The sequence below is a fragment of the Paramisgurnus dabryanus genome, chromosome 6, assembly GCF_030506205.2.
Source record: "Paramisgurnus dabryanus chromosome 6, PD_genome_1.1, whole genome shotgun sequence".
NCBI classification, from domain to species: Eukaryota; Metazoa; Chordata; class Actinopteri; order Cypriniformes; family Cobitidae; genus Paramisgurnus; species Paramisgurnus dabryanus.
Window position 1 is genome coordinate 42,104,163 of NC_133342.1, and position 72,089 is coordinate 42,176,251.

The window sequence follows — 72,089 nt, forward strand, 5'->3', positions numbered from 1 at the left end:
GAGTTTAGACGGTTGTTACGAACTAATCTATGTCCGTTAATGAACGCAATTGGATTTAACTTTTTTTTAGGTGTCTTTAGCTCTGCCAGAATAACGGAAGGAAGACAAAAATGTGTTGCAAAGACATTCAAAAGGTAATTATAATGTACTGCATTGCTGTGCAAACTATATGGAAACAACAAATGTAGCACACAGAAAGTATTTGTTGAAATGATTATAAAACGATTTCATTTGTTATTTTATTTGTTAACATTATTTTACTATAGTAAACTTTATTAGAAAAGACTGCTTACATACTATATTTCTGTGCAACTATATGGAAACACCGAATGTAGCACATGAAGTATTCATTGAAATGAATGTTATTTCTACATTATTTTACTATAGTAAACTTTATTACGAAAGAATGTTTACTTATAAGTGCTATGTTATTACTTATTAGGTTTTTAGGAGAATGCAACAGGTTCCAGGGCCTCTTACCTGCCTGATTCATCATCCAGGTTTTGCACAAATTGTCTAAATCCCTACACACAGAACATTTATTGTACCGAATTTGGGCCTTTGAGGCACAGGACACTAGAGTAAGTGTTTAATTACATTTTTAAAGTAATAACACTAAAGTAGCATTATAGTAACAAAGTACCCAAAGTAACAAAAGATGTAACTTTAAAGAAAATATAGTAGTCAGTCAAAAGTTTATTTATTTATTACAAATATATATTTAAATGTTAAACAATATACAAATAAACATACTTTAGTAACCATATTGTGCTCTTCTTTCAAAATTTTTTTAATTCACTTCTTTCAGCCATCTATACAGATAAATGGCATATCAAAGCTTTGTCAGCTGGTGCTATCTAAGGCGACACTTTAAGGTTATCATCCTGTCGTGTGTTGTTCTCCAGATACGCTTGGAGCTTCCTGATCATGTTGGCTTCCGACGACCCCTACACTGAAGATGGCATGCAATCACGTCCTCCTTTGGAGGTCTCTCAAACTGTGATGCCAGGTCCATTGGAATCGGGGTTTCTTTCAGCTTATCTTCAAATACCTCATCAAACACAAGCCTGATCACATAATCCACATAACTGTAGAAATATTGCAGTCAATAAATCTTTTGTTTTGATCATTTATTTCCCTGCTTCATACATTAAGTTTTTATTTATGAATATATTTGAAATAAAACATTACTGCTTACAGTTTGTCGCTTGTGTTTTTTGGGAACATAACCTTGTACTTTCCCTCTCCTGCTTTTGTTATGGGTTGATGACTTTGTAATGGATGGCTGCAAGGTACAACCTGTAAAAATAAGCAACACATTTATTGTAAAAGTAAATACTACTTTATTTAACACAGTTACTAAAATACTTAAATACCTGCACAACATTCCAATAAATGGGAAAATCAAATTTTTTGCTGCAAATCTGAAATATAAGGCTACGGACGGCAAAGACATCCACTGATGATGGTGATGGAAACATTGTGAAACGATGCTACTGCCTGGGTTCCTATTATTATGCAGAGAAAAAAACCTTTGTCATCATCAGTTAAAGGTGCAGTGTGTAAATTTTTGCGGCATCTAGTGGTGAGGTTGTGAATTGCTACCAACGGCTCAGTCCACTGCTCACCTCTTGCTTTTGAAACATATAGAGAAACTACGGTAGCCGCCACCGGACAAACATGTCATCGTTGGAGACAACTTAGTAAAAAAGTTTGTCTGTTAAGGGCTTCTGTAGAAACATGGCTGCACAAAATGGCGGCTTTCATGTAAGGGGACCCTCTGTGTATGTAGATAAAACGTCTCATTCTAAGGCAATAAACACATAACGGTTCATTATAAAAAGGTCTTTATAGACCCCTGATAACATAGTTTTTTTTATATTATTTTGCATTTCTGTTTAGAGATCCTTCTAAAAATTACACACTGCACCTTTAAACATTTAAGACTGGTAGTGGTATCACTAGCTAAATACATCATATGTGTTACATACCTTTGCTTCTCATATGCCATTCTGACTCCTTGTACTGTGTGTAATGATGTTGCATGTTTGGCATTATACATCACGTCTACTGCTGCCCACAGTGTAAAAGGATGTGTCCTGCTGCGAATCTAGGATATAGACAAATAAAACAAACATGTAATCAGTCAAAAATAAATTATTATTATAATTATAACAATAGGGCACAACAACTATAAATCGTTAGACTATTCATTAAAACGTTCATGTATTACATATTACATGCCCCAACATACGCAACACACATTACATGTTTACTTCGTCTCAAAATCTATGAAAGCTTCAAGTAAATACAACAGTAAAATACATAAACAAATCATCTGTAATGTTACTTAGAGTCTCTTGAGTTTGATTATGAGAACAAACTTTACCAGTAAAAGTTTAGCTGGTAACTTAGCAAGTTTGTAAACACGTCTAAATCAACTTCAATAAAAAAAACGATAGTCTGCATAATTCAACATACACGTGGGTAAATATGGTACGTTGTTTATAAAATACAGTATTACAACACAAAACAATTAGCTTGCAAGCTTGCTCTACACGCACACGTTAAGCTTCGGTAACCGGTAACGTAAAAGATAAATAATAAACATGGATACTTACAGCCTGTGATCCAGAAGTGCATGGTAATCCAACTTTAAGGATGAGACAACGCGCAAATCCAGCTTCGGTTCATGAAGCAGTCATTGTGAAAACTCCGTGAACTTACAAACAACTTCTGACTGGATTTTGCCAGAACCGTGTTAAACATGATGCCTCTATGGAAGTCCATAAAGTGCTATTTTGCCCTCGCATATAAAGAGACACCGTCTACTCGAGAGATTTAATCGCTTAAAGGATGAAACGAGTTTACAAGCACACTCGAAACAGATGGACTCCCAACCTCCGCCATTTCAGCTCTCTTCTGACTCGGCGCTTTCCACCCCCATCTTTGAGGGTGTACCCAAGCAAAGCAGAGAGGGCTGAACTATGATAATGTTGGTCTTGTCTACGTCACCAATCCCAGGAAGTAAACTGTTGCCTAAAATCCGAGGGTTTTTTGTAGTCCTCGAACGTTAGAGACGATAACTCGCGCCATCGTTTTCTTTGAGGTATGTACTTTTTGATTATAGTTAGCATGTATTAATACACACATACACAGAAAAGGATGTTTAAAAACGTGTATCTCATAATAGGTGCTCTTTAAAAAATTATGTTGTAGGCATAAGAGTTATATATAGGAGATTAGCTATCTTTTTTGACAAACGGCTTAAAACAATAGACATTTTATTTACACAAACCATACTCAAACTGCTGCGGTAGCCCACATTTTATCCTGTATTACATAGTGAAAGTTGGCAACCCTATATATGCCACAGGACACTTCAATATGACATTAATGGGGGAAAAAATTATATTCTTCTCGCCTATTTATATAAAGTGTCAGTTAAAGGAATATGACTTAAGCACTATTCGGACAGGATTAGTTTTCCAAACGAAGTTTGAGTTTCAACATGTCCCCCGCGACATCTGTGATTTTATGTACCAATTCAGACAAGATTAAAATTCTCAGGCTATTCCATAATTGGGAGTGTCTGTTTTATGCATTTGGGCGTTGCAGAAGATCAAAGTGCTCTGGATACGCTTGTTTGTAAGGTTTGATATTTTGCTTTAAATGTAAAATTATTACAGAACATGTAATTTATTGATTTAATTTTAAAAAATGAAAATCCTACTAAAGTAGCCTATGTGTTTTATATAACTGGCTGCTTATAATAAACCCAAAGAGATGAAGAAATAATGATTAATAACAATTTATTATCTTTATTAATTAGCAATACCATTCCGAAGTTTAACAAAATAAGGTTGAGTTTACCTTATACTGATATTACAGTGTTTAGTCTTAACAGTGTTTGATATTCAGCTCTTGAGTCTTGATTTAATTATTTTATTTCGCCGAATGTAAAAAAAACCATCCATATCTGAATGAATGGGACTGAGAAAGTACAATATATGCGCCTTATGTACTATTCGCACGGGATAAGTATTATCTGGGGACCTAATGTGATTTAGAAATTACCTACCTACGTCTGAGATTCGTGTGGCCGGTTCGCACGGGATAAGCAAAGCCTGTGATTTCACTTCAATTTACTGACTTATCTCCCAAATATAATGTTGAGGCTTTGCATAACACTATCACGCAACACCGCGACACGCTGTTAGAGGTACCTTTATCAAATCGTTTCGTTAAATCATTGAATGTGTGAAAAAAGTGAAACTGAAATGACAGAATAGCGTCTTCTGCCAAAAAATATAACTGCTTGCTTACCAGAATTAAATAAATTAATAAAAACAACCAGCTTTTAATAAAAACAAGGTTTTTTCTTTGTGTATCAACAATGTCCGCTCCGTGGACGAGGTAACAGCAGCATGTAACGCCGATGGCTTTATTATTAACTGACTGAACACTTGACTCTCGCCTGGGCATTAAGATATGCAAGTTTTTCATCAACAATATCTGCGTGAAACATAAACATGATGATCATCAACCGACTCGACTGTTTCAGCACTTCATCTACGGAGGGTCTGCTTTATTAACTGCTTTCCGTTTGCTCCGCGTGAGCTACATTTTTTTGTTCTGTACTTTTTACTCGCATATATTTCTACATATTTTCGACCAAGGAACACACAGAATATAATATAAGTTATTATGAATAGCAGTTAAGCTTGTTCTGAAATGATGAAAAAAGCCAAATGACTAAAAAGGATCTCTCCAACTTAATTTCATAGATACAAATTAAAAATGTCCTATATTAATATGTATTGCCTTCTGTATTGCATTCGTTCTGTACACGTGCACAAATACTGCATAATTGTAATTTCTTCAAGACATTGCTATGTTCTGTATTAACAGATTCTTTGTAAATTTGCACTTAACAAGCCTAACCAACCTCAGTGCATCTCGTTGTTCTGGATTTAAATAATTATTTTATTTTAATAAACAAAGGGTTGTGTATACAACGCTATGAGCCACCCGAAATCACCACAAATGAAATTCCTTTACCACGACAGCCCCACCTAAACTTAGAGATCGCAAATATTGACAGTTCTGCATATTTTTAATATTAATCACCAAGATGGACGAAAGAGACTGATTAGAAGTTTAAAATCAGAAACATACTAATAAAGCCCTCAAGTGAAAAGTGAAAGCCAAAAAAATCGGAGGGATGTGTCTCTGTATGTGCGCTTCACAGCTGCCGTGCGTGAGGCACAGAAACTGAGAACAACTGCGCACTGGTAACAAATGCTGGCCAAATTACAGAGATGCCAATTCGCACGGGACTAATATTATCAGAGGACCTCGGCGTTCTGCGAAATATGGTAGGTCATTTGCGGAGGAATTTTCACTTTACAAATTACAGACATGGCCGATTCGCACGGGATTAAGATCACAGACAACCTCCGTAATTATTACAAATCACTAGAGGTCACCAGGTAAAACTAATCCGGTGCGAATAGGGCTTTAGTAAGACTTTACAGCACATCAGGTTAGCCAAAACAAGACAAGAACCGCCTTTTGAAAAGATATTGTGGGCAAACACAGACATTTGCATCTGGATGGGATTAAATTTCTCAGAGGACCTCTGAGTTCAGCGAAAAACAGTAGGTAATTGCTCTGGAATTTTTACGGAGGTTGTCAGAGAAAAACACAGACATGGCCGATTCGGACTGGATTAAAAACACAGAGGACCTCTGAGAAGCACAATTTTCTCAAAGGTCCCCCTGTAAAACTATTCCCGTCCGAATAGGGCTTTAGCCTGAAAAGATTTTAGTCAGAAGAATATTTTCACTTCACTGCTACTTCGCTCAGAAAGGAATATCGGTAGTTCTCCTGTATTCATTCAGTTCAAAGGCTACCTGTTTTAGCTTTAGTCAGCAAAATCTCCAAGAAATCTAAATCTTTTTGTTTGGCTGCATTTCACAAAAAAAGGTTCGGCAACATTCCGCATACGACGGGCTTAGATTTGGAAATATATTACATCTACATTTCAGTGGTAACAGATACGGTGATGATGATCATCTTCTTTCTTTATTTTAGGAGCACTACCTCAAACTAAAGCGGAGTCTCTTCGCAGCTGTTATTTTCTTAAATGAGCTGCAGCAATGTTTCAAATTAGCTTCTAACGCTAGACAAACTTCTTTTTTTCCCAACACGATCACCTTGTACCCAATTTCGAAACTAAGGAGCCATTTGTCCTTTGATTCTGCGTTTGCCTTCCTACTATACAGCCTATTATTATTAGGATTGTTTTTAGGCTATTTTTGTGTGTGTTTGTGTGTGTGTTTGTTTTTAAACCCCTAGATCGGCTGGACAAAAGTCAACCCATAGCTTCAAATTAAAGAAGAAAATACAGCCTGTATAAACGAGAGCTTTAAAGAGTTTTCATTATTTGGCAGTTTTAACAGTTATATTCTTTGTAGCGTGCGGGTGTGGTCAGGTGCGTAATTGTGACTGTCACTATAGACCTAGTACAGAGCTCCTCACTTTGCCAAAAAAAGTCACTTTCAAAGAATTGTATTTTTATTATAGTTTTATGTATTATACTCAGAGGTGGGTAGAGTACCCAAAATCTGTACTCAAGTAAAAGTACAAGTACTTATACAAAAAATGTACTCAAGTAAAAGTAAAAGTATCAAATCTAATTATTTACTTGAGTAAGAGTAAAAAAGTATGAGATGAAAAATCTACTCAAGTACTCAGTTACTTGTTACTTCCGATCTGATGGAAAAGAAGCGTAAAAACACTGAATTTCAGACTACTTGGAGGGTTTTTACAAACCTCTCCTTGAAAGTCTCATTGTTCTGCTTATATACTGCTTATAAACCTAGGTTAAAGTAAAGCAGCCTACAGTATCTCAGTCCTGCAACATCACATAACGTGTCATTAAGAAAATTTGACAGTTAACTGTGTCTTTATTTTCACGTTCACAACACATTCTTGGCAGCATCTGCCTTTAAACAAGCTAACAGTAAACAAAAAAGAATGTGTGTGTCTGTTTATTATCATGTTTTTATATGAATAGGTTATTTTCATTGCCATTAAAGTGCAATTACTCAACATAAGCAGCTTGACAAAATGCTTATTTTAGAACTTCAAATGCAACTATTGTTTTTGCAAATCAACTCTACATTTATTATAATATATAATACATGTTTCTTTAAAGGGGAAGTCCAATCTAGACATTTTAGCCTGTTATCATGGGTAATTTATGTCCATTTTGCATTTTCCATGAGAAAAAAAAAAGAAATTTGCACGATTTCGATTATTAGATTGATAGTGTTTTGAAGCTGAATTTTCGTAACGGTCTTTAATGTACTCAATTAACAAGAATGCACTGCGCGAAACTGAGTCATTAGCCCCACCCACTAACCGCTGTTCGATTCAGTCTTCAGGTTTGTTTGACTACATGTGCGCCGCATGAACCGACAGCCGGATGACGTCAAGGTTCCTTTGACGTCATCCGGCTGTCGATTCTTGCAACGCCACATAAAGTTGAACAAGCCTAACTTCTTTTACCGCTCAACTTGCTCTAAAATCAACTCAAGTCAACTTGAAGTTAGCCGGCAGACGAACCCATCCAAAGAGTAACTCCGCTTTAACAGTCTCTGAAGGGAAAATCACCAAAGCCCTCGATAAAAGATGACAAGAACCTGTGCAGTATGTGGATGTAAGGACAACAAATTCAGGCCACCGGGAGTTTTTATTGTTGACATCAACGCGACCCTCAGCTGACCCACCACTACGCGAAAATTTGAATATGCAGCCAGCACTTTCGTCAGGAAGATTTTGAGTACTGTTTTCAGCCCAGTTTTTCCGCGGACTCAGGTAATGTAAAATTCTAAAAATATCTAAAACATCATTTGGCTATTGGCTTTGTTGTTGCTTGTTTTGTGTAACTACTGTAAACATACTACGTAGGAAGTTATTATCATGTTGTTGTTGTTATGAACACGAGCAAAGCAAGCTAACGTTAGCTCCTGTGCAGCTGTCAATCAAAAACGTTATCATCTACTGTCAATCATCTCGCCTCAAGACCCGCCCCCATTTAGAACGTTCAGAATTATGTAGTCGTGCATTTTTCTTCCGGTGATTTGACGACACGTCAAATCACCGTTACTGTAGTAGTTAAAAGCTTTCATTTTTTATATGGAGTTAGTACATTTGATGGCAGCACAATCAACTACATATATGTGATGAAATATAGTGTTGAGGCATAATGTTGTTTTAGGGTGGACTTCCGCTTTAAAAACATACTTTATTCTTTTATTTTCATAAGTATATAGATTCTTTACGAAGGAATTAAATAAAATCCAGCTTTGATTCGTATGCATTTTCTACACTTAAGTAAGGTGTCTGGTTATGTGTAGGGGAGAACAGGGGCGAAGGTACAATTTTTCAGAAAAACTTAATTTTAAAAGATAATGTTTCAGACAGAGATATATTTTGCTGTGGTCAGTAACTCACAAGTATGGTCTATCAATACCAGGTGGAATTTTGAACAAATGTAAAATGACTAGTATAATTTCACTTTGAACATAAGTGTGGTGAACTGTTACTTTTTAAACACAACTAAACAAGATAGATTTTCGTGTTACACTTGTTTTTATTAATTATACATGACTATGACCTCTTTAATATGTAACTGCAAACATATTTTGTAATTTATCTTTGTAAAAAATAATTAAATGACATTTTCATTTTAAATGTCAGTTTTATCAAATGTTTCAAAAGCATCCAACAGTACAAACTTAAATTCAACAGTTTAAACACTATGAAAATTAAATTAAATAAAATTAGAATAATATACTGTAAATGGGACAAAAGTAAGTGTTACTTTCGTCCCGACAGGATCTCCTCACATTTAAACCCGATTTACTTTTATTTTGAAAAACTCTTGAAGTCAAACTTCAGGATGTGTTAGAGCACTAAATAACCTGTAGATTGATGAAACGAGAAACACAACGCGTTATAAGAAAACAATGACCGCTTTTGGAATTTACTTATGGTTGAAAACACCTCCTGGATCTACACGCGGAAAACTGTGAGTAAATAACGCAAATTTGTCAGCTCTGTCAAGGGTTGTAAAGATGCTGTTTGGGATGCAAATGTTATCAGTCCTCTGAGAAAATCGCTTTGTTACTTTCGTCCCGTGTTACTTTTGCCGCGGTTCTTCCATATTATTAATGCAAGACGTAACATTATGCTGTTCAATTTGTTTAGCTTTGTGGGGAAATGATATGGAAATGTGCAGATGTGAGTGTTGTTTGTAAGGTAAGACTAATTTTCATTGCTTGTACAAGAGCGCATATGACAAAAATACTCGGACAGTGTGTGACTTAGTATTATAATAACGTAAAAGTGCCCATGGTTACCAAATGGCCAACAGTGACACTTACCCGTGTTGTTTCAGGTTGGAGATTGAATTCCTTTACGTTGAGATGTCAGTTCGTTTTGGTGCACAAAGCATGCATCGCAATATGAAACTATTCTTTTTGACCTTTTGGAGTGTAAACATAGACCGAACTTGAGGCATAATTAATTATGCGACAGTAGCGCAGTAACGCCACCGAATGTAGCGAAGAAAAAGTACAGTTTTTTCACTAGAAATATACTTGAGTAAGAGTAAAAAGTCCCCATTTTTAAATTTACTCTAAAAGTACTAGTTTCCCAAAAAAATTACTCAAGTAAATGTAACAGAGTAAATGTAATTCATTACTACCCACCACTGATTATACTTGATGTTTTTTCGTTGTTGTTTTATAAATTCTCCATGACAATTGTTTAATAAATGTTCAATCAAAATGCAAATCATTGGGTCTTTTTTTTTGTTCACTAATCGATGCGCAGGACAGGACTTTGGTCGAATAAGCATTTCTTTGGTTGACTACAGCCCTACTTAGTACATATAAGAGAACTGTTTTTTTGACTAATGACAGACTCTTTAATCTTGAACCTAGCTAAATGCAAATTTGGAAAAACCACAGTTACCTATTTGGGTAAAGTAATAGGTAATGGACAAGTTTGCCCCATTGAGGCTAAGATTGAGGCTATTTGTGTTTTCCCCATACCTGCTAATCACTGGCAATTGCGTTGATTTCTTATAAAGCTTGGCTACAATCATGGTTTTTTCCCACATTTTATTGTGGTTGCACCTTTGATAGATCTGGTTAGTTCCAAGATACCTTTTGAGTGGACTACTGCTTCTCAAGAGGGATTTGAAAGAGCCAAAGCCCTATTGCTCCTATGCTCATTGCTGTGGATTTGTCTCTGCCATTTTGTTTGCTTGTAGATGCCATTGAAACTAAAGCTGGTGCAATTATTTTATAGTAGCTCTGGGATACAATACCCAAGTTGTTATTTTTCAAGAAATTCAATTCCCATCAGCTAGTGTACTCTGTTGTGGTGAAAGAAGCGATTGCCCTCATCTTGACTGTCTAGCAAGAGAGGTGTTACAACTGCCTACTCCCTCCTTTTGGCCCTGCTGTCTAGTGCTAAGGGCTGGCGGGGTATCAGGTCAAACTAATTCCTAATCAACCTTGCTGCGTGGCGAAAAGGTGAAAAAGGAGAAGGGTGTTTCTCAATACCAAGAACGGCAAGTTCGGACATACGTCATTCATAATTCAGATTTGCAAGTTCAGACTCTGGAGTTCGAACTCCCAAGGACGGAAGAACACACTCACATTATATTAAAAATGAATAGTAGATTACTTAAGGTCGTCATTTAGTTTAACCAATACGTGCAGCCCTGCTTGTTTCATTTTGAAAATATCACTCCAAATCACTTCTGACGCACTTGCTCTTGTGATCAGCAAAAAAGCCCAACACGTCATTTATTCAATAACAGTCATTTTGTTTTATGAGATTAACATTGTTTTAGCGTTATTTTTTTCTCTTTCTTCATTTAGTAACTTAAATATGTGAGAAGGAATATATGTTTGAGTAATTTTCCGATCGATTTGACACGTCTATACTGTATGAGGAGAATATGAGCTTTTGATTGTTGTAATAACAAATAGGCGACTAAAATGCTGTGGTAAGATCTGTTAACCTTACAATAATGGTACATGAATAATCATGTACTAATACATAAATTAATAATCACTTTACTATGAACTAATGATGAGTTAAGCTATGTACTAATCAATAACTTACCATAACTATGTCATGAGTCATATAAATTCATGCATGAATAACCGCCTCCTTAACTACACATTAATACATGTTTGTTAGTTAATGCATTAATTAACACTTTGGGTAACCAAAATCAAACATGCTTTAGAACAATGGTTCTCAACCTGGGGTCCGCAGGATCTGATGCTTTGAGGTCAAATAAAGATGCATAAAATGTTAAACTAATAATTTTATATGCACAATATATTTTTAAAATGCATATGCTCACAATACCAAGATAGAAGGTTGTTAAAGTATTTTATTATGTAATTGTTCCTTACGTGCTTGTCAACGTTGTTGCAAAATCAAAAGAAAGGTGAATGTAAACTTTAGAGCAGCGGTCTCCAACAACGTCTGTGAGGTGCCCGCCAAAGCACATTCTATTAATTGTCTCAATTGTAATATTTATTCATTACAGATTGTATTTGTATACAGATTTGTATTAGTTTGGCCTGGTTTATTTTTAAACAATACTAAAACATCAACAAGTAAAATGAAATAAAATAAACAAGTAAAACAAAAAGGTTTTGAGTAGACAATATCAAAAAGTAGCCCTCCAGATTGTTTTATCCATTGTGGTAGCACTTGCTCACAAAAGGTTGGAGACCCCTGCTTTAGAGCCTAACAGGCTGCTCGCTCGTTGGGGCTCCGTAGTCTGCTGCTTTTTGCGTTGTCAAAATATTCCAGTTAAAATCACTCTGACCAGTCCTCAGAAATGACAAACGCGTTAACCAAAGTCACAACGCCAAATGTATAGTGCTCATATAGAGACCATCAAACCGCCAAATCCTACCAGTTTGTTTGTGAAACCCAATAAAATGAAAACCTCTGCGATATTATCTTGATGTTATTTTAAACAATATTTATTAATTTTTTCTCATTGCATCAGGATCACTGTTCAGCCAGTGGCCGATCTACGGGTTGATTGACAGCTTGCACAACCAATCATATCCATGGAAAGCGCTTTGATTCGACCTTAACTCTCCAACCATTGGGGATATAAAAAAATTGAATTGCTCCTATAATGCTTTTTTGGCATTATATGGTTTATTACGGTAATGTCTTGCTTTCCATCCACCAATCGCTGCTGTTATCTAGAGCGGAAGGGGCGGGTTTGAACAAAGCGCGGAAATTAGGGTGCACTCACTGAGTAGCAGATTCGTGTGGAGCAAGAACGCGTGGATCACTGTGGTAAAGAAAAGCCTCGTAATTAAAAACGGTGTGCACCAGTAACACTGATGTTATCTCGCTGTTTGTAGATTGGGACTCGACGGCCCGACTGGACTGTTTAAGTTGATTTTCAATAAAGCATTGTTGAATTTTTTGCTTCTGGGTCCTCTATGTTTCAGAACCAGTAGGTAAGCCACGGGCGTTTAGCTAATTAAATAAATGCTTAATGCTTAAATAGTTAATCGTAAGTTGTTGTAATATGCTTATGCCTTGCGAATGTAATGCTCATTTAACTGAAATAAACCAGGCTTAATGACGTATGCAGCCTGTATATCCGACCTCCGGAGGATGTAGCCTTCTGTTTCACTTTCAGCCATTGTAATACGGTTAGATTGAATAACGTCATTTGAACTTGAATTGACACAACTGACATAACATAGTCATTTTATTCTCCCAATTAAGTTAAAAAAACGATTAGAATTTTTCTGGCATGCAGATTTTTAGAGACCCACCCATCAAACACTTTCTCCCTCCGCCACTGGGTAACTTATAGCTGCAGCAAACTGAGAAACAGACTACTTATAAACTTCATGTCATAAAATTCATGATTTGTTAAGTATGATAAGGTCATGACTTTACTTAAGGGGCACATCATTAATAACTCATCATTAACTTATAATAAACTAACATAAATTAATGATTTGTTAAGTATGATTAGGTCATGACTTTACTTTAAGGGGCACATCATTAACAACTCATCATTAACTTATAATAAACTAACATAAATTAATGATTTGTTAAGTATGATTAGGTCATGACTTTACTATAAGGGGCACATCATTAATAACTCATCAGTAACTTATAATAAACAAACATAAATTAATGATTTGTTAAGTATGATTAGGTCATGACTTTACTATAAGGGGCACATCATTAATAACTCATCAGTAACTTATAATAAACTAACATAAATTAATGATTTGTTACTGTTATTATTGTGTAGGTAATGACATTTCTTGGAGGGGTACATTGTTAAAAAGTTATCAAGTACACATTCTATACATATTCAGCTCATCTAAATCCTAATTTTTGGTGGTTTGTAAAGGAGAGGAGCAGAGGTGAAAATTGTGCAGGCATTTGGTAAGGGGCAATAATGGCTTAAAAAAAGGACAAGAACACAAGACAGATACTGTATGTGCATTTTGATAATAAGACAAGCCAGTTCACACAATAATAACCACAACAATAACCATTATCTGTAGGCTAACACTGATTTAAATTGATAAAGAATAGCTTCCGTCACTCTTAATGGCAGCAGTGGAATAACTCATTTTAATTATGAATGCATAATTGTACATTTAATGATCAAGGTTAGCTGTAAATATTGCAAGAAATCCAGTGCCACTGAATTATGTTTGTAGCTCAGCTGCAGGAGCAAATGTAAACAGTTTTGCATTACAAACCTAAACATTTTGCACAAACAAGTTATTTACGTTCATGTAGAGAGCATGTTTGATTTGGGTTACGCAAAGTGTTAATTAATGCATTAACTAACAAACATGTATTAATGTGTAGTTAAGGTGGCTGTAATTCATGCATGAATTCATATGACTCATGACATAGTTATGGTTAGTTATTGATTAGTACATAGCTTAACTCATCATTAGTTCATAGTAAAGTGATTATTGATTTATGTATTAGTACATGATTATTCATGTACCATTATTGTAAAGTGTTACCGGTGAGGGTAATGTTTATTTATTTGCCATTTCGTTTTACCTCAGAGTCTAACATTATTCTAGCAATTTCTTTTTTTTCTTCATTTAGTAGGCTAAGTTAACTTAAATATGTGAAAGAAAATATATTTTAGTGATTTCTATAAGGAGATGATGTCAGAAGCTTTCCCAGCGGGCATATGACCGACCTTCAACGTTAAAATTTGGTTGAAATTAGGTCAGTTGTTTGTTCAACGTTGAAACAACGGTGAATGGTAAACGGTTGAAAAGGTTAATAAAATGCTTAAAAATCAACGTTGAAATTTGGTTGAAATAACGTCAGTTGTTTGTTCAACGTTGATTCAACGTTGAAACAACGTTGAAACAACAGTGAAGTAAATGGTTGCAGAGAGACAATAAAATAATGTTTTATAATATGTGAATCATTCAGAAAAAAAATGTAAAAACTCATTTTATAAAATTGATGAAATTATAAAAAAATGTAACAAATAATTGAATATACAGGTAGCGAGGTAATCTCGCGAGATTACACGAGACTGGACTGTTTTAACGGCTGTCTGCGAGATCTTGCGTATCACACGAGAAAATGCTTCAGAGAAAGAAGAGGTAAGGAAATATAAGTCAATGTAAACGTATAACGTTATTTTATTCACATATACAAAGTGGTATGACAAAAAAGCACGATGCCAAATCGGGTTTTTTTCTGTTAGTTGCGAATGTATTCGTTATAGTAGTTAATTTACTAGTCCACGGGATGTTCCCGCCGAAATTGGACTTCGTTATTATTAATAAATTAATATGAGGTGTTTTTTATCAACTTAACCACTTGGTTGTTTTTGCTTCAGAAAAGCAACTAGTTATAAATGTAAGGGCTTTTTTGGACAACTTCGGTCAAAAAGTGTTGATTTCGTAGTTCAGTCAGCGTAATTTATATCCGAGAGGTCTTACAGGCGCCACAGACACCTATCAGCCTTTTGTAAGGAGGAGCAGCTCGAGTGCGGTGCGGTCCGGTCAGTGTTAAGCTGCTTAGTTTCTCAAATTCATATTACTGATAAAGTGTTAAAACTTAGATGAGATGTTGGTGTTTTATGGCTCACAAATTCGCAATAACGGATACGTATAGCAGTTCGTGTTAATGACATTAATCCAAACTTATTGATGACGTGATAACATGGGCGTCGAATCCAATATTAATCATGCTGAGGTTTTCTCGACGGGGTAATGTGTATAAATGCAGTTATAAAATTAAAAGGGACAAGATAGTCGACGTGACCCTCATGTTTCCATGGCAATCACTCAATTACGCTTATGACGCTCACCTGCGGTCATTCGCGCAGTATCCATGATTTTAAGCGGCATGAAACACTTAAGTTAACTCCTTTGTACAAAAATATCATGTCGTGTAAGTTTGCATGTTCTATTCGAATTGAAATACATTGTAACGGTGTAATTTTGCTTACTTGTTAAATAGTTAGCAAGTTGTAATGGAAATAGAAAATAATGGTTATCTAGACAAATGTGCTCTTGTTTTTAGTATATTTTTATAACTCTTTTGTAATGTCTTCGTTATCAGAGCCCTTCAAATTAGAATAGTGATGATGATCTTGTCAATGCTGAGATTTTCATGCATCAACAGCCACTACATCTGGATCAGGTAATTGTGTTAACCCTGCTATTCTACAATATTTACTTAAATGCAGTATGCAAGTGTATGTATTCATGTTCTGATAAAAGTCATTATAGAATTCTCTTCCAATATTGCAATAATTTTTCTTTTTTATATTTTGTCAAGATTGAACAAGAAACAGACAGCAAGGGTTGTCAGATCAGAAACAGAATGACACACAAGAAACTTCGCAGATGAGAATTGAGAGTGGCTTTTTAAAAACACCTTCTACTTGTTTCTCAAGACTTAAGGTTTGTCATTGTCAGTAGGAAAATATTAGAGTTGTTCCGATTCCGATACCAGTATCGGAAATGCGGCCGATACCACAAAAAAATCTGGCATCGGAATCGGCGAGTACTTGAACCCATGTACCGATCCGATACCATTTTCTTACTAAACCTAATTATGCCCGTTATAGCTAACGCTGCAAAGCGAAACTCATTTCTTCTTCGCTACTCTGAATGCAAACACCAGGAAGTTACCTCATGCGTGACGCAACCACTGTTTACTTAGAGCGGCAAAGAAATGAAAGGATGCAGCCGTATGTCCGCTGTTTGTTAGTATCAGACTAATAAAACATCAACATGTCTCAACGGAATCCGCGCCCGCAGATTTTTGCGGAGAACTCGATGGATTTAATGCCCGTGATTGACAAGCACACAATACCCTGCGCTTGAGCGCGTTTGTGATTGACCAGTACTGTCATTGACAACAAGTACACATACATAGCCTCGCACGTTTGTGAGCAGCATTGATAAGTACATAAACCCTGCGTGTGGTGTTTGCTCAGATTGTTTTTAATGATAAGAGCATGAACCGTTTGATATTTGAGATGAAATAAAACTTACCACTGAGTTTTACCGCAGATCTTACTTGTCTCTGTCGTCTATGTGACGCGACAGTCAGCACAGCACATCCATCATTTCAAATCCGACGAATGCTCTTGTTATGTTTATTATAAAGTTTACATTGCATTGTAAAAATGATGAAATTATCTTCATACGTGCTTAATTCATAATAAGAACGTTTACATAAGCTTTTTTATTCTGCTATAATATATATAAACAATAATATATGTCAATTTATATAGGCTACAAACTAGAATTCTATCTTGACATGCACATTCTCTGGTTCATGTTGGTCCAGTTTAATTCAGAGGACTCATTGGTTTGGTGTATTCATTTTAATTGTGAATACAATTCATAAAAAAGCCTTTAAAAAGTAATTATTTTAGATGCAATTTTGTAATATTTAATAGCTTAAATTCTTTAATTTCTTCTAAAAACATTTAAAATCATCCCAATGAATTCCGTAGATTTTTCAAATTATTCTAAAACTAAAATACCCTTTCAGTGTACAGTGTTAGATTTGTGGCTCGTTTTCTCTTAGGAAAAATAAATATTACTGTCAAATGTCTTTCAAATAATAAAAATACCCTAGTTCACTGTATGTATTTGTTCATGTTTTATACAGGAATAAGTCTGAAGCACACCATAAAACAGTTATATCCATTCTAGTAGTATGTATAGCTGTATATTTTACAGATACACACCCAGGTATCGGATAGGTACTCGGTATCGGCCGATACCCTGAGCCCAGTTATCGGAATCGGTATCGGGAAGAGAAAAATGGTATCGGAACATCTCTAGAAAATATAAGAAACTAATTTAGGATACAATGGTTACTTTTCAGCACAGCAATTAATTTCTTTTGTATGCCACTATTCCTTCTACAGTATGTAGGCCTACATATTTCAAACCCTTTGTTTTCAGTAGACAGAGACAAAAGTTAATCCAGTGTTCAGAGTGGATGTTGATGCAAGTTTATAGAGGCTTCATATAGACAGAAAAAAATGGGTCTTTGTGGTGGTGTACATGACAGCATTTATTTGTTCTTACTTTATGTATTATGGCTTTAATCATAATTTTTTTAATTGTCAATGAGCTACCACCTACCCTGGTAATGCACCACCAAGATACCATGTTGTAATAGAAATCCGTAATTTACCATTTCTTTTTTTGTGAAGCGTCTCCCCTAAAACCTTACAATGCATATAATAAAGCAATAAACCCCGAGAAGCAGTGGGTTACCAGTGCATTTTATAACAGCTAAGGGGCGTTGTTAGGCACGACGTGAAGCGGAGTGCCTAAAACCCCCTTAGCTGTTATAAAATGCACTGGTAACCCAACGCTTCAAGGGGTTTATTGCGTTTATAAAACGGTTACTTCATATGCATAACGTTAGCGGGATTTTATAAAATAAAACACAAATAAGTTGTAATTAGTATAATATATTAGTACAAATATTACTCTTCCGCCAAACAAAGTAGTTCCTCAGAATCAAGTGTGACTGAAACAGAGCGCAGTTCCAACCAACAGAGATGCAGCAAAGACACAATGAAAATATGTTTTAAGACTGTGGTGTTTATTTTATAAATCACCATTAACATTTATATTGTGCTGTTGAAGTGATGATCAAATATGCTTGGAAGCATGCTGAACTCTTTCCCCGTCAGCGGTTTTTTTTTAAGTTGCCACCCAGTTTCAGTTTAATGCCTTGCAGAAAAATTATCTTCTTAAATAAACATAAAATATCAAATGAAAGAACAGACCATCCGCTTTCAATCAAAAACAAACAAAAAAACTTTCATTCATCCTACCTTCATTGTTCTCTTATCACCTCTCAAATTTTTTAGCTAAAAGCGAAGATAATTCCATATTTGTGAAGAACTTTAGTAAGAGATCAGATTCAGAGCCATCAGAACTTACACACGCTGTGTTTTCAGTGTTGAGTGAATGCGTCAGTGTTTAAGTTGGGTAAGATCGCCACCCAGTGGATAATAGCGGACGTATGAACTTGACTTATAAACTCCTCAGACAACGTTTTCTCTTTATCGACGAGATGACTCAACAATATTTATTGACATTTATCTGGATATCGCCATTAATTAAACTAATCCTAATAATTAAGATTTAATTTATGTTTTCTTTTTAAAAGGGGCTATGACTTGTTTTTATTTTATTATGTGGTTTAAATTGTAGGCTGATCAACATGCAATTTGAAGACGTGAGATAGAATACAGAGAGGTGAAGTAGTGTGTCTTTCCAGATCCCCAAATCATTCCTTCTTAAAAGGTAATGAATAGTGTTATGACAAAATGTAAACATTCTTAATTTCTTTAAAAGTTGTACTTGGGCCACAGTTTTCTGTATTTCTAACCAAAAGATAACATTTATATTTCTATACTAATGAAATTTGTTTTTCTTTTTCCAAACTTTATCAAATGCAATGATCGCTAAGATGAGCCTGAAGAGGAGATTTGGGAAGATGCTGTTTCGTAAGTCGCTTTGCCAGATAACCTGTGGTAAGTTTGTAAAACGTATATTAAAAATAGGATTAGAACATCTCCTAATCAAAAGTTTTTGATCAGGTCAGGATGTCTGCTAACAAGATGCCTTGCTGGTCTGGGCGAGTTTAAAGGCTTACACAGACAGTCCAGAGGTTCTGAAGTCCATCTTCGATTTCATTGGTAAGGGACTACACAAAAGGCTGTTTGACCCAAACGTAAAGCAACCTGTCAGTGTTTGCTTTGTTAAGCATCTCATTTAGGGGTGTTGAAAATATAACGTTAATATCACTTAAGCATTCAGTATTGGATTCATTTGTAACCACATCGATCAGAAGCACCATTCACTACCATGGTATTCTTTTATCCTACTATGCAAGTCAATGGTGCTTCTGGTCAGTTTGGTTGCAGACATTCCTTAAAAAATCTTTGTGTTCATCAGGACGATTTAAGGTGTAGAAACATCTCAGCAACCTCAAGAGAAATTGGAGGCAACTGAGCTAAATTGCAGATGTTGTTTCAAAGGGTCTGAATATGTATAATGTAAATATGATGTGTTTTCTTTTTTCATACATTTGCAAAAGTTTCTAAAATTCTGTTTTTACTTTGTAAAAATATCTAAACAATTACAGTATCATGCAACAACATAAAATTGAAAGTGAAAGGTGTATGATTTCTGAATGCACTGTAGATGATATTAATTGAACCTCATTGTCATCTTTGTAAACACAACAGCTTTGTTGTTTCATCAGATGGTTATGCAATGTTTCAAGTCAGACTATCAAAGAAAACACATCTTGCCCTGATGTGCAATAACAAGATTTTTTGTACATGGGCTAAAATGCAGCATTTTTTGAAAATTAAATATCTTGTGTTTTTTCCCTCCTTAGATGCTGTCATCGTATTAAGTACAGCATGAGCCAGAATAGATGTGTGGTGGTGGCCATAAGACGACTGTCAACTAAACCAACAACAAAATTCATATTTGCAGTTTTTCTTGAATAAAGTTTTTCTATTCAGATTAATAAAATTACTTTTAAACATGATTTTGTTTCATATTTTATGATTTTATTCTATATTTAGAAAATTCCACTTCTGCACTACTAACTGGAAAACAAACTGTTTGAAAGAATGTGTTTTATCCATAAAAAAATATTTTTAACAGCTGCTTTCATGTTTATTTCGAAAGGGTAGGCACCTGCCATCTTATTTGTCCACATTTAAACTTTACCTTCCTTAAGTGTTTAGTTTTATGAATGGGGTTGTACTGTAAGTTATGCGTAGCAAGTTGCATTCATATGATAATTGCACTAAAAATGACACGTTTACAGTAAATAATTTAGTGAGTATTGCAGTGTAAGGTAAAAATCTATATTGAGTGTTAAAAACAACAAGGAAATAGAAGGTTGAAATTGCGTCATGATATCAACCATAATTCACCTATGTTGAAAGTGTGACGTTGAAACAACGTCGTGATTTCAACGTTGAAATTTTTTGCAAAACCGAAAGGTAATCCAACGTTGATTCAACGTTGGTACCTGACGTTGATTCAACGTTGAATCAACGTTGAAATGCCGACTGGGTTTGTTTGTAAACAGAGAGCTACATGGCTAACACTAAACTGATTTGTTAATCTAAAGTAGCCTAAATGAAATGATCATTTATTTTACATTTCGTTTTTTACCTCAGTATAACATCTAGGGATTTCTTATTTCTCTTTCTTCATTTAGTAACTTAAATTGTGTTAAAAGCTTTTAATTGTTGTAAATTTTAATAACGGAGAGGCAGCTACACTGCTGTGGTAGGTAAGATCTGTTTTAAGTCTTCTATATTGTGTTGAAGTCACTGGTTGTTTATATATTTGATAAAATACAGTGTTACTAAATACAATCTATGATGTATTGAGGTATTTTTTTATTAAAAATAACCTGTTATAATATATTCATATAATATTTCATTAATAGAATAATTGAATTATAACGTTCTATTTTCTTAAAGAAAACTTTACTGGCTAACCAAAACAAGCCTTGGAAAATAACGTTCTGAAAAACCAAAAAATAACGTTAGTGGAACTTTTTGGGAACCCAAAATTGTTATGGGCAGGAACGTTTGGCTTGCATGGAAATCCAGGATTTATCAATATTCTACATTAAACATAATGCATTTTATATTCGGGCTCCTTTATATTCATTTTGGGCTACCAAAAAACCCGAAGGTCTACCAGGAATTTTGAAATTTTGCGAGCCCTGTGCATCCTCGATAAAATGGAAGGATCAAGAACACATCCGGGGATGTTATCTGCATGTTCCCTAGATGTTTATTTGTGTTTGTTTGATTTCCTGTTAAACATATTTTGATAATAAATTGGCTCATTGTTAACACTCTCGAACTCTTTATTTTTCAATCACTCCGCAAAGAGACTTAGATTACTCTGCTGATTTTGGACATACAGATATGATTTATACATCTTTTAAATTGTTAAAGTGTCTAGTTTTTTTTATGTCCACTCCAAATAAAAACAGAATGTTGTGCTTTTAGCAAAATTAAGAAAATAAACATGACGCGCGTCTTGTTCTCTCTCCCTCTGTGAAGTCCTTTCAGAAATGCATCAGAAAAATAAACTGTAACTTAAAGGAACACGCCCACATTTTGGGAATTTAGCTTATTCACCGTATCCCCCAGAGTTAGATAAGTCCATACATACCTCTCTCATCTCCGTGCGTGCTGTAACTCTGTCTGACGCAGCCCCCGCTAGCTTAGCTTAGCACAAAGACTGGAAATGCATGGCTCCAGCTAGTATACTGCTCCCAATAAGTGACAAAATAACGCGATCATTTTCCTATTTATGTGTTGTGATTTGTATAGTCAAACCGTGTACAAATAACAAGGTGATATGAGACACAGCGATCTTTTAACAGTATACATACTGAGAACTATATTCTCTGAAGACGAAGCACTGCCGCCCATGCGGCAGTATACTAGCTGGAGCCATGCATTTCCAGTCTTTGTGCTAATCTAAGCTAGCGGGGGCTGCGTCAGACAGAGTTACAGCACGCACGGAGATGAGAGAGGTATGTATGGACTTATCTAACTCTGGGGGATACGGTGAATAAGCTAAATTCCCAAAATGTGGGCGTGTTCCTTTAACGAATACTTGTCATAGAAACAAAAGATAAATGTCTACATAATGCTTGGAATGTCTGATTTTAAATGATGTGAGATCGAAAACAGATATTGTCATTCGGTGTAAACTGTATGAGAACGAGGACAGGTACTGTCTATCTCCTGTTACCTGTTTATCTGTAATGAGATGAGTTCGCCACACCCCCGCGCCTTTGAAGTGAACGAGTAGAGATATCCATATGGATAACTTGTGCCTACTGCAGTCAATGGATACGCAATTCACAATCCAGTCTCTCCATTTCTTGTTGTTTTATCCGAGTGCTCCAAACATGACACCTAAATCCTTATTTACTTGCGTATGTGTGTCAGTATCTCCAGACGCGAGTGTTTTCATTGTCTTCCGTCAAACAGTTGACGCGATAGGAACGCACATACACAAACACACGAGTCAGGAAACTCGATGCGCTTTTTGGTATTATTATAAAATACGCGATTGCAAACAGTACAATCCTTATTTACTTGTGTCTAAGCGTGTATCTCCGCACAGCAAGTTTATTAAACACAGGATCACCCGCGTGTGTAAACATTGTACTGCTTTCATGATCAACACGTGAGGCAGTAATGGCGGCGAAGGCTGTAAACAAACATTAATAAGTTTATCACGCTTGTCCCTGTTATGTTTCTACTATAATGATTAGAAAAACACAAAAAAGACTCTAGACAACGATAGGCAGACCTTATTTTGAGCTTTTTACTGCACAAAAGTAAACCTCTCGCTGGCCAACCAAACACAAACCCTGTGTTTATTTTTATAATGAGTAGACCGACTGATTTTCACATCATTTTGAAGAAAAAACTCTAGACTACTAGATCCTTTTTTGAAAAGTCTTGGGAAAACATGTTTAGAATGAGTTTTGTGGAGTTATATCAGTGACTTAAAAATGTTGCTTTTTCAAAAAGCACGCATAAAGATTTTTCTTTCAAAAATACAAACTTGTACACACATGTTGATCATATAATATTGTAGCCCAGTTTGTGCTGAACACAGTGTTATGAGACTTTTGCAATTAATATGTTTTTAAGCAACTGAAAAAAGCACAAATGTCAGTGCATGTGAAAACTTCCCCAGGGCCCTAAAACCCCTTAGACCCCAGAGGGTTAAATATTGGGTCTGGTCTGTTTAATGTTAAGCCAGCCATAACAATTAAATATATTAATTTATCATAAGTTCTGTGTGAGTAAACCTCAACTAAATAATGCTACTAACCCACCGCACCGTCAAAGTTTGAGAACCAATGGCCTGAAGTAACAGGGTTGGGGAACTGCTCTTCCGCCATGAGCAGAATTGAACACCCCTGGTTTAATTTAACAATTTTAGACAGAATTATCCCAAAGATGACACTCTTTGTACAAGACATTTTGTTCTTCTCTGTATCTGAATGTGTGTAGTTCTGATTAAAATAATTTTAATACACAAAACAGGAGCCCTACAGTGATGTGATTCAGTGTGCAAAATCTCTGTGCACCTGGAAATAATTAAGTCGTCTCTTTTGATGCCGCTTTATTTGTCTTTTAAATGTCAATAAAACACCTTGTACAGGTGACTCAGTCCCTATTTGATAATCCTCAGGGGTTTCGATGTTGGTGGTGCAAAATTTTCCTTACAAGGTAATCTACTGTAAGTCAGACATAGTTACATTGTAAATATATCACATACACGTTGTGGTGACATGCAATAATATTTTGTTTTCTGGCTCAGTTAAAGCATCATGTCAGCAATAATGCAAAGTTCATGGGTTTGATCCCATAAAAACACACAAAAAGTAGCTTGACAAATCGTGGTGCTACAAACCCCGTATACATTTCTTTGTTCTGATGAACACAAAGAAAGATATTTTGAGGAAGGTTTGTAACCAAATCGTTCATGAGCCCCATTCACTTCTACAATATTATTTTTTCCTAGTATTAAAGTCAATGGGGCTCATGATAGATTTGGTTACAAATATTCCTCAAAATATCGTCCTTCGTGTTCATCAGAACAAAGAAATTTATACAGGTTTATAACAACATGATAGTGAGTAAATAAAGACAGAATTATGTTTTTTTGGGTGAACTATCACTTTGAAGGAATTGTTGAACCACCTTTCATATTATTCATTACAATAGTGATCCAAACACAAGCTGATCAAGTGCTAGCTTTCATGTTGGTCAGGGGGCTGGGTTATCCAAAACTAAGATTAGGTAGGGAGACCTGGGAGTGTTTACTGCTGGGTAACAATATCAGATTAACCAATAGAAAAAGTCAAAAGGGATTAAAACATTATAACAGTAGCCGTCTCTATTGACTCTACAGCATAAACATAGAACATAAGTTAAAAGGACAAAAAAATATTTTGAGGTAAGAATTTTTTTCTGACAATGTTTAATAAATCAAGTTATCGACTAGTGTTACCTCACAACATTCTGTATATGCAAACTTTTTATCTATACATTTGTAACCATGACTAACCAGATTGAGTTGTCAATCGACTTTTGTTGGCTCTCAAAACTTTGCACAAACTGGGGCAGTAGCAGTTCATTTAACTGTGAGAGTGACATATACATAAATGCCTGTTGTGTTTTAAGTAATGTTTGCTTATGTGTTTAATGTAAACTTTATATTTGTTTCAAATTTTATTCTCTGTTTAATTAATCCACATATTTCTGCATAGGTTAGTGTTTTTTACTACACATTTTTTACTAATTAACTCTATATTAGCTTGGAATGTCAACCTGATCACATGGGAATTTGTATGTATTTTACAAGTGGGGTAATTCAAATTAATTTTTGTGCGAAGTGAATCATAAAATAATAATATTAATTATACCTCGTCTCTAAACCCAACGTCACAGGGATGGGATGAAAGCAAATCTTGGAAAATGTAGGAAATTAGTCATACAAATTCATATGAAACTTAAGATTGTGTTGGGAATGTCAGTGTTAAAATTCTGATGACGATATCTTCAAAAGATCTGATGCCACGCAACTGAAAAACTTGCCAATGCAACAAAATGACCCATTGTATTAACCTGGTATACCTTTAAAAAACTTTGTTCCTTACGTGCCATTTTTCGTTTTATGTGTGACCTGCATCAGACTGGCACAGAACAGACTCTGGGTGCTGCAGGTTTGCATGTAGACTAAATTGAGCCCCACTTTAAAAGGGGAGCAATTCCAGCGTTTATGGACGTGACATTTGCAGTAAAACTTGAAATGTAAATTCTCAGAAAATGCATTTGTTACCTATTAAACCATATTTATATTTTCCTTAAACCCCTGATGAAAGAGTCCAGACATCATTCTCTTTAGGAGTAATACGTTTTTGAGAGACAACATAATTTGTAGGAATTATGTGAATTAAAATGCAAAGCCGTGAACTATGGCTATGTGTAGAAAATGCTGTTTTTTGTTACAAACCTATATAAAAAAAAATTTCTGATGAACATGAAGAAAAACATTTTAGGGAATATTTGTAACCAATTGACACTCATTGAAGAATTTTCTGATTTCATTGCTGCTATAAGGATTAACTATGACAGGATTTTAATCGTTGGTGATTTTAATGTACATGTTTGTTGTCCAACCAAGCCAATGGCTAAAGACTTTTTAGATTTGGTTCATGCCTTTAGTCTGGTACAAAATGTCTTTGGTCCAACTCATATGCACGGACACACTTAAGATCTTGTACTGTCATATGGTTTTTCTGTAGATAATGTCTTTTTGGGCGATGCAGTATTTTCTGACCATAGTCCTGTCATGTTTGATTTTAATCTAAACTATTATATAAAATGGCCCATTCCTGTACGCTTTGGCTGTTTTATTAAGCCTTCCGCTGCAGCTGATTTCTCCTCTTTCTTTACGTCAGCTCAAGCTCAAATAAGCCAACCCTCTTCTTTAGACACGGAACAACTTATGGAAGCTTTTACTTCCACCTGTACTGATGTTTTGGACATTGTAGCCCCAATGAAGTCTATTCGCCCGAAAATTAAAGAAGAGAAGTGGCTTAATGACACCACACGTGCAGCAAGACGTGAGTGTAGAAAGGCGGAGCGCAGGTGGAAAAAAGACGGACTTCATGTGTCGTACCAAATTCTTAAAGATAGCTGGAGAACTTATCAGAATATTGTTAAAGCTGAAAAAACTAAATATCTGTCTAATATCATATTAAATAATAAAGATAAGCCCGCAGTTCTGTTTAAAACTATTGGTCTAGTTTTAAATCCCACTCCTACCACTGTATTGGAAGCTTCACGTGAAACATGTGAAAATTTTCTGCAGTTTTTTAATAACAAGGTCGCTACTATCAGAGCCAATATATCTTCCCCCCTTTATCATCTTCCTATAATGACACAATGCTCTGATATTTTTAATCAGTTTAAGCCTGTGTCGTTGTCATTTCTTACAGAAATTGTCAATACACTAAAACCCTCCTCTTCTCCCACTGATACAGTTCCTCCTCGTTTTTTTAAAGAGGTTTGGTTGACTATTGGCCCCTATGTCAGAGAAATCATCAATGGCAGTTTGTCCTCTGGTACTGTGCCATCTTTTTGTAAAAAGGCTGTTGTTGAACCTCTGATTAAAAAAAGTGGTCTTGACCCTACAACTTTATCAAATTATCGGCAAATCTCTAAATTACCATTCCTGTCGAAGATTTTAGAGAAGAGTGTATTTGCACAGTTGCAGCCTTTTTTAGATGCAAATTGCATTCTTGACACTTTCCAGTCAGGTTACAGAACCTTCCATAGCACTGAGTCTGCACTTTGAAAGGTTTTTAATGATTTATTTTTAATAACTGATACGGGTGATTCTGCTGTTTTAGTACTTTTAGACCTAACGGCTGCTTTTGACACAGTTGACCACACAATACTTTTATCTCGTTTGGAAAATTGTGTGGGTGTCAGAGGAACAGCGCTAGAGTGGTTCAGGTCTTACCTGTCTGGGAGATGTTTTACTGTTAGAGTGGGGGACTCCACTTCGTCCACTGCTCCTTTAAATTGTGGAGTCCCCCAGGGATCAATTCTTGGGCCCATTCTTTTTGCCTTATATCTTCTCCCACTCAGTGTGATTTTTAAAAGACATGGTATCTCATATAATTTTTATGCAGACGATTGCCAAATATACATGCCACTCACTAAAAATGATCATGCTCCTCTGACACCCCTACTTGAGTGCTTAAGTGATGTCAAGGCTTGGTTAGCTCAGAATTCTTTAATTCTAAATGAGGGAAAGACTGAAATAATGTTATTTTGTCCCATTAGGACTCTGGTTGATTTGGGCTCCCTCAATAATCATGTGCATCCCACAGCCACCAGCCTTGGCGTCACTATAGACGGTGATTTTAAAGTGGATAAACAAATTAACAATGTCGTTAAATCATGTTTTTTCCATCTTCGGCTTTTATCTAAAATTAAACCTTTTTTAACGTTGAAACATTTTGAGCTAGTCACGCACGCTTTTATTTCTTCACGTCTGGACCACTGCAATTCACTTTATACTGGAATATCTCAAAATGCACTTTCACGCCTGCAGTTAGTCCAGAACTCTGCGGCTAGACTTTTAACTGGAACCAAAAAATGCGAACACATCACCCCCATCCTCGCCTCATTTCTGGCCCCTCAGTACATCACTGACCTCATCCAAATTTATACACTGGCGCGTTCACTGAGGTCAAATGGCCAGTTCCAGCTTGTGGTTCCAGACTCAAATCCAGGGGGGACTGGGCCTTCTCAGTTGGCCCAAGACTGTGGAACGCTCTGCCTCCTCTGGTCCGTGCGGCCCCCACAGTTGAATGTTTTAAGTCTCGTCTTAAGACCCACTTTTATTGCTTGGCTTTTAACACTGCCTGAGTTATGTGGTCCTGTGTCTTTTATTATTTTGTTTTTATTTATTTCTTTTAAATGATTGTGGTTTTGTACTTGTGTGCTTTTCTATTGTCTTTGTACAGCACTTTGGAGACTGTTCTTGTCGGCAAAATGTGCTATAGAAATAAATTTGATTGATTGATTGATTGATTGACTTCCATACTAGGAAACAATTATATTATGGAAGCGAATGGGGCTCATAAAGGATTTGGTTACAAACCTTCCCCAACCTCCTTCATGTTCATCAGAACAAAAAATGTATATAGGTTTGTAACAAAAAACAGCAGCATTTACTACACATAGCCATAGTTCACTGGCAAGCTAGGCAATATCACATTCATTATCACAGGCGATTCTTCCGTGATAATGAATGCAAAATTGCCCCGCAGTGTATAGCTTTGTGTAGTAAATGTCGCTCCAGCTGAAAGCAGGTGATGGTGATTTACCACTAATCACAGAGCTTCACTAATGAGGAGCGCATGACAATCACATCCAATACATCACCCAACTCTAATTTTGATTGCAAGTTATGTACATCCACAGTACATCTGAAACTCATTGAAAATCATTGTTGATCTTCCTCTCAGTGTGCAGTGATTGCTGTGACAGCAGTTATTAACATGAGTTTGTTTGTGCTTCTTCTGCTGTCAGGTTGGTTTTATCATTTAAATCTGTTTTCACAAGTATATGTGTGCACAGGGATATATTTAAACATCTTTATTTTAACAGGACTTCTGTGCAGTGATTCTGGTCTTTGGCGAGAGTATCAGTACATACACAAGAGTATGACATGGACAGATGCTCAGAGTTACTGTAGAGAGAGATACACTGATCTGGCTACTGTAGACTCGATGGGTGATATGAAGAGGATGATAAATTTAGTGAATGCAACGGATGGGTACAGAGGATCAGTGTGGATTGGACTGCAGAAGGCAGCACATAATCGTTGGGTTTGGTCAAATGGAGAAGATACCATTTCACAGTACAGTCCATGGGGCACAGGAGAACCCTTTGGAAGAGGAGATTGTGTTTCAAATAGCAATAATGCTTGGTACGATTGTGGGTGTGAATACTTCTTACGTTTTGCATGTTACAATGGTAAGTAGTCAGTTTATTGACTATGTTAACATTCAGTTTAACTGAGAAGAAGAGCTGAGATCTGTTTTTATTTTGCATCTTTCAACAGAAAGTACTGGATATGTCAGAATAGATAGTGCAACACCCTGGACAAAAGCTCAAAGTTACTGCAGACGGTATCACACTGATCTGGCCACTGTCCACAATTTTCAAGAGCAGCAACAGCTACATGCAGTTGTTGGAAAATGGTTTAGCTTCTGGATCGGTCTGTTCAAGGACTCTTGGCAGTGGTCTGATCAGTGGAACCTCACCTTTAAAAACTGGGCAGCAGGACATCCATTGGAGAGTTATGGTGACTGTGTTGCCATGTTGGTTGCTGATTCTGGGAAATGGGTTCGAGACAGCTGTGACCAACAGTACCATTTCATCTGCTATGGAGGCGAGTTTAAGAAATGAATTACAAAGGTCATTGGTTAAAAATAACAGTGAACACATATAAAAATACAAACCAGTTTAACTTAAATACACAACTTCTTTCTGCCAAAGTGTCAACCATGTAAAGCAAACAATAACTCTTATAAACTGATATCACATATAAAATATATATATATTTATATATAACTTTCATTTTTATTTTTTGTAGAGGCCAAGTTAGTTAAAAGACAAACTGTCAGACTGAAGTTGTCCAATGATGTAAAATCCAACTTGAATGATCCTTTACTGCAGACTGCCATATGAATGAGGTTTGTCTTAATCTTGTCATCAAATTAATGTTAATGTGTAAAATAATAACTTACCCTCCTTATTTTCTTTGTGGTCAGTTTGACCCCAGTCAAAGTTTAATGTCTGTAAATACATGATTGACATAATTTTCCCCTCAGATTTAATGACGTTTCCTTATTTCACAAAAGTTTCACAAAATGCCTTCAAGGAATTTTTTTTCCAAAAATATATAAACATACAAATATATCAAATGAAAGAAAAGACCCTATACTTTCAAACAAACAATAAACAAACAAACGGGGAAAAATGTTTTATCCTATGTATTTTTTTCTTTGCTTATAAACTCTTAATTTTTTTTAAATACATTTTTTAGCAAAAAGATGAAATAATTGCATTTTTGTGAAGGAATTTTGTTAGAGATCAGATTTAGAACGATTATCGAAACATACAGAGTTTAAAATTAGCAAATAACATTTTGGCTTAAGTTTTTTTCATAAATGGGGTAAGTGGATAATCTAATGGATAATCACGGTATCATAGATTAACATAAAAATTCATCAGGAACACTTTTTATGCAAATATTTTTGTCAAGGGCGCAGAAAGAGTTAATGAGGACAAGTCTGTAAACCTAAAAAATTTACATTACAGTTCTTTATGAGTTAAAGACCGAATCATTGTGGAAATGTCACTTAGAAAGAACATGCTTCAGTCTCAAATAAACTGATAAAGAATTTTAAGTCCCTTGCTTAATAAAGACATGTTAATCCAACATAATTTACTTTTTATTGTGTTAACTCTACAAAGTCATGTATGGTCCTTGCCAATCTGTGCACATGTGCAGTAAAATGACTTTAAAGGGGCCATGGCACAAGACTTTTTTAAGATGTAAAATAAATCTTTGGTGTCCCCAGAGCACATATGTGAAGTTTTAGCTAGAAATACAATATAAATAATTTATTGTAGCATGTTAAATTTGCCACTTTGTAGGTGTGTGCAAAAATGTGCCATTTTTGGGATGTGTCCTTGAAAATGCAAATGAGCTGATGAAATTCAAACCCTGATTACAATGATGGTGGTTTGTTGCAGTAAAAAACAATTGTGCTTTTCTCTGCACTAAATGGCAGTGCTGTGGTTGGATAGTGCAGATTAAGGGGTGGTATTATTATAATAAGAGCTCCTTATGACATCATAAGGAGAGCCAAATTTCAACAAACTATTTTTTCATGTGCTTGTAGAGAATGGTTTACCAGAACTAAGTTACTGGGTTAATCTTTTACACATTTTCTAGGTTGATGGAAGCACTGGGGACCCATTCATAGCACTTAAACATGTTATATATATCAATCACTGATTATTCAGGAGCTTTCCCATCTTCACGCATACAGCCTTTTCCAAGCAAAAGTGTCTTAGAAATTGTAAATCAATATATTGTTTTATGTGAATGAGTAGGCCGAATGATTTTCACATCATTTTGAAAAATCTTGGGAAAACATGTTTAGAATTAGTTTTGTGGACTTGTATCAGTGACTTAAAAATGTGACTTTTCAAAAACCATGCACAAACATTTTTCTCTAAAAAATACAAACATGTACATACATGTTGATCATATAAGATTGTAGCCCAGTTTGTGATGAACACAGTGTTATGAGACTTTTGCCATTAATATGTTTTTAAGCAACTGAAAAAGCACAAATGTCAATGCAGGTCAAAACTTCCCCAGGGCCCTAAAAACCCCTTAGACCCTAGAGGGTTAATGGTTTAAATAAAGTTTATCTGATTCTGTTAGGATTCCTCTGTGTGAAGTAAAGTAAATAAGTAGGGTTTATACATTCATTTCATTTTAGCTTTCAATCATGTGGAACCAATGTACACTATTGAATCGCATACTGTAAATCAATTTTTATTATTATTGTAGCCTATTGTGTCATGATTGATGAAGTTTTGATTTTTTCTTGCTGGTCTATAGATAAATAAAAAGCTAAACAGCCTTGGACTGGCGTACGCACGGATAAACTGGAGAAAGGATGAAGATGGCGAGGTGTTTCATCTGAGTAAACGCACAGTCACAGTCAATTCAAGTACTACATGTGATAAGCACCCCTGAACTGTGGTTTTTAATGTAAAACTTAAGAAAAGCCTCAAGAAAATATAAACCATACATATTTCATATTTAAGAGATTGATGTGACCATGAGGTAAATGAAATCTCTATGGAATTAAGACGGTACACTAATTTTCCTCATTTTCTAAGCTACTTATTGCAAATGGTAAATGCTTTTGGTGTATACAGTTGCATAATGCAAATTACATAATGATAGTAAAATTATTTAGTTATTGTCAACTACTAAAATAAAATATTTTATTAATTATAATAATAAAGAAGCATGTTCAAAATTTAGCAGCTAGAATCCTTACTATATCTAAGGCAAGTGTACACATCTGTTTAAAAAAATCTTAGTTTGTTTATATTCTTTTGTGTGTTGATTTATGATGACTTTAAAATAGAGCTATAAGTTAAAGTTTATTATTATTATTGTCACATTATTCACATAATTCAATCGGCAGGTTTCTGAATGTTCAAAAACAACCTGAATGTTCTTCCCATTTTCAGGTAAATCTTAGACATCTGTGCAGTACTGTGCAATATACAACACTCTTTTATACTGAGGATTTATTTAAAACTAACCATAATGCAGATTACATTTTATAAATTATTGTAATGTACTATATACATAAAATATACAGTTGTGGACAAAAACATTGGCACCCTATATTATTGGTAAAAATATTTACCAAAATATAAATATTGGTAAATATGAGCAAAGAAAGCTGTGAAAATAAATCTACAATGTTTCTCCTTCTGAGGTTTTTTACAAAAATACAATGTTTTGTTGAAATAAAACAATTGCAATGGGGGGGGCTTTATTAAATAAAGTTTTTTTCTACACAATGGACACAATTATTTGTACCCCTAGAAATGTTTATGGGTAAAATATCTCTGAAGTATATTTACACTGATATTAACATTTTCTTAGCACACTATGGTGACTATAAACATAATGTTGTCCAGCCATGGCTTTCAGTTTCACAAGAGCATAAATACTAAATGAAAGAATGCGAAAAAGTATGCACATCCCAAACACACAGAATTGGGTTCAGGTGCTGGGCATCAAATAATAAGTCACAGAAACAACAACAAAGAAGCCCACACACTGATTAAAATGCTCCAAATATAACTTCATTAAACATATTGTCGAAACATTGCACTATTAAATTATATTTGGAGTATTTTAATCAGTATTCTGTGAATAAACATTAGGTAACACCCTTATTCTTTCATCACAGTGGAGAAAACCAAAGACTAGTTCTAATGTGCAGAAAAGATGGTTGATCTACACAAAATAAAAAGTGTCTTTAAGGAAACAGTTAAACCATAAAAATTATGTTTCCACAATCAGGGCAATAATGGTGTCTTTTAAATCGACTGGAGATGTTGCAAATCTGCCTAAAATAAATTGCCTGTGTCTATATCATCTTAATGCTCAGCAAGGAGAATAATTTGAGTGACCAAAGACACTCCAAGCATGACAGATGGGGACCTTCAGAAATCAGGACATTTCAGGACACTTTCATCAGGACATTGGTTCAAAACAAACATTAAAATCAACAAAAAATGTGTCACCGAGCACAGAATCAAGTATTTAAAATAAAAATATATATATATATATATATATAAATAGCAAATACATCCGAACAGGCTTCTCACTTTCATTCACCTTAAGTGAATGTAGCCTTGGCAAGGAGGGGATAATGTCATCAGGCGGTATCCACTGGGTATATATTCGCTGGGTGTTTCGACCCATATCCACAACACCCTCTCGATGCTGGGTTAACAGTGGTGGCCAAGTCACTGCCCATCTTCTCCTCCTGGCTTCCAGCTTCAATCCTCCATTCTGCTCCATAACCAGCAAGAGGCTCTTTCCGCAGCCTCCCCCCATCCTGCGAGCTGTTGCCTTTCTCTCCTTCCCTGTCATTCCAATGGCTGTAAGCATTTTCCATACTGACTGAGCAGTGAATCCTCTACAGCCTTTTGGGGTCGTGAGTGTGGATCATACATTGATCTCAACAGGGAGGATATTCGGAACGGTTCCGGTCTCCATAGGTCTGCCCAGGGAATCTTCCTCTTGGGAAGATTGCATCTGACCTAGGCTCCTTGGGAAGCTTGGTCCTCTGCCCTTTATCTTTGTCCTTTCTCTTCCAGGTTCTGTACCTCCTCTTCAATTATTGCTCTTCTTTTACTGGTTCCTGCTTTCTTCCACTGTTGGAATGGGAGGTTCCAAGACCCTGTCTCCCTGTGCACGGTGCTCCAATTACATCGCGCAGCTTCAACATGCTCTCAGCTTGTGCAACAAATAAATCAGCTGCCCACATGCGACCTGATCTTGCATGTCTGACTTGTTCATCCTGTGAGTCTCTGTATGTCATTACAACTCTGCACTTTGCAACTTTGAATTCCTCGACCAAGGAAGACTGTGCTAGTTGGAGCTGCCCTGATCTTATGTAAAGGCCTACTGCAGTGAAACTTGAAGTATTCCCAACCACGTTCTGTGGTACTTATTGATCTCCCTCTTCAATCCTTCAATGCATGTTATTGGGACCTCATACACAGTCAGCAGCTACATTAGTCTTGGCAACAATCCGTGTTGATCAAACATCAAAGTTGAATGGGAAATTTTAATTTCAAAATATCAATTTGGATGGCATTGCATTTTGTTCATAATTAACATAAAAATGACTTTTGCAAAGTTTTGAGGAATTCCATTTAGATTTAGGGGTGCCAACCATGTACTTTAGTCTAATTGTCAAAAGGGTTACCTGGAAATGTTGAGTACAGTGAACTTTTATACAGTAACATGTTCTATAGGGTTATCAAAGTAAAAGTTGTTTGTTTGCCCTTTGGGCAACTTGGGCATTTCTCAGAATTCAACTTTTAAGATTCTCTATTCAATTGTCCTATAGACAAAATAAATGGAAGTCAATGGGACATGTTCAAGTGGCCTTACCCTGAATTTTGTGCAGCAGTGATGGATCTCGGACACACATGTTGGGGTGGTTTCCCGGACAGGGATTAGCTTAAACCAGGACTAGGCCTTAGTTTAATTAAGAAATATAACTATTTTTAACAAACATGCCTTACTATAAACATTACTTGTGTGCATATTGAGGCAAAACAAAGGGCACTGATGTATTTTAAAGGTGACATAGAATGATTGAACAGAGTATTTATCCTTGTTCTGTGATGTGACATGTAGACAAAAAATGTTTTTGTTTGAGTCTGTAATGCCTTAGAAGCTTCCTAAAAACCTCTCTCAGGTAGGTCTATTAGGGTGTGGGATTTTAAACAAGTGGTTTTGCACCTATTTGGCTCCCCCTACTGGCTTAACTTGCAATCTCATTACTGATTGGCTGACTTTGCTGCCACTCAAAAAATGTAGCCAATTATTTTAAAGTGGAGGGACAGTGAGATGCCTGTGATGTCATAAGCATCAGTTTTTCAGATTGGGCTGTTTTCTGCCTGACATTTCTAAAAGAGGAATTTCTATGAGACTGAGATGTTTAGCATGTTTAGCACTTTTTGTATGTTAGTGAATGTGGGTAGACTACCATTATGCAACAAAGACAAGGTAAAAATGGTTTTTCATTCTCTGTCCTCTTTAAGGACAGTTCACATTCCGCGTCTGAATGTGACCATGACGCTTTCCTCCTCCTTTTCAACATGCTTTCCGATGCATTTCCGATGACATTCTTAAAAGTTTTAGTATTTTCAACTGGTTGCAGCGCTGACGTGCCTGGATCTATTTCGGCGTGCTTTGAAATGTGTAAAATATGAACCGCCCTTAAAGGGCAGAGTATACTCTTTGTATGTGTACATGAACGTACATTCATAGTTGAAAACACAGCCTTGCAAAGTAAAGTTTGACACGTACGTGTACATAGACCCTCAAAGCATCTGTATTGTGACAATATGCAATGCATTATTTGGGCTACAAACTACATTCTCCTGTAGGCGCATACGTGACTTACGCATACAATGTATGCAGAGTTTTTTAAAAATCTGGTGGTACACATACAGTATGTTTATTAAAGGGACACTCTACTTTTTTAAAATGCTCATTTTCCAGCATATTATGCACATTTGATTTTTACCGTTTTAGAATCTATTCAGCTGATCTGTTAGCATAGCTAACAGCACAACCATTGAATCTGGTTAGACCATTAGCATTGCGCTCAAAAATAACCAAAGAGTTTTCGATGTTTTTCCTGTTTAAAACTTAACTCTCCTGTAGTTACCTTGTGTACTTAGACCGACGGAAAATTAAAAGTTAAAATTTTCTAGGTGGATATGGCTATGAACTATACTGTCATTCTGGCATAATAATCAATAAACCGAGGGGACTATTTTTGGGCAGTGCATAATATCACTATGTCTTGTCATTCAGGGCTCCAGATAAACTTTTGTTAATAGGAGCACTGTAGCCCCTGACTGAAAATTTTAGGAGCGCATGCAGAAAATTAAGGGGCACACCATTACCCTGCAAAAAAATTATTCACATTTTCACACTGTCGGCAGATGGAAGAAACACGTGAAAGTGACAACACTGCCTCTCATAATTAACATGAAGACTTCACAAAGCAAGTCTTACAATTAACAGCCTTACATGAACACCCGTTTGATCGAACAGCAGTGAAACAAAAAAATAAAGAAATCGAAAATTACAACAGAAATTCAAATGAACACATATTTGCTAAAAGAAAAGTGAAATATGTTCTGCAATAATATTGGCATGTTGTGCAATTCATCCTCATAAAGAATATAGTTCACAGAACGAAATAATGTACAAAACTGATATTCTCGTCAATGTGTCCATCTGGCGGAGCAGATATAGATGCAATTACATAGACAGATAGATAGATAATTAAGGAGATATATAGATAGATAGATAAATAAATAGATAGATGTATTAATTGTCCACTGGGGAAAGTTGTTTTCATAGTAAACCATATCTTCCTAATCTACGGAACTATGGTATTCATGCATATGCCTTTAGTGTGTTTTATTTTTGATAAAACAATGTATGGCGTATGTCTATACCATTCAGAAAGCAACAAGAAATTACATTTGCGCTGAACAATGTCCCCTTTCCCCCACCCGTGGCAGACACACTCTGGCGATGGAGTGCTAGACGTTTTTGTGCCTCAACTTTGATGTCCGACCATTTCTTTATTTCGGCCACGGTCCGAGGTTGTGAGGCTACAGCATTTATGGAGTCTGCCACCGTTTGCCACTCAAGTGCCTTTTTTGGCAGTAGTAATGCCAACACTGTGCCCTCCAAACAACATTTTCCTCCTCTTTTCCACCTCGCCAACAATAACTCCTACTTCACATTGAGTGAAGTTACGTTTTTTTGATTTCCTCTCTGTGTTTGCCATGATTTCGCAATCAATGCATATTAACTTGTGGGCGTTTCACGGACTATTTATGGACAACTATGGGCGTGTCATGAAGCCGCAAAAGCTGCGCTACATTTAGAATTGATTGTGATTTATTAAGGGAAAAATGAGTAGGATGTGCGTGCGCACGGTTTTATAAATCCGATTATTTCTGTGCGTACGCACGTCCTATGTTTCATCCGTACGCCACTTCTGACGCAAATCCTACGCAAAGTTTTATAAATGAGGCCCCTGGTGACATAGAATGATTGAACAGGGTATTTATCCTTGTTCTGTGATGTGACATGTAGACAAATTTTTTTTTGTTTGGGTCTGAATGCCTTAGAAGCTTCCTAAAAACCTCTCTCAGATAGCTCTATTAGGGTGGGGGATTTTAAACAAGTGGGTTTGCACCTATTTGGCTCCACCTACTGGCTTAACTTGCAATCTCATTACTGATTGGCTGACTTTGCTGCCACTCAAAAAATTTAGCCAATTGTTTTAAAGTGGAGGGGCAGTGAGATGCCTGTGATGTCATAAGCATCAGTTTTTCAGATTGGGCCGTTTTCTTGCTGACATTTCTAAAAGAGGAATTTCTATGAGACTGAGATATTTAGCATTTCTAGCACTTTTTGTATGTTCGTGAATGCGGGTAGACTACCATTATTCAACAAAGACAAGGTAAAAATGGTTTTTCATTCTCTGTCCCCTTTAAGTACATAATACCAATTATCTGATGATCATAATTTAGATTTTTCATTATTTATAAGATCTCATAATCTTAGTTATTCATTCATCATGGACCCAATATCGCACAGAGTATATGTCGACCGTTGCGTATATCTTACGGACACAAAATTGTCAATCTGATCTTAGTCAAAGGTTGCCGGGTAAACTAATACTTCTAAGTCTGGCCGCCCCATACTTGCCCTGTTCATAAAAATAGTTACTTTAGTCACAATCATGCAACTTGCTAAGCCAGATGATAGACACTTTCTATAAGTCCTGGTGAATGTGCCACATACTCCATTCAACATCAAAACTCTAGTATGATCTTATCCTGATATACTTATATACTTATTTTGCGGCAATACCAGACTCATGCTAATCTACTGGAAATAATAATTTCTGAAGAATTAAAAAAAAAATACCAGGCAGGTTCCAGCTTCAAACATCAATTAAAGAATACAATACAGAATATGATTCAATTCCAATTATTTAAAATGATCAACAGTTGCAAAAGTTACAAAGTCATACCCTGGCAATAGACACTCTGGCTACAGAATACCTCCATAATGGATATAATACACACAAAATGGTGTAGGACGACTGTTAAGCATCTGTAAACTAGATTTCATTAGAAAGACACACATCTCACAGAAGTGTAGATTATGCTTCAAGTTCTTAACTTTGGTACACTTTATCTGTCACGTCTGAACTATCATAAAGATGACGATGAAGATGGAGATCACAGAACACTGGAGACTTTAATAAAACTCAGGTAACAAATGTAGGTGAAACACAGGATAACATAGATGGTGGAACACAGGTAACACTGATGATGACGTAGACATTGAGTACGTTTACATGGACAGAATAAGCGGATAACTATCAAAAATCTGCTTATTACAGAAAACTGTTTTCATGCGTTTACATGCAAATCAATAAGCCGGCTATGCAGACAACTGCGTTTACATGGGACTTGAAGAATTATCAGTTTTCTCGCAGGCAGTGACATCACCACCTATAGTACACAATAGTCGTTCAAAAAGCCAACGCCATATCTGTCTTAAGCTGTACTGTTGTATCTCTTCTCGTGTCTGCAGAACCTGTAAATGTAACAGGAGCTTCTATTTTAAAATTTTCTCTGCCAACTGCTTTAGTCGAGCGAAGACTTTTATGCGTAATTGCGCTTACTTCCGCGTCTGACGTGCGCACATGGACAAAACCGCGAGAAAGCCGGTTAAGGTGTTTACATGCCACGTGAAATCGGCGTAATGAGCAAAAAACTACCTGTGCCGATCGGTTTTTGCTTTCGCCGTTTATGAGCTTTCCCCGATTAAAGAAAACAGTCAATGAGTGCGTTTACATGTGCGTCTTACGCCGATTATGCTTAATAAACTGAAAACACGTGGGGTCATGTAAACGCGTAAAACTGTTTTATTTATTTGGGGAAAGCTCATAAACAAAAACCGATTGGCACAGGTAGTTTTTTGCTCATTACGCCGATTTCGCGTGGCATGTAAACACCTTAACCCGCTTTCTTACGGTTTTGTCCATGTGCGCATGTCCCCGCGTTATGACAGATAAACATCACACGCGGAAGTAAGCGCAAAGTAACGCATAAAAGTCTCCGCTCAACTAAAGCAGTTGGCAGAGAAACTGTGAGAATAGAAGCTAATGTTACATTTACAGGTTCTGAAGACCTGAGAAAAGATACAACTGTACAGCTTAAGACAGATATGCCGTTGGGTTTTTGATCGACTACTATGTACTATAGGTGGTGACGTCACTGCCTGCGAGAAAACTGATAATTCTCCAAGTCCCATGTAAACGCAGTTGACTGCATAGTCGGCTTATTGATTTGCATGTAAACGCATGAAAACAGTTTTCTATAATAAGCAGATTTTTGATAGTTATCCGCTTATTCTGTGCATGTAAAAGTACTCGTTGAGTGCGTTTACATGCACAGTCTTAAGCCGATTATGCTTAATAAACTGATAAAACGTGGGGTCATGTAAACGCGTAAAACTGTTTTCTTTAATCGGGGAAAGCCCATAAACGGCGTAAGCAAAAACCGATCGGCACAGGTAGTTTTTTGCTCATTACGCCGATTTCGCGTGGCATGTAAACACCTTAACCCGCTTTCTCACGGTTTTATCCATGTGCGCATGTCTCCGCGTATGAAAGATAAACGTCAGACGCGGAAGTAAGCGCAAAGTAACACATAAAAGTCTCCGCTCGACTAAAGCAGTTGGCAGAGAAACTGTTAAAATAGAAGCTTATGTTACATTTACAGGTTCTGAAGACCTGAGAAGAGATACAACTGTACAGTTTAAGCCAGATATGCTGTTGGCTTTTTGATAGAGTGAGTGCGTTTACATGCACAGTCTTACGCCGATTATGCTTAATAAACTGATAACACGTGGGGTCATGTAAATGCGTAAAGCGGTTTTCTTTAATCGGGGAAAGCCCATAAACAGCGTAAGCAAAAACCGATCGGCACAGGTAGTTTTTTGCTCATTACGCCGATTTTGCGTGGCATGTAAACACCTTAACCCGCTTTCTCACGGTTTTGTCCATGTGCGCATGTCTCCGCGTATGAAAGATAAACGTAACACGCGGAAGTAAGCGCAAGGTAACGCATAAAAGTCTCCGCTTGACTAAAGCAGTTGGCAGAGAAACTGTGAAAATAAAAGCTCATGTTACATTTACAGGTTCTGCAGACACGAGGAGAGATACAACAGTACAGCTTAAGACAGATATGCCGTCAGCTTTTTGATCGACTATTATGTACTATAGGCGGTGACGTCACTGCCTGCGAGAAAACTGATAATTCTCCAAGTCCCATGTAAACACAGTTGACTGCATAGCCGGCTTATTGATTTGCATGTAAACGCATGAAAACAGTTTTCTATAATAAGCAGATTTTTAATAGTTATCCGCTTATTCTGTGCATGTAAACGCACTCACAGTTATGTACTATAGGTGGTGACGTCACTGCCTGCGAGAAAACTGCTAATTCTCCAAGTCCCATGTAAACGCAGTTGTCTGCATAACCGGTTTATTGATTTGCATGTAAACGCATGAAAACAGTTTTCTATAATAAGCAGATTTTTGATAGTTAGCCGCTTATTCTGTGCATGTAAACATACTCATTGACAAGAACAGACCAGGACTGAACTAAGGCAGGGGTTTAATACACACAATGAATGAACGCAGGTGAATGTACTAACGATAATGATGATTACAGACAACAGCTGTAGACAATGAAACATGAAGGACAAATGAAAACAACTAAGGATATAACTCTTATACAAAGAGAACATTTTAACCAATCGCACCATGACCTTTTAATGATACCTCACATGAATATAAATATATTATACACAAGATCATATTCAACCGATACCCAACGATGTGAGCCTGAAGGCTTGGGGGAAGATTTAGGCTGAGAGAATTTGAGTGGAAGAGATCAAAGGAGTCAAATGCATGTCAACAGCCCCACCTGAGGGTCAAATGTAGATGAATGGAACCAACTGTAGTTTTATTGTTTTACAATGTCTCTCCATAACAAACAAACACAAAGTTGATTGTTTAACATACGGTCTTACAGCAGAATATAGATGTCCTTAAAATTAGCCACAGAGATAAGCCACTATGCTGTTTTTAGGTCAGCAGGTAGTAAATACAATAACATGCATTATTTTATTAACTATATATTTATTTTATTTAACTGTATATATAATCAGTTATATCCAGTGTTATCCAGTTAGCATATTGTAATGAGAGGAGTGGCATGGCTATACATACTTTCATCCTTTACACGATTCTCGTCTTCTATCAGTTTTCCTGACCTGGGCACTTGGTGTCCTTTATTCTCAATCTCATCTATCATGTTTTTGTGTTAATGTAAACTAGATGTTCTCTCGCTCTCTCTATCTCTCATTTCTGCAATGTCTAACTGACCCGGCGCCTTCTCGCAGTTCTGAGTGAAATATATGGTGTATTGACTTCACACTGGGATGTGCAGACCCATCAGTAAATTAACTGAGTGCATGGTGACATAAAACGATTAGGTGCCCCTCACATGCCCGCACACGCGGTCACAAAAACTCGATCCATTTGATTGCATTTGATCTGGAGCCATTGTTTCCCCTCTTATTGCCTGGTGCCCCCGGGGCACTTGCTCAATCCCATCTATGGATAATCCGGCCCTATTTAGATCTCTTTTGACTACAAACTATTTAAATACTACAGTGACAAGTGATGTGATTCAGTGTGCAAAATCTCTGTGCCGCTGGAAATTATTTAGCCATTTCTTTTGATGCTGCTTTGTCTTTTAAATGTCTTTATTACAACACATTGGTTTGTGTCCAGGTGACTCAGTCCCTATTATATTTTCCCAACGGGTTTCTATGTTGTTGGTGCACATTTCCCTTACAAGGTAATATACTGCAATCAGTGTAAATATATCACATATACACTTCATGGCCAAAAATGGTGATATGCATTATGATGCTGTATGTTGTCTTCAATAATTTATAATTTCTGGTAGCCTGGGTTTCCCCATACTGCCTTGCACGCAAATTTATTCACGCTGCAAGTCTAGCATGGAAACTATGGAGCTTTTCTGCCCCTGAAATAGGGAACCAATCACAGAACGGGTGAGGGGGTAGCAAGACGATGGCGACGTCTATGCGAAATACCGAAGCAACGCGGGAGCAGACACAAAGTTACTTTTCAATGCAGCCTTAGGCAGTGTTCGAAGTAGTTTTGAACGCAAGTTTATTTTAAAAAAGAGCAACTTTTGGTATTAAACAATTTCATATCCAAGAAGGATGTTTGGATATGGCAAGACATGATAGCCACGGACTTTTGTAGGACCAAACTGCTAGGCATTGTTGTAGATGAAGTACAATTAACTTGGTAAGTGGTATTTATTAATGTCATATTGTCATTATGCCTGTACTGTGTTTGTCACAGTGCCACTAAATTGTGTTGCTTTTCAATATCAACATACAGCTACCGGTTTAGTTGCATAGCTTTCAGCTGTGTGCAAACGTACCGATAAAAGTTGTTTACGTTTGAATTCATGTCGCTCTACATAAGTCATCTGGTATAATTGAAATGATTGGCTTTGAGCTACGTACAGACGCATTTGATAGACATTCGTAGCGCCCAATGAACGGCTCTGGGCATTCGTAAACCATGCCTCAAATACGAGAAAATGAGCATATGGTTCCCAGACCACGTCTCATTCTCTGAGACGGGTCTGGTGTTAGCCAGGCTTCATTTCTGGGGCCTTTTCCATTTATTTTTTAAGACATGAGAAGCTTGACACTTTATTAGTTAGGGTTAAAGAATTTGTTTTCAGTTAAATCACCGTTTATACAGTATTAATCACAAAGATTAATCCTAGATCAAAAATACAGCTTTGCACCTAAAGAGATACTAAAGAGTATAGATATATGTACCTAGTGGTACATATTAGGATCTTTTTAAGAGTGGGGTGAATATTTTTTTCTCGTGTACAGATGCCTGCTTTCTTGTTGTTATGGGCTGGGTTAGGTAGGGAGACCTGGGAGTGTTTACTATTAGATTAGCCAATTAGAAATTGGCAAGAGGGATGAAATCACTATAACAGTAGCTGGCTCTATTGTTTCTACAGTATAACATAAAAGATAGAAGGACAGAAACTGTTATGAAGGTAAGGATTTAATATTTCTGACAATGTTAATAAATCAATTTATCAACTAGTTTTACCAGTTTTACTTTAGAAAATACTGTAACATACTGTATATACAAGCATTTTATCTTCACATTTAAATTTCTAGACATTTGAAAACAGATAGGCTTTAACACTAGCTTTCAATCAAAACATTGCACAAACTGGGCAGATAGTAGCAGATTTGCCATAATAGTGACAAATACATGAAAATGCCTGTTATGTTTTGAGTTTGACTATATGTGTAATGTAAACTTTGTATTTGTTTCTAATTTTATTCTCTGTTTGATTACTGCAATTTTTATTTCTGCATAGGTTAGTGTTTTTTACTACACATTTGTTTTTACCAATTAATTTAATATTATGGAATGTCAGCCTGATCTCATGGGAATTTGTATGTATTGTAAGTCTAATTTAATTTGTATGAATTTGTACAAAGTGAATCATACAAACACATATACGTTTATTAGAAAAAACAACAACAATAATACTATAAACTAAAAAAAACCCTCATCAGTTGAACATATTTTAATTGTGTAGCAAATTTCCATGTAAAATAATTACATTAAATCAATGTGATTTTCTTAATATGACTTTATTACATTGACCTAATGTAATTTTTATTCAAATCAAACACCACATCAGATCAATGTATTTTAACTATGTGGCAAATGTCCATGTAAAAGAATTACATTAGTATAGTTGTATCTTATTATTTTTGTTGGATGCAGTTGACCTCTTTTTGCTAAAATTGAACCAATGTGATTGTTCTCAAACTTGGCTTTATTACACTACATTGACATAATGTTAATTTCTTTAAAAACCAAACATTTATATAAATAATATATAATATAATATTTATTATATTTTTATTCAAATCAAATGTATCTTTCTTACATTTAACCAATGTGTTTTTGCCCTCAAGTCAAACTTAATACACTAAATCCAGTACATTGACCCAATCCAAAACTTTCACATTAATAAAACATATTTTCTTGAATATGTCATAACTTAAACAAAAAAGACTTTTTCAAAATCAGATTGTTTATTTGAAAACAGGGTCGGCGCCAGAGAATAGCCTACAGATGGGCCTCCATGTTTACCTTTTTATTTTATAATTAGTAGTAATAGTATGTTGTTGTTTTTTATATAAAATGCTTGGTTCTGATTGGCCACTCGCAACATTCCATTTGTGACCCGTCACGGAAACCAGGGGCACAAGTCGGCAGCACAAGTTTCGAGAAAATGAGAATCAACGTTTTTTTTTTCAAAATTTGTGATTTTCGTTTTATTGCAGAATCTGTTAGTTGAGATCACGAAGAAGCCTCTCCATGTTTGAGATAGCAGTTTATGTATATTTAAAAGCATAAATTTTGCGGTTGAAATAGGCTTGTTTTTCCAGAGATTCTAGTGTGCAGCGGGGGGCGTCAATGTCTGTGTGTATATTTACATACTGTATAAGCTTGTGTTTTTGCCTCCGCCCCCACAGGGAACAGCGTGACTACTGAATAAGGATAGTTCGCCCAAAACTGAAAATAATGTCATTAATGACTTACCCTTATGTCGTTCTAAACTCGGAAGACCTCCGTTCATCTTCGGAACACAGTTTAAGATGTTTTAACTTTAGAGTTACGCCAAGAGCTTTCTGTTTCCTCCATTGAAATTCTATGTACGGTTTCCATGTCCAGAAAGGTAATAAAAACATCATCAAAGTAGTCCATGTGACATCAGTGGGTCAGTGAGATTGTGGTGAAGCATCGAAAATACAGTTTGGTCCAAAAATAGCAAGAATTACGACTTTATTCAGCATTGTCTTCTCTTCCGGCTCGAGCGTGAAGTCACGTGACTTGTAGTGACGCGCTGCCCTGTTCCTCAGACATGATTGCTTAGTTTTATTTTTTTTTTCAAACTTATAGCGTGCGTCTCGCCAGACTGTAAATGAAGCTCGGGCGCACAAAACAAAAGAAAGATAAAAGAAGCTGGGGCGGAACAAATAACAGTCAGCCGCATCGTACGTCAGCCGCGTCACTGACTTTATGGGGCGCCGCAGTCGGATGACGTCAAAGTACCGCGAGAGCTCTTCGAAATCTTACGGAGTAGTTTAATTTCCATTCGCTCTCGCGGTACTTTGACGTCTTGCAGCGCAGCATGAAGTAAAACTCATAAGTTACACAGAGACCCTATTTTAAATACAAAATTTGAAGGCGGGTTCATGTGTTTAACGGAACGCAAATACCGGACTGTAATCGGATATACCCTTACATGTTACGATGTAAATAGTCCTCAAATTTTATATTATATTGTATTACCAGAAGTTCATGCGAAATCTGATGTACTAATAGACTATATATTTCACGGATTATACGCATTTGTGGACAAAAATCATTGGATGATTCACACATCTGAAACAGACTGGATTCGACTTGTGATCCCCACAAAGGTAAAAGTCCTGTTTATTTTTGCATGTTGTTCATTCGGACTTCTGTTATAAAATACTACATATGATGCTAGAACATCTGTAGCCTATCTCAAAACGGCTTTACAGGGGGTATGTCTTAGCTAAATGAGATGTAAATGAGCCCTATTGTCTCTCCAGCCAGGGAAAAGGGAAAGTGTTAACTTTTTTCTTTCTCAAATTTCTCAGCATTCTCCTTCTTGAATGTGTTACATTCAAATGGCCACAACTTCTCCAAATCTTATCAGATTTCCATGTGTTACACATCGTTAGAAAGCTTAGAAACTGCACTTTCAGAATCTATGAATAACTCAAAATGCCCCAGATCCGACTTGTGTCCCTACTTTCCGTGACTGGTCACATTTATTCCGAGATAACAACTGCCTGAAACTTACACAGCCTCACCTGGGAATAACCAGCGAGACATCTTAACAGGGACAGTTTAATATCTACAAATAAATATGCATAATTAATAACATATAAGAGATTTTATTTTAAATGATTAAACCTAATGTTAGTTTTTTGACTGTGAACTTGTTTTATCGCATCTTGGCTTCACCCATTAGGAAACGTGTTTCCCTCGCAGAATGTTTGTATTTCTTAAAAATTAAAAAATTAAAAATTCTTTCAGTTAATAAATTGTAAAGCATTAAAAATATATTTAGCCCTCCATATATTGCAATCCAAGGCATTATATTCACATTGTATTGAAAGAAAAACTTTGTTTATGTATGGCAAAAAATATATAAAAAAATTTTGTGATATGGGTTGCGTCAGGTTTTTAAAGCTATAATCAATAATCAACAACAATGACTCACATAAGTCACATATTTCAGATTAAAATGGGGAATTTTGAACAAATTAGATGAGTGCAAAGCAGACGATGATATCTCGCATTGCTTTTTAAGAAAGAGGTAATGCAAAGCGAACGGTCCTACAAATGCATTTGTTTGTATTTGTATCACCAATATATTCTAGATAAAAAACAGATACAAACCGTGTTCCTCCGAAAAAGTCCAAGAATTTGTCTTGGTTGAAACCAGCTTCAACCTCAGGCAATTAAACTCCCACATCAGGCACAGTAACAACACAGCAGTAATAAATTATTTTTCTCTCATTATAGGATGGTTGCCCATGGTTTCCTCTCTGGGAAACCGCCCCTATATGTACAACCTGAACCAGTTAAATTCATCCAAAAAAACTAAAATGCATCTGTTTTAAAATGTATAATTTTTTCATTGACCTAACATATAATATGTATTATTGTTTAATTTTTACCCCTGCCAAAACAATAATAAAATTTCTTACACTCTGAGGCTATTTTGGGGATTTCCGCCTGGATTTGGCCTACCCAATTTCAAAAGCTTCCCATACCCACATGCAGAGGTGTACGTACAAAAGTTTGGTATCATTTTACAGAAAACCCTTTGAAATTTCATAAAACACTGTTGCAAGTGCTAAACGTTGTTGTATGTGTTGTTAGTCCTCTAATAAACACAAAAATAAATAGGCACTTTTTGATTTTTTTTTCATAATCTATGCAAAAGTTATTTTACTCCAACTGAAGGGAGGAATAATACCCTTTTTGTATACAATTTCTGCCTAAAAACATTTGAAGTGTTCCCACAACCACATACAGTGGAATAAATGCAATATCTTTATATTATTTTACAGAAAACCCTTTGAGTTACATAAAAAGCTGCTGTTTGTGACAAATATTGTTATTTATGTTGTTTTTCATATGATGAAACACCAAATTGTCTTTTTTTATGTTGTAAATAATGTCTTTGATAGTGTATAACTCTGGTTCTGGGTGCTCTAGCAGACTGCAGACAGTTCTGGTTGTTACCAGCAGTAGACAGTAAACACCCAAAAAAGAATGAGGTCTTTAGCATGTCGAATTCAAAAGTTATTCTTATTTTACTGAAGGGTGTGACAATACATTTTTCATATAAAAATACTTTTTTTTTGTTTTGCACATATAATAAATAGCAAGGGATTAGAAAATGCTGTGAATGGACTCATTTTTTAGAGTAGTACCTAAGATAAAAGATGGTGTAGCATTTATGGGTATCTGTGCTATCTGAGGCAGTTCATACTCAAGTTTCACATACGTTTACAAAAGACGATTTTTTTTTTAACCTCATTATTCATTCAACGATTGTTGGATATAATGATGTAGCCTTATTCCTGAGAGTGAAAGCTTTCATTTGATATAAGACTTGCCCATGTTTGTCATACTTGAAAAATATGAAATTCCCCTGTAAAGTGGTCGGATGTGATGCAACTGTGTCCAGCCACCACTTATACATGGCGGTATAAGCCTGAGCTCCCCTCACGGGCCTGTCAGCATTCGTCCAGTTTAAGTGGCAGTGCTCATCAGGCCTGTGGGGAAGCTGCCTCTGTTCTGCATGCCATGGCATTATTGCAGGTCTATTAGGCTAAAGTGCTGAAGGATCTGCACGAGGGTGTTCATGACCCTGCAGCTCTGGCTGACCTGGCACTCCATTTGACCAAAGTTGCGTTGCAGTCCCTGGGCTGTGCGATGACCTCCTTGGTTGTCCTGGAATGCCATCTCAGGCTGTGCCTGGTAGGGTTGGGTACCGAAATGCGGTGCCATTATGGCACCGAAGCCTATATGGGCGGTACCTACCGGACCGAATCAGAACACAGATTTCGGTGCCTCATTTCGGTGCCTCTTAATGCATGAACGGTTGACTGAAGTATTTTGCTCTCTGTAGCGCAAAAAGCATAATCACACAAGCACAGCACAATCGCTAGTTAAATTATACTGCACTCATATGGTGTAAATAATTTCCTCACTTACAAAATTCACGTGAATGTGAAAGTCGGAAAGATTTGATAATACAGAGGATTCAAGTTTGATTTCTTTGCTTAACTTAAGTGAGTTTGTTCATATTTTACATTATTGTAGTTTTATATTGATAAAAAAACGGAAACCAATCATTTGTTTTGAAAAATCTAAGGATCTTAGATTTATTTATGTTATAGGGCGGATAAAATGTTTACCGTCTATTCGTTTTTGTTAAACGTTAAGCGAGTCATTTTACATTTTTATTGTTCTGTTTTAATAAAAAAATAATAATGAACAAATAAGCATTCGTAGTAATGAAAATTATGTCAATTAAATCTTTCATTTATTTGTGTTTTAACGCAGATACCATCCGTCGAATTCGTTTTATTAATAAAAAAGCAATATAAGCAAGTTTGTCATTGGAGCTACTATTTTATTGGAGTTGAGTTTTTCGTTAAGAGTAATAATGAACAAACATTTTAAAAATTAATTTTATTAATAAATGGAAATATTAAATAATCTAATGTTAAAGATTAAATAGCCAACTTTTAAACTTCTTTGCCAAATATATTTTCAAAAATATGCGCTGTGTTTAATAAGTTTAAAATGTGAAAAAATCCTCATCTGCACATCCCTAATAATACAAATCGAACAAATTTTGTAAGAATATATGTCCAGGTTATTTTTATATTCTGACTTAAAAGAGCAATTTGGAAAATGAGATCCTCAGAGGAGCGCGTGAATTGATCTGACGGCAGCTTATTTTATATTTTATATGGTTTATAAAAATAGGGAATATCCCACACACTATTAACTTGCAAAAAGCATAATTTTGCAAGTTAATAGTGTGCGGGATATTCCCTTTTTTATAAATGTTTGGTGGACTTCATTGTCTCTTCATCCAACGCACCTAACCGGAACTAACAGGTGTGCGACATTGTTCTTCTATTAAATATTTTATATGGTAACATTCCTTCAGAGAATTTGCTAAAACGTATTACCTCACTAATGTTTTTATTAGTACTTCGGCTAATATTGGCCTGAGATGGGCCGCGGCAGTCACGAGTGTCAAGTTCATCGGAGACAAGCAGAAAGCGTCAAAACGTGAATGGTTTCACAAGCCGATAAGAAAATATTTTGGGTGAATTCAAATGCCGTTTTGCGCCATTGAAGGGAACTTCACGAATAGGATTTCGCATGAACAGTCGATCCAAATAAAGAGAAAAAGACGCTGTATTTTATTGCTCTATTTGCCAAGTGTGTTTAATTAGCCACACTATGAGACACAATTGCGCAACTTTCTCTAGAGTTCAAGAGATCTGATCTTCGAAGGGAATAGGACATATAGGGAGGATCACTTCCGATTAGAACTCGCCCTTTATTTTTTTGAGAGCGGCAGCCGCGTAGGCTTTAACCAATCATTGAACAGATTATTAACAACCAATCATAGAACATTTTTCTGAGCTCAAAGTGGAGTGTTGAGAAGATTTTATTTAATTCACAAATCAAAAATTTCATAAAAAAGAAATCAAGAATGCAGGTCTTAAAAGATGATGGTGCTTTAGGCAAATCATTAATAAACAAATGACAAACAGAGAAGAATTTTCATAGTGTTTTATGCTGTACTTTCATCTACCATCTTTCTATGACTCTTTTTTTCAAAGTACCGCTTTAGGCACCGTTTAGGCACCGGAACCGTTTTAAAAGTATCGATTTAGCACCGGTATCGAAAAAAACCCAAACAATACCCATCCCTAGTGCCTGGTGAATATGCAGGACAATGAGAAGACCCGCTTCCTGAATGCCCTCATATCCCAGGCTGGCCTCTCAGGTGACGTGGTTCTTGGGCACCCAAAAGCACACTGTGGCCATCTGTCACATCCTGCCCCTATGTGGCACATATGTGGTGCCATTGTTCCCGCTGGTTTGGTGTCTGGGGGCATGGTTCACCCTTCCCAGCCCATCCCGCTGGCTCCTTCGCACTGTCAGACTTTTCTATGCGTTTAAGTTCACGCGGCACCTTCCCAAGTTCAGGGGCATCCAGTTCATTTCAGTGAAGCATGCAGTTGCTTATATTGACCTGAAGGATGCATACTTTAATGCCTCGATTCTCCCCCGACACAGGCTGTTTCTGCGCTTTGCATTCAAGGGGCAAGCATATTAGTACAAAGTTCTGCCCTTTGGGGAAACCTTGTTTTCCCGTGTCTTCACGAAGGTGAAGGCACTTTATTGCTCCCATGAGAGAGCACAGCATTCGCATACTCAACTACCTCGACAACTGACTCATCACTGTCTCGAAAGAAGTTATGTGTCCACAGGGACCTGGTGTTCAGGGGCCTTCGGGCAGGGGCGCCGTAAAGGGGGGAAAAGTTAGGACGATTCTAAGGGCCCATGAACTTTTGAGGGCCCCAGCCAAGGACTGTGCCGCAAACGCAACCCCCTTAAGCTGAGCCCTCTTAGCTCCGCCCCCGTCTTTACTCTGCGTGTTAGCGCCGTCTTTAATCCACGGTCTCACAGTGCGCGTGAACTTCACAAGAGAACAAGGTGTGTTTATTTACTGCTATTTCCTATGATATCTGCATATGTGCACTTCCTTACTATAAATGCAGTTTACACAATGTGACGCTGGAGCAATACAATGCAGTTTTCTTTCCACTGTAAAGTCTTCGCTCTGTTACCTCAGTTTAAAAATAAACAAGGTGATTTACGTTCCCTGTTTTGTGTTAGATTCTAACGCGAAGTCAGCCCTTATAAGCTGTTTTATTTAACGTAGCCCGTATTAATTAACATAAACTAGAAATGCGATCGGTTAAACACTCCAATGTTTTGTAACGCAATATGCCAAGGAAGGATTTTTATGCAGTCTTAAATCGAGTTGGTTGTGATAAAACTGAAACGCAACTAAGGCTAAACTAGTCCAGTTATGTATATTAAAGCTTCTCACCTTGCAACAGGTTTAAGAAATCAATGGAAATCTATGTTGTAATCTGCTATAGTTGTCATTCATTTCATTTTAGAGCCCCGTTGATTAATAAACAGTCTGAAGAATCATTTAATAACAGTAAAGCTGTTTTCTCAAGTTCACAGTTTCAATGATCTGTCGTTATTTTTGCTTTACTGAAGCTGCTGGTGTGTGAAGCTTGTTCTTTACCTTATAAATAATGCTAATAATTATAATACAGGCTTTGGTCAAGCATTTTTGACCCAGTCTTATTTGAGGCATAAGGTAACTGTATAGAAAAGATGCATTGTTGTTGTTCGCCATTTTTAAATGTTATAATGTTATTGATGTGTGTAACAGCTGAAGTATACAGTATGTCACTGAGACCGTCTCTGAAAATCAGACTAAAGTCTCAAATCTTATTGTGAAATAAAAAGCATCACAGTTTAATTTCAAGCATTCATTCCACTATGATTTCAATCACTGACATGACATTACTCAGTCAATATTAAAGATATCAAGTTTATATTTTCACAAAATGTTCTTTACATTATGTAGGATGATTTTAAAACAGTAAATCACAAAGAAATACTTCAGCTGGGTTTTCACAGGCATGGTCACATTTATCTTTAATCTTTAAGAACGTTGCATTTTCTCTGATTATTCGATTAATGTACTGTATTTTTCAATTAAATTTACATTGCACAATAAATTATCTTAGCTGCAGACATTGTAGGTGTCTATAAATACTGATAATTGTGGTCATAACAATAGCAAAATAAATAGTTCTGTATTATTAAATTACAGACAAAGATTTTGAATAGCTACAGTAGGTTGGATTGGATGTTTGGTGTGAAATGGGTATGGTGGGGGCCTGACCCCCTATTCTTTCATAGGGCCCAAAATTGCTAGCGGCGCCCCTGCCTTCGGGTCAACTGGGAGAAGAGCAAACTTGCATCTGTGCAGCAGATCTCTTATCTCGGTATGGAACTGGACTCGGTCGCACAGACAGCATGCCTTACAAAGGAGCGTGCACAGTTGATGTTACACTGCTTGAATTTTGTTCAAATGCAGGAAAACAGTCCCACTGAACTTATGTCAGAAGCTCCTGGGGCATACGGCAGCTGCAGCGGATGTAACTCCACTGGAGCTGCTCCATATGAGACCGTTTCAACATTGGCTGCACAACAGAGTCCACAGATGGCCGTGGCACTCACTGTGTGAATGTCACATCAGTCTGCCGCCAAACCTTCACTTTGTGGTCGGACCCATCTCGTGTCACAGCTCGCCCACCATCTCCTTCTGTGGAATCAGAAGCATCTGTTGTCACTTTGAGCCATTCACATCCCGGGCACTCTGAATCACTCCCAGGTGAGTGGGACTCCACCCCCAGACAGTCCAGCTGATTTGGAGTCGTTTCGGAGACTTGTTTGCATCTCTGGAGACCACTCACTACCAGCTGTTTTACTCCCTGACCAAGTTTTTTGGAGACAACATAATTTGTAGGAATTCTGTGAATTAAAATGCACAAATAAGAAGCAATAATAGCCAACAAATAGATAAACAAAGACTCATTAAAGAACATTTCATATATATTTTAATTTTGTATGCGCATTTATGGGAAGAAACAACGTTATGGATGTGATTGATATCCCCAGTCAAATTATTCTTAATTCTGAAATGTACACTTAAATATTATTTTTTCTTTAAACTTTAACAGAGACTTTGCGTCAGTATTTAAACCATAAAAAAAGACATCTGAAATATCAGTAAGGTGAAAAACTTTACTTTTCTTGATAACTTTGACATTTGCGTGGAATTACAGAGGGAAGTTCTTGACCAAGCAAATGATATTTACATTTACTCTTTTAGCAGCAATGAATTCACAAACAATACATACTGTAAGTGAAGATTTAATAAGAAACTCTATACACTGTTAAAAAAGACTATAAGTTAAATAATTTTATATAATTTAGTTTAGGTACATCCTCAGCACATTTGAAACTCTCTAATCATTTCACACTTTGATTGTTGATCTTCCTCTCAGTGTGCAGTGATGGTGAAACATCAGCAAGGAGCTGTGACAGCAGTTATGAACATGAGTTTGTTACTGCTGCTTCTGCTATCAGGTTGGTGTCATCATTTAAATCTGTTTTCACAAATATATGTGTGAACATGAATATATTCATATTCATCATGAATATGTTCATTTTAACAGGACTTCTGTGCAGCGCTTCTGGTTTGCAGAGACAGTATCACTACAGAAATGAGAACATGACATGGACAGACGCTCAGAGTTACTGTAGAGAGAGATACACTGATCTGGCTACTGTAGACTCGATGGATGATGTGAACTGGATGGTAAATACAGTGAATGATGGTTACAGTGGATCAGTGTGGATTGGACTGCAGAGGGCGCCACAAAGTCACTGGATTTGGTCAAATGTGAAAAAGCAGAATCTCTCAGTACAGTAACTGGTTCTTTTATCAGCCAGATGGAGAACTTTTGAATGAATTTTGTGTATTAACAATTAATGGATTTTGGCAGGATGTCAAATGCAATAAAGTTCTATATTTTGTATGCTACAATGGTGAGTTTCACAACCATTTCAATGTCTAAATTTACAATTTCAAACAAGAGAACTGATAACATATTTTTATCTGCCAATAGAAATGACTGGATACATCATGATAAACAGTTATAAAAACTGGACAGATGCTCAGAGTTACTGCAGAGAGTATCACACTGATCTGGCCACCGTCCACAGTGCTGCAGAGCAGATTCAGCTTACAGCAGTTGCTGGATTTCTGGAATCGGTCTGGATCGGTTTGTACTCTGACACTTGGCAGTGGTCTGACCAATGGAGTCTCTTCTTTAGAAACTGGGCAACAGAATACACATCCAGGACTACAGGATTTGGTGATTGTGTTGCCATGTCAACAGTTTCTGAGAAATGGGTCCAATCTCCTTGTAATGAACTTCACCATTTTATCTGCTATGGTGGTGAGCTCATCAAATTAAAAGATCTGAATATTTTGTTAAATGCATTAAAACATTTGTGATATATTTATGTATTTCTATTTAAAGCATATTGGAAATTGTATATATATATTTTTTTCTAATAGATGTTAAAAAACATACTATCAGAATGAAATTGACCCTTGATGGAAAATACAACTTGTATGATCCATCACTACAGACTGCAATTTTAAAGGGGTCATATGATGAAAATGTTAGCATTGCCACTTTGTAGGTGTGAGCAAAAATAGGTCATTGAAATTTGGCTTTCATTATGATGTCATAAGGATATCTTATTAGAATAATACCGCCTCCTTAATCTGAACTCTCCAACCACTGCACTGCCGTTTAGTGCAGAGAGAAAGAGAGAGAAAAGAAGGACTTGACAGCACAATAGAGTTTGAATTACAACAAACCACCATCATTGTGATTAGTATCTGCACTTCATCCGCTCATTTGCATTTTAAAAAACACACCCAAAACGACACATTTTTGCTCAAACCTACAAAGTGGCAATGCTAACATTTTCATCATATGACCCCTTTAAATAAGGTATATCTAATTACTGGTTGCATACATTAATACAGTGGCGCCCCCTTCAAAGAAAAATAAATTATGCCATTAAAATATAAAAAAATAAAAATATGCACATTTAAAATAATTAGCTAATTTTAATATATAGTATCTTGCAGCCCTTGTGTCTAATAATGGCTAGCAAAATTTACCAAGGAAAAACAAGTCATAGACATTTTGATGTAGTACACTCTTAAAACGAATGTGTTAAAATAACACATCTTGTGTCTAGTTAACTTAACACATCTCTGTGTTATGAACTGTTATTTTGGAACGACACACTTTGGTTGTGTCTCAATCAGCTCCGTTGTTCAGTAGTCAGGGCACTGATCAGGGAGTCGGCCATTTTAAGGGCTATCTCAATCGCAAAATCCTTCTAGTAATTTTATATATTTCTCCAATTTAATGCACAGATATGTAAGAAAATAATGACAGCGTTTTTAAACAATGTTCTGTTTAAGATTAAGTCAGAGAGATGTTGGTTTTGACGGTTGTTGATGAGTAACAGCTGTTAGTGATCACAACGTACTTAAGCAGCCACGTGACAGAAAAATAAGTGAACAGTGTCCCAATGTCAAGTGAGTTGGGGTATTCATCAGTGCCTGAACCTGTGTACACGTTATATTGATTCACGACCTCGGGAGCTAGGGAACGAATTGACACACAGGGTTGGTCTTGTGTTGTCCCTTGTGACATCTTGTGTTGTCCCTTTTATTTATTTGAACTAAAAATCAACATGAAATGATATATAATGTGTTAAAAATAACATAAAGATGTATACTTTCTCATAGTATAGGGCTGCCGATGTGTCTTGAATATATGATTTGCAGTCTGTACACATGCTGTGATTTCTTTCTGCTCCTTAAGATAATTGAAAAGCTACAGATTTCTGGACTGAACAGTCGCAGCACAATAACATGGAGAGCAGATGAAGCTGGAGAGGTGTTTCACCCAGAGAGCAAATCTACATCCAATTCAAATGCATGTGATTCAAACTAATCTTCAATGGATATCTTTAAAAATTTTATATATTTGTGTTGTTTTGTTCTAATTGTTCTATCCATTTATGCAATGATATGATCATAAGGAAATCAGCTCTTATTCCTAAATCCTCATACATTATTTATATTATATTTGTTCATGTTTATATTCATGTTACACTATGAGTTTCTTTCTTAAACCAATTTATTTGTACATTTTCCGAGTAACACATATACAGTTGTATTCATTATATTACAAATTAACCACAGAAAAACAATCACAACAAAACGAAAGACAGACAGACCAAACCCAGAACCGACCTGACAGACATATCTTAGACAACAGACAAAAAAACAAAACAAAAAAAGCAAACACAACAGGTGCACCTAACAATTATTACTATAGGATTGACCGAGGGTATATGTACACTAGTTCTAGTTCTAGACCAGGTAATTTGTTCACATAGGTTATCAGAGGGTCCCAGGTTTTATGGAATCTGTCAAAGGAGCCATTAAGGGTACATCTGATTTTTTCCAGTTTAACGTTCTGCATAATGTCCCTAATCCAGTGGTGGTGTGATGGAGGAGTAGCAGCCCTCCATTTAAATAAAATCAAGCGTCTGGCTAATAAGGAGGAAAAGGCATGAGTTTCTTTCTTAAAGCTTTCCTCTAAATTTTGCTGGGTTATTTTTAACCCAATGCTGGATAAATATTGGGCAAAAAACCTGTAAAGGAGTAAAAGGGGCATGTTATTATTAAATGTGTTAAATTAAAATCATTCACTTTAAACAATGCTCGGTTAATTTCAGCCTAGCATTGGGTCAAAAAGGGATTTACCGTTAAATTTACCGCCTAAAAGTATGCATAATAAAAAAAATTCAATCTGTATAAATCTAAATCACAACATGCATACAAACTAAGGCTGCATCCGAAAACTTAGGCAGCTGGCTTGAGAAACGTTTTCGGACACACTTCAAAGGCAGCGTGTTTGAAATATAAACAGAGAACGCCTTTGTGATAACTAATCACATATTGAAAACTACAATAGTATTTCATCATAAACAATCTGAAAACAGGGCTTTAAGTGTAAAATACTGAACTTGTCCTTTAAATCAATCAAAACATAACCATACATACCAATGTTTTCTTTTTGTTAATAGACATCTGCTGTTTTCTTAAAGCTGAATTTTTTATTTACTTACAAAAAAGACATTTAGTAATTTTTCAAAATTGCTTGGATTTATACTGACATTAGCGGTGTAAGATTAGCGGTGTCACATTAGATTAAGCTAAAGTTCATTAGTTGCTGTCAAAATAAAATTATATATATGATAACAATAGCATTTTAATAAAGTTTTATTCTAACACATACTATAATTGTGTGTATTTTTTTTTATCCAAAGAGGGCACCACAGTAAAAGTCCACTTAGGGCACCCTTTGGCAAGCAGCGGCCCTGTTAAATAAAAATTAAAACGAAGGGTTGAAAGTAACCCAGCATTCTGCTTCTAAAAAACCCCTGACCAAGCAGAGGAATTGTGTAGCAATTGTTTTTACCAACAGAGGGCACTGGAAGCTACACTGAGTACTTGGAGATAAAGGGCCCTATTTTAACGATCTAAGCGCATTGTCTAAAGCGCACAGCGCAACGTCTAAATGGGCGTGTCCGTATCCACTTTTGATAATTTAACGACAGGAAAAATGGTTTGTGCGCCGAGCGCATGGTCGAAAAGGGTTGGTCCTATTGTAATGGGAGTATTTTGGGCGTAACGTGCAGTAAACCAATGAGAGACTCAGCTCTCATCTCCTTTAAAAGCAAGTTGCGCTGGCGCTATGTCTAATCCCTATTTAGATGACGAACTTTGTAAACTGAAAAACTAAGCGGAGGAAGAAGATCCCCAGTTTAAGATTAATGTTAAATAAATGTGTTGTTTTTCACTTGTATTGAAATTGTTATTTTTTTTATTACAACCTTTAAAACCCGTTTTCTTTAAGTCATGGAAGTAAAAAGCAGGCGTGTAATTGCTTTAAATGTATGGCTATCCAATATCATAAAAACATAATCTACAAGTATGTAAGATAAGGTTTGTACTGTAAAAATACTTTATTTGTAACAAACAGGAGATAAAGAATTTACAAACGGCTCTCCTCACGTTTCAGCACTTTGGACAGCGGTTTTTTTTTAACAAAGAGTTTTTTAAGCATTACTTAAAAATGTTTCTCATCTCACCATATCCGTAGGTACAGAGTCATCATATACAATAAATCCGTGAGGTAGCATTAAAGAAATATTTAAAAAGAGATGCATTTGTTCAAAGCAAAGCATTTATTTACTTACCAGGCTGCAGGTGAAGCAGCTCTTTACCACTTGTAACGTCTCATAATTAGTCCTCATTTATGTCCAAGAGACTCAATAATAATCTTTTACATTCAATCCTTTAATCTTTCATATTTAAAAGCGTTTTTGTGCTGCTGCGCATTCATGTTTGTAATAAGCAAACCCGTGTATTCGTCCCGTTTATAGGCGCATATTACTAATGCGCTCTTTAAATAACAAAAAACACTATTGCGCCATTGACTTTAGACTTTAGACCAGGTTTTTGTTGGTCAATGGCGTAGTCTAGTTTAGTTGACTCAAAATAGCAACGCGCCAACAATGCGCCTGAACACACCTCGTGTTCAGACCAGAACGCCCATAAGCACAAAAGGGGGCGCAAATGAATTTGCTATTTAAACAACGTGGCGCTAAACGTGAAAATGATAATTGCGCAGGGTGGAAACTAGCAAATGACACTTACGTCACGCATTGCGCCGGGTGTAAGATAGAGCCCAAAGAACTTAACCTGGGCCCAGTTGTTAAAAAAGTGTGTTTACTTGAAGAGACAATAAAGCAATACAAACATCACCTTCTTTCAATTTAACATTGAGTTCTGCTGACCAACAACAAAAACAGAATCTCTGCAAGGGACCAAGATTGCCCATAGATGCTACTTTCTACCATGTTTATTGTTTACCCACAATATAACACCCACAATATAACACCTGGCTCATGAAGGAAGCCCAGTTGCTCAAACATGTGGATTTGATCCGGCCAGAGGTCGAGCAGCTTTCACACCACAGATGGGCAGTACCAGAGTTCGTCAACAGCTGTTGGGATAGGTCTCCGAATAGCTATTTAGTGTGCACCAGCGGCTGTTGTGTTCACAATGACCCAAACGAACCGTACTTGGACGGAAAGCTCCTTTGGGCCGACCTAAACAGTGCCAGTGTGAAAACACCCTTAGTTACCTGGCTTTCCTAATAATTTGCTCAGAAACTGATTCATTAAACTCAAAGATTGAGATGTATTTTGTGTATGAATAAGTAAGTAAGTAAGTAAGTAAGTAAGTAATTGTATGGTAAAATCTGTGGCCTTAAACTAAAGCAGGGGTATTGCTAGACCTTCTTTCCTCTGACGTGAGCCCCAGTTTTGGTGTGCCCAGGGTTTAAATTGGGCCGGGGCCGTCCGGGGGGCTAAGCCCCGGCACATAGGCTGAAGGTCGCGCTCTGCTCTTGCCATTGTAGCCGCTGCGCTTGTGCGTGTGTACTCGCTGCGCTGGTGCGTGTGCAATGACGCGAAGGGAATAATGCGTTTTCATTCATTATGGGGCATACTCACCAGCGCAAGTTCAACAATTTGCGCGAGCAGATTACATACAAAGTCAATGCAAAGACGCAACATCTCTCTGTCTCATGTGCACGTCTCATGTCCGAAGTCTAAACATAAACTAAAGTAGTAATCCTTATGTATTTGTTCAGTTTTATGTGTTTCATGCGAGCTGAGGCAAACTATCCATTTTGTTTAAATATAACCCGCTGCATATTTGCGCCTCTCTCACTCTCGCGCACGTGCAGAGAGCTGCGCTCTTTCCAAAGTCAGATCACTAGTAATCCTGTTTATGATATGCATTCCAAGGAGTTGTAGAATACCTTGTGTTTAAAATATGATCGCGTTCCACTGGACAGGTGTTTATAAGGCATCTCTGAGAGTTTTTTTCCCTCGCTTGGCAAGCCGACCGGACGTGACATGGGGGTGTGGCAGCATCGACGATCCCATTTTTTTATTTGAAGTTCGAAGCTGTGACTTAATTACGATCGATTTCGAAATCGTGACACCCTTAACCTGTAGGCTAAAGGTAATTCATGTCAGTAACACTTTAGTATGGGGAACACTTATTAATTATTAACTATGACTTTTGCTTCAGTAAACTCCACATTTACTGCTAATTAATAGCTAATAAGGTAGTTGTTGTAGTGGTTAGGTTTAGGTATTGGATTGGGTTAAAGAATGTACAATATGGTCATGCAGAACAATGCATTAATGTAATGAACAATGCATTTCCTTTATAAGCACTAATAAACAGCCAATATATAAGCTAATAAGAAATTAGTTAAAATTGAGAGTTGGTCCCTATACTTAAGTGTTATCCCATTGGTCTGATGTGGTAGGTTACAGTATAGATCTGAAATAGGCTTTCATTTTCATTGAGCTTTATCATTTACGTATATGGTGAAGGGAATAACTCAGAAACAATTTAACAGTAACTGTACTTTTGACAATGTTTTAATACTGTTTCATTGCTGGCTTATTTTAAGGAAAGTGTAGTGCATGAGAGAGAACAACCAACCTTAGTGCACCTTCAAAAGACCAAGGTCCCTGGTCCTCCACACAGATTTTTTTATGTTGGATATGCTAATGGAATGGCTATAGTATAATCTCTTATTTAGATTTTTATTTCTCCCTCTTCGCAATGACATACAGATAATCTCACACTATTTAGTGCATAAATATAACGCTTTTGAGACAATTATTGTGTATGTGGCTCAAAAGGTCTGTGCACGGCCCTGATCCCTACCTCAGGCCATTCAGAAATACAGGTTTCTTGGCAGAAACCATTAACAGGGTGTCTGCGGATCTGTAAAAAGTCTTAAATTGTCTTAAATTCCGTAGTATTAAAATAAGACCTTAATTAGCATTCAAATGTCTTAAATCCGCATATCAAAGGTCTTAAAATGTTGTCCAACCAACACCGCCAAGAAGATTGTAAATGTTTTATAAATGTTCATTATGTGTCAGGGAAAACTGAATGGGTGGAATCTACTAAAGCACAAGTTTGCAGGGGGTTCGTTAAAGTGCGTGGACCGCGTAGGCTATAAGCAAAAAAAAGCGTGAGTTTTTGCTATGGGGAAGTGCACATTTAATAAAAACTGGTTACTTAACCTTGATTTTGCTCCGTGGTAAAGACCAGTTAGCATATGGGTTCCGTTGTTTATTTTGCAAAAAAGGCAAGTAGTATGTCCGAATATGTAGTATTCCAAAAACAGTATGCGAAAAGTACCCAAATGAACTTTAATGCAAAAGGGCTACAATTAAAGACAATAAACATATATTGTAATGACATGAACTGAGCGGAAGCAATTGCAGGTGAAATAACAATGTTTATTTATAAAACACAGAGAGAGAGAGATGACACAAGCAGGAAATGTCCGGTGTTGTTGGCAATGGTGACGAGGACTACGGTGGTAGATGGTTTTGAGTGCGGCGTTGGTGGAGTGGTGAGCAGTGGTAAATCCAGACTGTGCACGGAACATCCACACGGAGACGACGACGACAATAAACAATCCACAATGCAACTCGTAATCCAAGACTGAGACGAAGAACCACACGACACGAGGACCAAACAGAAAGTGATCATCTGGCAGGGAACAGAGAGTCATGTGAGTCTTTATGGAGGAGATGTAATGATGAGCAGCTGGAGCGAGACAATCAACACACAGGTGAGCGGCATCAGCCTAACGAGCACATGGCAGAGCTGTGAGTAACAAACACACACACAAACATGACACGGAGGAAACAGTGGATTTCCTAGCATGACAGTACCCCCTCCCCTAGGAATGCCCCTTGACGTTCCCAGCCTGCTTTACCTGTTGATTGTAAACATCAATAAGGCGGTGATCCAGTATGTCCCGAGCAGGAACCCACCTTCTCTCCTCCGGACCGTAACCTTCCCAATCCACCAAGTACTGAAATCCGCGTCCCCTCCGTCTAGAGTCCAGAATACGATTAACCGAATAAGTCGGTTCCCCATTAACGAGACGAGGCGGGGGGGAACTGGGGCAGGCGGATTAAGACGGGAAAAAATCACCGGTTTAATTTTGGAGACGTGGAACACTGGGTGAACCCTCCTGTACGCCGGAGGAAGGCTCAGACGCACTGTTACCGGATTAATGATTTTGGTAACAGAAAACGGGCCAATAAATTTGGGAGCAAGTTTATTCGAGACGGAACGCATCGGAATGTTCTGGGTAGAAAGCCACACTCTTTGACCGACGACGTAACGAGGAGGCTTCGACCGGTGGCGATCGGCCTTAGCCTTGGTGCGCGACCTCACCTGGAGCAGAGCTCTACGAGCTCTGGTCCAGGTGCGGTGACACCTCTGGACTAATGCGTGTGCGGAGGGGACCGAAACCTCGGATTCCAGACTAGAAAAATTTGGTGGTTGGTAACCTAGACTACACTTAAAAGGAGACATGCCCGTGGATGACACTGGCAGTGAGTTGTGTGCGTACTCCACAACTGAGAGTTGTTGACTCCAGGACGAAGGATTCTTGGAAACCAAACATCGTAACACCCTCTCGACATCCTGATTGGCTCGCTCGGTTTGACCATTGCTCTGGGGATGGAACCCTGAAGAAAGACTAACAGTCGCTCCTAGCAATTTGCAAAACTCACGCCAAAATTTGGATACGAATTGGGGACCTCTGTCAGAGACCACGTCTGTCGGGAGGCCATGTATACGGAAGACGTGGTCAATGATAGTTACCGCTGTTTCCTTGGCTGAAGGTAATTTGGGCAAGGGAATAAAGTGAGTCGCCTTCGAGAACCGGTCCACTATGGTTAAAATCACCGTATTCCCCTGGGAGGGTGGGAAGGTGGTAATAAAGTCTAGCGAGATGTGGGACCAGGGTCTCGAAGGGACTGACAGCGGTAAAAGTAACCCATCTGGAGGTCGATTGGAAGTCTTACCAGTGGCACAAACCGAGCAAGCCAAGACGAAATCGTGAGTGTCACGAGCCATACCTGGCCACCAGAATTGTTGCTTGACTAGGGATCTAGTCCTACTAACCCCTGGATGACAGGCAACACTGGAACCATGACCCCACTGAAGGACGTCTGACCGTAACTCCTCCGGCACAAATAAGCGGTTCGGTGGGCAACGGGCCGGGGGCGTTACCCCTTCTAAGGCTGTCAACACCTTCGATTCGACCTCCCATCTGAGCGCGGAGATAATGATGGTCTCCGGTAAAATTCGCTCGGGAGTGGCAGTACGATCGGAACGCTCAAAAAGGCGGGATAAAGCATTGGGTTTGATGTTCTTGGAACCCGGTCGGTAAGAAAGAGTAAAATCGAAACGACCAAAAAACAAAGCCCACCGAGCCTGCCTGGAGTTAAGTCTTTTGGCAGTTCTAATGTATTCAAGATTCTTATGGTCCGTCCATACAATAAAGGGTACCCCTGACCCTTCAAGCCAGTGACGCCATTCTTCCAGTGCTAACTTGACTGCCAACAACTCTCGATTGCCAATGTCATAATTAACTTCCGCAGGAGATAAGCGATGAGAAAAATACGCGCAAGGATGAACCTTTCCGTCTGAGGATGCGCGCTGGGAAAGCACTGCTCCTACCCCCACCTCTGACCCCGGATTTCCACCGACTGCGGAGCAGCTGCAGATCAGCTCCGCTGCTTTACGGCTCCGCACTCCGCCGTCCGTCAATACCCACCAGATCCGTATTTGTTGCAGAGCGGCTGCGTGCTGAAGTGACGAGGACCCATGAGGTCTCGCAAATTCACGTGAAGATCGCGCGATACCTAGTTCTGTCTCTGCCCATTATTCCGTTGAATTATGACGTTTTTACAAATCAGCCCAGATCACAACACAAGAACTCACGTAGACAGAGCAGTACATCATATCCATCCAAAATTCAAAAAATAAGAAGGCTGCTAAAACATTTATTTATGCTATATCTTTAATGTATTTATTTGAAACTCCCACTGGCTCTGTTCTTGTCCATTATTTGTTGTTTCTGTGTTAATGACTTTATTTGTGTGTGTTTGTAATGTTTGTATTGCAAATATTTAATTTAAAAAAACACGAGTTCTCGCGTATTCAAGTATGATCACGCGATAAAGTCATGGCTCCGCCCTGCGGAGCTGTCCGGCATCCGTCAAAAATAGAAGCTCTGCGAATTTTGCCGGAGGGCTGCGGATGGCCGGAGCTGTGACGGATTCGGAGCGCAGTCAGTGGAAATACACACATTGACTTGAATGGAAACCGATTGACTCCGCCGCCGTTCCGCAACGGATCCGCAGCCGTTCCGCAGTCGGTGGAAATCCGGGGTGACGCATCGACCTCCACTATGAATTGACGTGTGCGATCAGGTGAGACGAGAATGGGAGCTGAAACAAAGCAGCTCTTCAGTTTGGCAAACGCAGCCTCGGCTGCGTCTGACCACCTGAACGTCAAACTAGGGGAGGTCAAGGCAGTCAGAGGTGCGGCTAGTTGGCTGAAATTGCAAATGAAACGCCGGTAAAAATTGGCGAACCCCAGAAATCTCTGCAGGGCCTTGCGAGACTCTGGGGATGGCCAATCAACCACAGCCTTAACCTTCTCAGGATCCATGCGAACACCCTCAGTCGAAATGATGTGTCCTAGAAAAGAAACAGACTGTGCATGAAAAACGCATTTTTCCGCCTTGACAAAAAGCCCATTCTCTAGCAACCGCAGAAGCACTCGTCGTACATGTTGCAAATGTTCCTGGAGAGACGAAGAAAAAATCAGTATGTCATCCAGGTAAACATAAATAAACTGATCTACCATGTCTCGCAACACGTCATTAACGAGTGCTTGGAAGACTGCTGGCGAGTTCGTGAGACCGAAAGGCATCACGCAGTACTCAAAATGGCCACGAGGGGTGTTAAAAGCAGTCTTCCATTCATCCCCCTTCCTGATGCGGACCAAATGATATGCGTTACGTAAGTCCAATTTAGTGAAGAGAGACGCTCCCTGCAACCTCTCGAAGGCTGAAGACATCAACGGCAAAGGATAAGTATTCTTTACCGTTATGTTATTCAGCCCTCGGTAATCAATACAAGGTCGCAAGGATCCATCCTTCTTCCCCACAAAAAAGAACCCCGCCCCCGCTGGAGAAGAGGAAGGACGAATGAACCCCGTTGCAAGAGAATCAGAAATGTATTTCTCCATGGCCTCCATCTCAGGAACGGATAGAGAGTATAACTTGCCTTTTGGCGGAATCGTACCTGGCAATAAATCTATGGCACAGTCATAGGGACGATGAGGAGGGAGAGAATCAGCCCGAGACTTACTGAACACCTCCTTCAGGTCGTGGTACTCCGCGGGCACGTTAGCCAAATCCACTGCTTCCCCCTGAAACACAGACTCAGAAACAGTAAGACACGCAGAGACAAGACAAGACTTATGACACTCCTCGCTCCAGCTGGTGACTGAGCCCAGTCTCCAGTCGACCTTAGGGTTATGGGTATGGAGCCATGGATGACCAAGGACGATGGGAGAGAGTGAGATGTCTGTAACAAAAAAAGAGATCTTCTCGGTATGATTGCCTGAGGTGATAAGTGTGATGGGGGCAGTGGTGTGACTGATGGTGGGTAATTCATGTCCTTTGAGAGCGAAGGGTGCAATCTGGTGAGTGAGTGGGATGACGGGGATCTGTAGCTTACGTGCAAGTGAACAGTCAATGAAATTCCCCTCTGCCCCGGAGTCCAGTAGTGCGTGGTCGGTGTGTGACTTGGTGGACCACCGTAGTTTTACCGGAAGGAGAGTAGATGTCGTCGAGGTCTTGCGAGCAGAGATCCCGCCCGATAGTAGCCTCCGTCTTACTATCGGGCTTGGTCTTTTACCGGACATCTTTGGCAGTTATGAACCGTCTCGCCACAGTACATGCAAAGACCAAGGGATCTCCGCCGGTTCTTCTCCTCCCGGGAAAGCCGAGCTCTACCCACCTGCATGGGCTCAGGATCGGGGAGATCGTTGCTAGGTGTCTCGCTGGGAGGGCTGGACGGCTCAGGTCGGCGCTGTATGCTGGTAGATCTCTTTCTACGGTCCGCTACGGTCAGCCAAGCGTCGACACGGATAGCCAGATCCACCAGCCCGTTGAGAGATGTGGGTAGTTCCGCAGTGACGATCTCCAGCTGGATACGCTCCGAAAGCCCATGCAGGAAATGATCCCACTGCGCCTCCTCGTTCCACTTACACTCCGCCGCCAGGGTCCGAAACTCGATAGCGTAGTCAGATACAGTTCGGTTCTCCTGTCTGAGCTCGGTAAGGAGGCGAGCAGCTTCTCTCCCGGCGACGGAGAGGTCGAACAACCTCTTCATTTCCTCGGATAAGAGGGTGAAAGAAGAACAGCAGACATCTTTATTTTCCCACACCGCCGTCCCCCAGAGGGCAGCCTTGCCCTTCAGTAGGGAGAGAGTAAATGCCACCTTGGTTTCCTCAAGGAAAAACGATCGGGGCTGTTGAGCGAAGTGCAGAGAACAGTGAGACAGAAATGTACGGCAATAATTCGGCTCACCGGAGTATTTCTCAGGGATCGGTAACCGGGGCTCCGGATGAAGACCACCCCTTGGAGGAGAAGATGGTGCGGGCGGTGTGGGTGGCGCAGTGGGAAGCGAAGGATGAGAGGAACGCTGAGAGAGCTCGGACACCTTCGTCACCATTGCATGGACGGCCTTTCGCATTTCGTTGATGGACTGGTCCTGAAGATCCATACGAGCCAGAGTTCGCTGGAGAAATTCCTCCAGCGTGGCTGTGGGTTGGTCTCTTGCTGCTTCCATGTATGGCCAGAGGATTCTGTAATGACACGAACTGAGCGGAAGCAATTGCAGGTGAAATAACAATGTTTATTTATAAAACACAGAGAGAGAGATGACACAAGCAGGAAATGTCCGGTGTTGTTGGCAATGGTGACGAGGACTACGGTGGTAGATGGTTTTGAGTGCGGCGTTGGTGGAGTGGTGAGCAGTGGTAAATCCAGACTGTGCACGGAACATCCACACGGAGACGACGACGACAATAAACAATCCACAATGCAACTCGTAATCCAAGACTGAGACGAAGAACCACACAACACGAGGACCAAACAGAAAGTGATCATCTGGCAGGGAACAGAAGCTGTGTCCCAATTCAGGGGCTGCGACCTTCTAAGGACGTATTTTAAGACCGATTGCGTCACAGCAGCGCGACTTCAGGCTGGTAAGGCCGTCCCAATTCGAAGGATGCTTAGAATGAAGCCTCAAAATGCGTCCTCATTTCTCCGCGCTGTTAAGGATAGAACGAATGGATCCTTAACAGCCGAGGATATCCCAAGATTCATTGCGCGCCTGCAACGGCAGCTGGATATTCTAAAATAAACAATTAAAACCTTCATTAAATAAAAGTGTGTATTTATCAAAAAAAGTTTGTCACTGTTTTAGTATTATAAGTTATGTTTTGTGTTAATATTATTATTTTTATGATGCATATATTTCTAAGGTTGATTAATTTAATTTAATATACTGTTGAATAGTTTAATCTACATCAACGTGTCATATTTTCTAAACTAAATTAATATTTTTCTGATTTCATATTTATTTTAATAAGTCAGAAACGTTTCCGCTATGTCCTGCTGACAGGCGCAGCAGGTGACGCCAATTATGGGTCGTCCGAAGGTTAGACCGTCTCATTTCAGTTCTCTTCGCGGATTTCTGAGGCTGCCACCTTGAAAGACCGAGTGCTCATATTTAAGGTCGCATGCTTAGAAGGTCGCAGCCCCTGAATTGGGACACAGCTAGAGAGTCATGTGAGTCTTTATGGAGGAGATGTAATGATGAGCAGCTGGAGCGAGACAATCAACACACAGGTGAGCGGCATCAGCCTAACGAGCACATGGCAGAGCTGTGAGTAACAAACACACACACAAACATGACACGGAGGAAACAGTGGATTTCCTACCGTGACACATATAGATTACTCTTTTCCATATGATGAAACAAGTTTTTTACAAAGCTTAATCTTATAAAAAATTATAAATATTTAATGCATCTGTGAGAGAGTTATGTACTATGTAAATATATTCATTATACACACACACATGTAATTTATATACAAACAATACCAAAATTGCATAAATCACGTACTAACAAGACCACTTAAGGCAGATGTTACTGAATCTCTTTGACCTTTATTTTCTCGTTGTGGTTCAGAACTTCCCAAAACAGCTGGATTCAGGTCATTTTGACTGTATGCACTCAATGCTCGTTTCAGACTCTTCAAACTCAGGACTTGCCAGGGTGCTTCTGGGCTCAGGGCTTCTCACAGACATTCTGGGTTCTGGGCTAGTCATTTGTGTGTGTGATTCAGGCATTCTAAACCATCTCTTTATTGCAGATTATATGTCAAAGTTTGGACCTTTTATTTTTGGAGCTGGAGGCAATGTCTTGGCTTGTTTGAACATATCTTCATCATCACTCCCACTCTCAAAGTGACTGTTTGGTCTTGTAGTGGTGTTGATCCAGGGGACAATAAATGAAATCATAAATGATTATTAACAATTTTACAGATTAGTTTCTGTATACTCTGGTGGTGTTTCTGAATCGCTACCAATATGTTTTAATATTTGGATGTATTATGCTGTGATTCAAGTTAGCCAATTTTAGTGACAAAATACTTTAATCATTTTAACCGCTATGTATGTTCCCATTTTTATAAAAAATACTTCTCTCTTAAGATATATAGAAATTCTGTGAATTCAAATTGTATTTGAGACCCTTAATAAATTCATACAGGACTTCAATTGAGTACACCCCCCTTAAAAGTTAAGAAAACCAATCATTTAAATAGGGGGTGTACTGATCTATCCTGAGCACTGTGGAAGTTGAAAAAATATTTAATTTAATACTTACAGCCTTTTCCGTTTTTTTCTTGGGAGTTTCATGCTCCTCTTCCTCCTCTGCAGTTTACAAGTCTGTGTATGTTTCTGCTTAAAGAAGTTTTAGACGAGCTGCTTTGTAGGTTGCTGTAAGAGTGATAAATATTTTGATTTGATATTAGATATTTATCAAATCGCTCATCGAAATTGATAAAAAAATGTGTGATGTGCATACCTGCTGTGTATAAAATTCTGACATGATATGTATCCCATGTCTGTCCACACTTTTCCTCACGTCGTATCGATTTTATTATTTCATCTGATTTATACTGTAGTGAGCTGGCCTTTGGCACATTTCATCATCTTGAACCCAGACTGCTGGTACCACTTCAAACTCTTGGGTTGCAAGAAATTCAACAATATAAAACATTACCTATAAACAGAAAGAGGCACAAAGTTAGTAGCAGTAAGCGTATAAACATTCACTTTTCAGTGCTTTCCAAACATAGACTTGTGGGTGCTGCCCACAGAGCTATAAAGTACTCAAAATTTTTCAGGTATATTTTTTAAGTCTTTGTACTTTATCACAGTGTTTCACTTTTACTTCTCTACATTCTTAGGATAATATTATACTTTCCACTACATTAGTATTGAAATATTACATATGACATGAAATATAATTTGAAACTTAATTACATAACAAATTAACTAATCCAGATCAATCATTACAGTTTACTTTACAGGGTTTCTGAAGTGAAACGTTTGTCAAAAATGGAGCACATACTTAAGTTGCGACCTCTGCATTTAACCCATTCCAGTGAGTAGTGAACACATGCAATGCAAGTTGTAAACAAACACACCCAGAGCAGTGAGCAGCTATCCTACAGCACTCGGGGAGCAACTGGGGTTAAGGTGCCTTTATTAACTCTTTCCCCGTCATTGACGAGTTATCTTGAGTTATCTCGTCAATTAATAAAGCAATAAGCCTCAAGGAGGAGTGGGTTAGTAGTGCATTTAATAACAGCTTAGGAGCGTTGCTGTAACACCTCTGCTTCGCGGGGCTTATTGCTTTTATAAAATGGTTACTTCATATGCATAGCAGGATATTATTAAATAAAACACAAATAAGTTATAATTATATTAGTAAAAATATTACTCTTCCGCCGAACAAAGTAGTTCATCAGAATCAAATGTGGCTGCAACAGAGTGTAGTTCCCAAGCAACATAGACTCAGCAAAATGAAAATATGATTTAAAACTGTGGTGTTTATTTTCATAAATCAACATTCATCTAATTTATACCTTAACATTTATATTGAGCAACTGTTGTAGTGATGATCAAATATGCTTAGAAGCATGCTTAACTCTTTCCCCGTCAGCGTTTTTTTTAAGTTGCCACCCAGTTTTAGTTTAATGCCTTCAAAAAAAACGTTCTTCTTTAAATAAACACAAAATAAATCAAATGAAAGAACAGACCCACCGCTTTCAAACAACAACAAAAAAAAATCATCCTACCTTTATTTGTTCTCTAATCACCTCTCAATTTTTAAGCTAAAAGCTGAGATAATTCAATTTTTGTGAAATATGTCAGTGTTTAAGTTGGGTAAGATCCCCATCTAGTGGATAATAGCGTCAATATGAATTTAAGGTTGAAGAACTCCTCAGGAAAGCGTTTTCTCTTAATTGACGAGATGACTTAACAATATTTATTGACATTATTGACATGATTATCGGCATATCACCATTAATTGTGCAATAAGAGAAAACAGTTTCCTGCCAATGACACTTCCCGATTAGTAATTAAAATTCTGCTATTATGCACGAGGTATAATAGTTCAACAACATTGTAAGCTCTGTGTATGTTTTAATCAGTCTGAATCTGATCTCTAAGAAAAGTTCTTTACAAAAATGTAATTATTTCAGCATTTTGCTTAAAATTTGGCAGTTTTGAATAAACCTGCCCATATTTGAGATGTGATAAAAAAAGAACAAATTAAGACAGGATAAAGCTTTTTTCCATTCTGTTAGTTAGTTTGTTTAAAAGCAGAGGGTCTGTTCTTTCATTTGATATATTTGTATGTTTATATATTTATAGAAGAACATGTTCCTGGAAGGCACTTGTAAAACTTTTGTGAAAATCACAAAAAATACTGCCGGGCAACTTTTTAAATAAAGGCCGGCGTGTAATGAGTTAAAACATGTTCGAAATCCAAAATCAATGTGGTACACACTAGGCCTGGCAAACTCGATTCCTTTTAAGGATCCGGGTTATTGTGAGTAACTCACTAAAGTGATCCGGGTTGGGTGAGTCACTTGAGTCAGTATTGCTAAATCGCCAAGAAAAATCAGTACAGACCCACTTGTAACCGGCTGATCCACGTGACTCGAGATTCTCAGAGCCGAAAACATTGCATAC

General features: G+C 37.5%; 1 protein-coding gene and 2 long non-coding RNA genes across 3 annotated transcripts; all 3 read left to right on the forward strand.

The window, feature by feature from the left end:
• The first annotated feature begins 15,078 nt into the window (after nt 1-15,078).
• On the forward strand, nt 15,079-15,995 carry LOC135765179 (uncharacterized). The gene is made up of 3 exons (XR_010540518.2): nt 15,079-15,145; nt 15,709-15,789; nt 15,928-15,995. It is a non-coding gene; the product is annotated as an uncharacterized lncRNA (long non-coding RNA).
• Nucleotides 15,996-18,840: 2,845 nt separating this feature from the next.
• LOC135765191 (uncharacterized) lies at nt 18,841-20,172 on the forward strand. Its single transcript, XR_010540529.2, has 4 exons — nt 18,841-18,935; nt 19,102-19,165; nt 19,232-19,330; nt 20,038-20,172. It is a non-coding gene; the product is annotated as an uncharacterized lncRNA (long non-coding RNA).
• Nucleotides 20,173-24,584: 4,412 nt separating this feature from the next.
• Nucleotides 24,585-29,704, forward strand: LOC135767322 (macrophage mannose receptor 1-like). The gene is made up of 4 exons (XM_065276963.1): nt 24,585-24,668; nt 28,759-28,822; nt 28,901-29,269; nt 29,358-29,704. The coding sequence occupies exons 2-4, from the start codon at nt 28,792-28,794 to the stop codon at nt 29,702-29,704; spliced, it is 747 nt and encodes a 248-aa protein (XP_065133035.1). The 5' UTR covers nt 24,585-24,668; nt 28,759-28,791.
• Nucleotides 29,705-72,089: the final 42,385 nt, after the last annotated feature.

Excerpts from the sequence above, each read along its gene's own strand:
- LOC135767322 (XM_065276963.1), top strand. The coding sequence starts at position 28,792 with ATGAGTTTGTTTGTGCTTCTTCTGCTGTCAG. Across the intron at positions 28,823-28,900 it reads TGTGCTTCTTCTGCTGTCAG|GACTTCTGTGCAGTGATTCT; the intron begins GTTGGTTTTATC and ends TTATTTTAACAG. Across the intron at positions 29,270-29,357 it reads ACGTTTTGCATGTTACAATG|AAAGTACTGGATATGTCAGA; the intron begins GTAAGTAGTCAG and ends ATCTTTCAACAG.